The sequence below is a fragment of the Pezoporus flaviventris genome, unplaced genomic scaffold (genome assembly GCF_033815535.1).
Source record: "Pezoporus flaviventris isolate CSIRO_AGI_PZ_B2104156 unplaced genomic scaffold, CSIRO_AGI_Pfla_v1 ptg000009l, whole genome shotgun sequence".
In the NCBI taxonomy this organism is placed as follows: domain Eukaryota; kingdom Metazoa; phylum Chordata; class Aves; order Psittaciformes; family Psittacidae; genus Pezoporus; species Pezoporus flaviventris.
In genome coordinates, this window is record NW_026892557.1 from 3,110,226 (window position 1) to 3,164,478 (window position 54,253).

Genomic DNA, 54,253 nt, shown 5'->3' on the forward strand with positions numbered 1-54,253 from the left:
GATTATTGTGGCATGGCACTGTTTCCCAGCTTAGAAATGAAACCAGTGCAGAGGCTGGGGCTGGTTTTGGGGTTGGTTTTTAACTCCAGGTGCATGTTCCTCTGATTGCCTTAATTTCCATGTATTTAGCTCTTATGGAAGTCAATACAGGACTAGGCCTTAAGAAGTGACTGTTGAAGCTCTGATGGGAAGTCAGTGTAGGACGGGTGCAGTTCATAGCGTCCCAAACTGGTTTGGGTTGGGAAGGCCCTTAAAGCTCATCCAGTTCCAACCCCTTCCACTAGAGCAGCTTGCTCCAAATCCCTGTGTGACACCTGGCCTTGAACAACCTGATCCATATGTGGTTCTAACTCCTTTGGAAGCAGAGCTTGACCTCTGCTGTGCTAACCTGTCGACACAGGGAACACCAGCAGAGTCCATATTTTCACTGGGACCAGATCTGGAGGACACGGCAAAGAACAGAGTCAATGGAAGGGCTTTGAGGAGCCCAGCCTGGGGCAGCTTTGATGCACAGGAATCGTTTGAGTGCTCCCACTTCCACCAAGGGCAGCTATGGAGGAGGCATTGGGTGACTTGGCAGCTCTGCTCTAACTGCCGGTTGCGTAACGTTACAGTATTGTCTTTTCACAGCAGTACTCTCTGAGTCAGGTCCTGCTCTTGGCAGACAGCCCTGCTCTGCACTGACCTGCATTGGTACTGGCGCTGGCTGGGGCAAGTGGAGCCTGAAGGTAGCTGCCCAAAGCTCTTCACGCACTCGTTGCGTGTGAAGCGCTCTGGTTTGTGCTGTATGCCCGCTGTTAGGGGGCCATCCTCATGTTCACGGCCGTCTGCAGCGTCTGGGCAGAGGAGATGGTGCATTAAGACAAGGATTTGAATTAAAACCACCTTTCTTTCCCATTCCTCTAAGGAAAACAGGAACTTGAATAATAGACTGAGGCTCTTCCCCTTCCCACAGTGAATTGAATCCAGACTGGTTCTTTTCCCCCCCCCCTCTTTTGGCATGTGTGCAGGGAAGTGATTGATCCCGTTTCAGTTCTTTCAGAGCAGGTGCATTGGTAGCCTTTTGTTTGCAGTTGCAAAAGGCAAGGTGAGGAATGAAGGAGCTTTAAATTCAGGGGCACAGCTGTGTTCCTGTCCAGGTAGCACTGCCTCAACACGGGGCTGGGGTCACTGACAGACTGTGATTGACTCGTGTTGTACTCATGAGAAATGGCCATTGCCCCCTGTATGTGCCTTGTGGTTTCCATGCAGTGACCCCATCAAATGTACTCACCTTGCCCTGTGGAATAAAAGCAGCACCAGGAGAAGGAAGGGCACTTCCAGGGAGAGGCAGAGCTCAGTTTTGTGCTAATTTGACCTCAAAGGCTTTTCTCTATCAAGAAATGTGTCAAAGTCAGGAGGGTGAAAGAGATCTTAAAGGAAAAGGGTCTCAAACCTTCCCCATCTCCTTGACTTTCCCCTATGCCCACACCTCCTGCAGAAAGACCCAACCCTTTCCTCTTGCAATACCTCTCTATGTTAGGCGTTCACCTCTGGCGAGCAGGAGGGATTATGAGAGATGGTTTAATAGTGCTCTCTTTGGTGCATTCTGGACACAAAGAGGCATCCTATTGAATCTCTTGTCTAGATTTGGGTTTTCTACCCTTTAAGCATTACCTTGTGGCATTGCTGTAGTTGGTTGTTTGGCTTGAGCACGCATCCAGGGAAACTGGCTTCGGGAATGACCCAGGAGGGGCAGGATTGATGCTGAATGCCTCAGAGCAGTGATTTGTTAGCTTATAGTTCTTATAGTCCTTATATTGCTAGGACAGTGGGGGTTTCATGCTGATAAAAGCAGGTTTCACCTTCAGCTGGGCCACAGGTGAAAATACTTTGCATCAGGCTGAAATATTCCTGCACCATTGGAAAAGAGCAGGATCCTGCCGACTGTTCCTGTTGGGTTGGCTCCCTTTGGAACCATAGATTGGAAATTCAGTGGTGATTGCCTTGTGGCAAGCTTTGAGATGTCAACTGTAGGGAGCACTGGCAAACTGTATCCACAGAGCAGCTTCTACCTGCACCAAAGGGAAGTGCACGTTGTAGCTGAGGACAGAACTGGATTGCTAAACTCAACTCTATGAGCCCAGGCTCACTCTAGAGTGATGGGATATGTTGTATTTTAGCACATATTCAATGGATTAAGGGTCATGAATGGGTTTCTGACGTGGCTTACATGGAGCAGCATCCTTTGCTTGTCAGGCTGGAGTAACTCTGGGTTTGGCAGCTCTTGGGTCAATGTTCAAGCCAAGGAGCTTCAAAAAGCCTTTTTGTCACTTGAGAGTGAAAGGGACAGTGAGGGTTCCAAGTGATGCCTGTTCTGAACCCCCAAACTATCTTCACAGGACCAGGAAATTCTCCCAAGAGGCAGGAGACCAGAATCCCCACTGAAAGCCTTCCTCTAGGCCTGTGATTCCGCACTGTGGAATGGAGTTTGCTTCCCAGGGTCTAGGTTGGTTTGGTAGGAGACTGAGGTCTGACAATCCAGGCCCCTTCAGAAGTGTTCCCAGCTCCATTCCCAAAGGATTTAATGAAAATGCAGCTGTTTGGCCTCTAGTAGCCAAACAGGAAGGAGTCATTCCTCAAGGACTGAAAGACATTGTTTGTGCCAGTTAAAACTGATGTGTCAGTACCAAAGGGACCCTAGCAGAGAATGTCCTGTTATAGCAGCTACTAAACTCTGGTTATTAAGTGAGATTTTGCATGATATGGTTCTAATACAACTGTGCAAACATCTAATTCTAATGCACCTGCCTTACTTAAAAAACACCTGTGTGTATATATATATTTCATATATATATATATATATATATCCTATATATATGTATTTCCGTTTGCAAAGAGCCACAACAGCCAGGAAAGGAAGGGGGGAAAATGCCATAAACCCTTTTGAACTCGAACTTAAAGCCACACAATAAGGAAGGTTTGGCTCTTTCTGCTTCACTATTCTATCAATACAGCAGCAAATTAACAAGCTTATAAATCCCACCCTTGCAAGACACCAGAGCAGGCAAAAAGGGGTAAATTAGCCAGAATCTTAGCTTATTCTCTATGCTGTTGTAGTCAGCTGGCTGGTATTCCCCAGGTCATGTGCAACTGAGTATGTTTGCCCTAATTATAACTGAGCATCCTGGGATTTGTGTAAGCTGTGGTCATTCCAGCAACTTATTATTACCCATATTAAATGGGAACAGATCCGGTTGCTCTGCATCAGAACAGTTAAACACAGTCTGGGGGGTTATTGTTTGGAAAGCCTCTGTTCTACCTCCTTTTGTTTCAGCTGCAGCTATCACATCTAACATGCAGGGTGCTTTAGACAAAGAGCTATTGTTTAATGCTCCTTCTTGTTGACTGACTTCATTCCATGTTATTGATGTAGGAGAGACGCTTTCTGTTGGAACAGTCAAGTGGAGCATGGCTGTTTGCTGGCTGCCTCAGTGGGACTGAGGAGGTTCAGCTGTTACAGAAGCAAACCCCACATTTGCCAACAGCAGCTCACCTCCAGGATCTCTTTTTGCAGTGGTTTACTTGGCTCTTTGCAGATGGAGCGGGCAACTCAAGCATGGATTTGCATTCAAATGCCACTGTATGCATTACAAGACTTAGGAAGGTGTCTGGGGTAGCCTCATGGAAGGGATAGATAACAGAACTTCCTCCCTTCAGAATGGGATTCTCTTAAGTGACTCTTGAGGAGGTGTGTAATGTAGTAGTGTAGTGATGTGTAGTACAGTAACCCATGTGAACTACCCGCTAATGTACCTAACAATGGGACCGATGCAGGTATCCTAACCTGGGATGGGGTTCTATTTGCAACAATGATTTACTTCTCATTGCACCACAGTTTGTTCTAGCTCTTTTTCACCTTGTTTTTCACCATCTTCACACTGAGTGCAGACCTGCTGGTCCAACGGCTCTTGTGCTGATGAGCATTTGGGAATGCCTTCTCCTTAGTGCAGTTCTGAAGCCACCAATGCAAGCAGGAAGGGGATTTTCAGTCTTGTTGCTTTAGCAAATTAAACCAGGAGTGAGTTCCTTTTCCTCAGGAATTCAGCCCTTTCTGACCTGGAGTTATCTGGAACCAAACAAAAACTGCTCTTCTCTTCCTTTTCGCTGCACCCTTTGCATCCCTCAGTGTTTGCCGAGTTGGAAGCACTTTCTTGTTGTACCCTATCGCTAATTAAACTGGGTTTGGTTCAGGAACTGGGCAGGTAAAGGAGGAGATGGGTGGAGGGAGCAAATGACAAACACCATCCTGGAGCCACGGGGCTGAGGAAGGTTTAGCTCTCAGCAGTGTCTGCAAACAGAGATTCAGAATGCACTGGAAGGAATGTTTGTCAGGTCTTGTCTTTTCCAAGGGTATGAAATGCCAATGCAGAGTGAGTGAATTGTAGTAATCCATGCAGTTGTTTAGAGGACCAGGTGTACTTGTTAATGCATATGAGTCAATATAAAACACATGCAAAACTCTTGTGAACATTAAGAGGCTTCAAACGCTCTTAGCATTGGAATATTCATGGTTTCTTTGTAATAACCATGCTCAGCAAGATCTCTGGCCGCCCCAAACAAAAATCTGATTGAAAGATGACTGAAGGAATCAGCAAATATGAATTGCCTAATAAAATATAGATAAAGCTTAAATGGTTGGAGGTACTGGAAGAAAGGTAAGAGCTATCTCCCCGAGTCCACAAACCTAGGACTTCCTGGGTTTTGCACTTCCCCACACTTTAACCTGCAGCAGCAGCTAGGGCAGAAGGTTGGCTGTAATTGCCCATGCCTCAAATAGCATTTACCAGTTCACACCTGTGATTCACTAGGTAGCAATACGAATAACACCACTCCTGGGTAAGTGACAGCTCTGAAGGTTTATGGGGAGGGGGAGGCTGGTGGTAAGAGGCAGGAATACCTGACCTGTACAAGTATTTTGGGGTAACTCTAGAGGACATCCTTGTTTCCACCTCTCCCTAATGAAGAGCATTTGGCAATCACTGCAGTCACAAACTACAGGTGGGATTCTCCCCCTACCCCTTCTTTTCTTTCCTACTCCACACAGTCAGGCTTTCTAGCTTGTGGTATCTCTGCTGTTTGTAGCCCATGACCCTGAGATGCCATTACCATCTTACTGGGCAGCATTGGATGTTTTCAGTGTTTCTAATACTGCCTGGTAATGATGATGATGGTGTTTCGTGTACAACGTGGAAAAGCTCAACAGCGAGTTTGGAAGCAGGTCAGTGGCCAAGAGAGAAACCAGGCAAACCTCCCCCCAAGCATAAGTAAATGGAATGTGAAATGCTTTGGGCTCTAGAATAAAGGGTAAAAGCCAACCAGAAGGAAACGTTGGCCTCATTCTACTGTTAGAGTGAGCCTGTAAATAGACAACTGCAGAACGTGGCACAGGTTTGGTGCTGCAGTGATAGGGTGTGTTCAGATGAGAACGCTTTGTAGGGGTGAGCTGAATGCAGGCACCCTGCTCCAAACACGTTCTTTTTCCTTCCTTTCAAACCATGGTGGCTTTGCAGAGAGCGAGAGCAAACAGGTCTTGAAATGTAACACTCTGGTTTCCTTCGTCGTCGTTGTCTCTCCAACTCAAGATGTTCTTTGTCAGCTAAAGAGAACTCAGGATCCTGGCTGCCAGAATCAAACATGGGGTTTGCTCTTTCAGCTTTGCTGCTGTAACTCACTCTGTCCCTTTCACAGCAGCTCCTCTGGAGCTCTCTAGTGCAATGTGCTCACAGCAAAACCATTCAGATTAGATCTTTGAACTGTCGTGTAATGCATACACCTTTATTGTTATACAGATACACTTTTACATCCATTTGTCACTTCCTGAGTGAGACTTAACTCCCATTCCCCTGCATTGTGTTCATTACTTTAGTGGCCTAATGATGCATTTTAAGCTATGATGGGCTTTGTTCTTATTCTATGAGATTTCTTGCCCTGCATCAATGGTACTACTTAAAGTGACCTTGAAAGAACTAGCCCAGTCTAAAGGGACTTAGTGGAGGGGAGAATGCTGTTTTATATGGCTTAGGGAGGCTTTTTGTTCTTTACAGTGAATTAAAACAACACAGGAAGTTGTACTTCCCAGTTATCGGATGTAAAAGGTCCTGTAAAGAATGATTTATAACAGCTCTCACTGAGAAAGGGGATTATTGCTGGTTTTATCTGACACAGCTTAAGGGGCAGGTGGTTCAGTGTACCTGGCAGGTGTGAAGCAGCAAAAGGCACCAGCATCCTCTCCTGTCACCCCCCTTGCCCTGGGCTCTCTTACTGATCTATGGGGTGCTGGGGTTTTAATTACTTGCACTGAGAAGGTCGGTTGTTTCCTTGAGCCCTCTTCTGAAGCATCAGCTGAATGATTCACTGGGGTGGAGCGTGGATGAAATGTACTCCTTTGTCATTTACTTTGATAGAGAGGTTGTATATCTGCTGTGCTGGAGCCACAAAGCCTGTGAGTACCTTATGGCTATGCTAAATATTACATGCAGTATAGCATTACCTACACGGTATAGCTCAGATCAGAGCTCTCTTAAGCTGTTACGAATTGAGAGGCCATTGCTACCCCGAGAGATAAGACTCACACTAAGGGGTGAAGGAAGACCAAGGAAATGCTGCTGCCTCCTTCCTGGGTGATGCAGCAGGTCAGTAACCCCCAGTCCTTGGAGTTAACAACAGCCCCACTTAGAACAGACAGAGCTCTTACCAAGGGAACCGCTCCAGGGTGGGCAGCCTGCGCTATGATTTCTACCTTCTGTTGCATGAGGTGCTCCAGCAAACTTCCCCTTCTTCTGAAAAGCACAAACCAAAGCAGACAGATAGCTTATCATCGTTATCATTAGCATTCACTGTGCTTAATTACATTACTAATAACTACACCAAAGTCTCCTGCCACTGTCACTTCTATTTAAGACTCAAATTTGTCTGCATCCCTGCAACTGAAGCCAATACAATAAAGGATTTGTTGCAAAAGCAGCTGTGTTTAATGCTAGGCCACCTCTGTCCCTTTTCTGTGCCCTCCTCAGTACTGTTTTCCTTATTGACCAGCTTCAGTATGTCTTTTCAAGTGACTAATAAGACCTGAATTAGCATGGTTGTGAGTCAAAAGGGAGGAGGGAGGGAGGAAGCCAAGAAACAAACCCCAAGCAGTCTTACTGGTGTTAAATCCTGTTGAAAGAGAACTTAACCTTTTGTTTCCATTTTAGATCTTTATTAAACCAACTTTTTCTACTACCTTTGTAGAAATGCACCATGATTTTGAACCTGTCCTTTAAGTGTCTTCCTTCTGCCCACCACCTATTTCCCCACCCCAGGGTATAAGGCAATCCCCCTCAACCCATTTCTATTAGTTATTATGGAACACTGACAGCCTGAAGAATATGGATTCATTAATAACTGCTTCATTTCTCCAGCTGCTGGACAGACTGTGGTCCTCTGTGGGCATCTTACTAGACAGTGCTGGATTTTCTGGATCTACTCTAACACTGTCTGGTAACGATGTTTAAAGGGTGAACCAAACACCACCATGCATCAGGAGGAGCTCTCACTCAAAGACATTGTACCACAATGTAGGCCAAAGTGGAACACTTGGACAAGAGGGTAAGGATGATGGCTATCACGTTAACAGGTATTTTTAGATGTAGTGAATACATTGCTGGAAACCACTCTGGTGGATGCTGAGCCTTGATGTTGCTGTGAAGGAGGTGACACAGGCCATGCCTACCATACAAAGGGTGTATCTTCTGAGGCACAGGCACGCTTTCTTCTCCCCTCGCAGTGGTTAGAGCTGTGATGCAGCCACATGGCACAGCCCTTGCCCAGGAGGCTGCAGGATTTACTTGCCATGCCTGGCTGTGAAAGGTGGTTAGGGCAAGATGCTGGTTGCAAAGGTCACTCTTCCCAATTACACTTCAATTACACCTCCATGGTTGAACAGCCTATGAACTTCCAACCGTGTAACCCACCCCATCATAGGCAGTGGAACAGGTGGGTTAATCACTCCCATCATTCCATTAAGAAACAAAGGAATTTAACCCAGGCAAGGAACAACTGAGTGCTGACCCTGCTCTGCTTACCAAGCAGAGAACAAGAGCTGCTGCAGTTGCCTGTGTAGCAACTCAGGTAGAAGTACACCACTGCACTGAGCGTGAGAATGGATGAGGTCTGGATGAGAAGCTGGGCCTGCTTAAGGATTAAGTACACTCAGATGACCTAGAGGTCTGATTTAAACAAGTTTCCTGGCATGCCATAGGAACAAGTGCTTGAGGAGACCTTTCCTTACTGTAAGAGTATTATCTTAGTGACCTAGAACATTGCGTTTGAGCCAGAAAGTCCAGCTCTATCTGCTTCAGTAAAAAAGCATTGCAAATGTTAACATTGCCGTGTTGAAGATCTGTTCTGCAAGCAGATCCTGGGATCACTCAATAGCTAAAACTAAGCAGGTATTTGCAGGCCAAATGTGGGGACTAAAGTCTTGCCTTCCTCTAGTGCCATATTCATGCCTCCTGCCTGATCTACACAGACATGTTCAGCGGCAGCTTTTGCTTACCCTGCAGGTCCTCCCTAGTCCTTGACAGATTAATCCAGGTCAGTACTTCTTTACTTTGCAGACAACCTGCAGAGGATGCAAATTCGTGTCAGAAGTCATTAGCAGTTCACTTTACAAGCTGAAATTCAGCCTTACACAAGGAGCTTCCATACTACCTGCACTTCTGAAAGACTCTTGGGATGGGGCACAGCCCTTGTACTGATGCTTCAGTCTTGTCCCCATTGGTTTTCAGCTCCTTCCTCTGAGAGATACAAGGCAATGTTACACATGCACTCTGACCACAAACTCCTCTTTAAATATATTCCAAGTATTGATTTGTGTCTTCCTCATCCTCAATGGAGTGTTAATCCCCTTCCTTGCTCCAAAACAGAACTGGGATAGAAACACAGTGGTACCCAAGCAAATTCTGCATTCTCTGCCTTTGCCACTGGAACTCTCTCCCTTTTTTCCCAATTCCTTGCAGCAAGCTGGGTGTTTCCTTCCCAAAACTACCAGGTAATACAGGAAGAGTGGGAAAAGCGAACTGATTCGTGTATAACTTCACCCTGCTGCCACTACAATGTGGACAGCTTGAAAGGCGCTGACTGTGCTTGCTTTAACTCCATGGGCTGACTCACTGCTACAAGCTCGGTTTTGTGCTTGCCCTTGCAGGTTGTGATTCCCAGGGCGAGAGAAGGAAGCAGCAGAGGAGGCTCTCTGGTGATTAGCCTCTGTGTTAATGAGTAACTGGCTCTCAGGGGATTGAGGAAATGGTGTGAAATTTGAGTGACTCTGCAAATTGGCTTTTAACAAGCCTCGCAGTAAGATGGATTGGAGCGCACACCTACCTCCCGGCTCTGCTTAGCACGAAGTGTGGGTCCTAACCTCGGATGGAGCTGAGTAAATAAATGTATAACCAACAAACAGCTCTAATGGGGCATCCAGGGCAGGGACAGGAATGTGGCCTTAAAACCAAAGACACAGAGACCAGGGAAATCCCTCTGCCCGCCCCCGTGGTGATGTATGCTTAGGAAAGTGTCCCTTCAATCCTGCCTCAGACAGAGACAGTCATGAGAGCCAGGGGCAACCCAGAAAAACCCCCTTCTGCCTCCATATCTTTCCCTCCCCTTCTCCTGCTGATTTTCATCTCCCTTCAATTGGTTTCACAAGAGAGCAATTCCACAGGCAGGATTCTTGGGATGGTTTCATTGCTGCCTGAGGCCTGGGCTGCATCAGATTCATTCTAAAGCAGTTGTCTCACTGAGGGGAGTTTGACCATGGGTGAGGGTAGGTTGTTCAGCTGACACCCATGTGCATCCACAGTCCTGCTGTGCTGCTGCTGCTGGAGCTGCTCCAGGCACGGGCATGGTGAGCAATTTCACAGCCAGATGGATGCAGTGGCCAGAGCTGTCGGTAAGTTCTCTACAATTCTTTTCGACTCCTATAGCAGTGAACTGGAACTGGTTGTGTTTTATAATGGTACCGCTTCATAAGCAAGCAAGTTAAACATTTACTGGTTATCGCTTTGTCTAAGGGAAAGGCCCTCAGCCTTTCCCTGCCCTATCTTTCTAGTCCTGGATTTAATGGTGTTTTCCTTTAGCCCGAGTGAGTGCCTGCTGATTGCTGTCTTACCAGGCAAAGTTAGATCTAGCTATCTGTGTCTAATACTGTCTGGTAATGCCGTCAATCGCATCGGCAAAAAGCTTCGTCTTGACCCAGAGATGGAGAGGAAAGCTCGCCTCGGTCCCAAGAATGGATGAAACCTGATGTCTGGGCCTTCCCACTGGAGCTTCAGCTTATGCTGAAGGCTTACTCAACTGCACTGTCTTGTTCACACCCAAGCATGGATTGTAACGCCTGCAGAGGTAGAAAGAGACATGAAGAAAGTCAAGAGAGTATCAGCTTGTAGGTAGGTCAAGATATGTTTTCTGAGCAATCTTTGGATCTATTGTCAGACTGGCCTGAAATGTGATGGGTGCAGGCACAGCCACCTCAGCTCTCAGTTTAAATAGCTGCTTCTGTTTGGAAATGATGCACTAAATGAGCAAAACTCAGCAATAGCTCATTGCACCCTGTAAATAAAGTCTGCTTTATTCTCACACTGACAGAAAAGTACTTCTAAAGGTACCTTATAAAATACAAGGGTTTGCAAAGCCTTCACTTCAGCAGATCTTCTATGTGAGATGTGATTAGTCAAACTGCACAATAAGAAAGGTGCTCTGATTCCCCCCACCTGCCTATCAGCTTTTATCCTACCCCTATGGAGAAGCAGCAACAGCCTATGCCAATTGATTCCTTAGTACAGCACCCCTGCTTGTGCAGTGTAAGAGCAATGAGAGGGAGTAGCACCACAGAATGTATCCCTGACCTCAACTGCTGAGCACCCTGTGCCTCAAGGCATGAGAATGGAGACAGCAAAGTTCTCTCCACGGAGTCTCACTGAACTGCCAGGAATTTCCCTGTTAGGAAATGGCCCTGCTCAGAGGATGAAGATGCTGTGAATGCCCTGGTTAAAGTGACTCACGCTGGCAAGTCTTCTCTGCAGGGTACAAATGGCATTCCTTTGCATAGTACAGTCACCTTATGGAAACCTGTTACCTCTTCTGGTCCACGGCAGTGCCTCACCAAGGTATTAGTGCTCTACAATTCATACTTTTACCTGTGCTATCCCTGAACTTCAGCTGTTGGATTCCTTGGCTTTCTTTCCTCCATAAGCCTTTCTTGGTCCAACACTTACCCTCTGGATTTCACAGAAGCTGCAGTCTCTTACTGGAAGCCTCCCTGTTTCTATCCCTGTCTTCATAAAGATGCTCAGGATGACGTTCAAGGCTGGGTTTGAGTTATGGTGTTTCCTAAATGAAACAAATTTGACCCTTTCAGCAGCACTCCCCTTTCCTAATTACCTTGAAATGAAGGGAAAACAAGAACTCCCCCTCTCTCACCACAATGTGCTCTTGGGTCCATTGGTAATGTCGGTTCTGAAGGGTAGGTATGCACAGAACACCCTCAGAGAAGGCACAGGGATGAAGATGTGACTCTGGTCCCTAAGTCTGTGCTCACAGATCCTGGTACCAGGAGCTTGCTCTAATTGTTCTGATTAATGTCACTGCCTCCTTTATCACTAGAACCCCCCCCCCCCCCCCCGTGGATAAACACATCCATAAAGACTGGTTTCTTTGAATATTGTAGAGATACATTTTTATATCTTACATGGTATTTAATGTGCTGTTTCACTGCCTTAGAGCTCCTGTTATTCATTTTAGGCATTTTAGTTGTATATTCAATAAACTATGGCTCTTAACCCAGCTCTGAGTTGAATTTCTTTCAAAGCAATACAGATTTCTGTGCATTTAATCCAGGAGAACTCCTTCCCCAATGCTTGAATGCAGTCAAATAATTCCTGCCCAAGAGCAGTAACTGCTTCGCAGGAGAGCTCTGTATGAGATACAAGCTGGCTCCTTAGAGTGTTCTCAACTGCTTTGGGTGTAATCTGGCACTGATACAGTTGTGTGCCTCTAATTTGTGACCAGCTAAAGGGCTCACAGCTCTGTGAAGCTGGACAGGGGTTCGAGGCAATGCAGATGAAACACTGCCTTCTCCTCACCTCACTCACCAAGTCCTGCCCAGCCACATGAGACTGAAGCCACCCCAGCAATGTTTCAGCAAGTTATACACTGAAATAGCCTTGATTTCCAAACAAAGGGGACAATTCCTCAATGAGAAACCCCTTTATCCAGATAATATGGTGCTGACACAAGCCAGGAGCTAATGTGTCTCACCGAACACAAGCAAACTGTCCCTTACAGCTCCTTCACAAATGTATGTATTTGTGAAGACTACAGATCATAAGAGGGCATGTGTGTATATATAGATAGAATCACAGAATAGTTCGGGTTGGAAAGGACCTTAAGATCATTCAGTTCCAACCCCCTGCCATGGGCAGGGACACCTCACACTAAACCATGGCACCCAAGGCTTCATCCAACCTGGTCTTGAACACTGCCAGGGATGGAGCATTCACAACCTCCCTGGGCAACCCATTCCAGTGCCTCACCACCCTCACAGGAAAGAATTTCCTCCTTAGATCCAATCTAAACTTCCCCTGTTTCAGTTTGAACCCATTACCCCTTGTCCTGTCACTACAGTCCCTAATGAAGAGTCCCTCCCCAGCACCCCTATAGGCCCCCTTCAGATACTGGAAGGCTGCTCTGAGGTCTCCAGGCAGCCTTCTCTTCTCCAGGCTGAACAGCCCCAATTCTCTCAGCCTACCAAGATACATATATAACTATATGTATAAATATATGGTTATATTTATATATATATAATGTTACTTGTCCTCCTGATCTGTAGTCTGGACTAAGCCAAGGAGACTTTTGACTTCATCACGCTCTTATGATCCTTGAACTAGGGAAGTCAGACCCACCTGCACAAAGGGGGAGAGACCCTAAGCCAAATCCCCCTCTGAAGAAAGCAGTGGGAAAGCAAGAACACCTGACTCGATCAACCCCACTGTTCCTCTGATTGACAAGGGGACACCGTGGGCAGGTTATCTGAGCTGAGCAGCAAACAGAAAGCTGTACTGCTGTTGGAACCGCCTGGGCTCAGACAAGGTGCAGACTGAAGCAATCTGTTTCCTCCCGGCACAATTACATCTTGCTCTGTTGATAAAGGACTTATCACAAGGGCAAGGGAAGTAGGAACCTTCCAGCTACTTGTATCTTCAGCAACACTCAAAAGGCTTCAGAAACTCCCAATAGAGTCCCTAATACCAGATGGCTTCTAGGCACAGGCACAACTTTTAAATCCCAGCTTTCAGTCTCAGTTCCTAGTAGATCTGGGGGCTTTTTGGTAACAAAACTTTGTAAGCAGATTATTATATTGAGGGCAAAAAAAAAAGTGAGCAAATTTCCCTTTTATTTACCTTAAAATGCTTTGGTACTGAGAATTCTGAAAAGTAGGGACAAAAACTGGATTTAAGGCATTTTTTTTTCAGCCTTATTTGTTCCTCCAAACCCCTAAAGCCCTTATTTCAACATGCTTAAGGTTAGCATACGTTCTCCTGAAGTTAAATATCCTCTTAGCAGCCTACAGCTGCTATGGCATACACAAACAGTTCTGAGGACTCTGGTGCATTAACATTTTATATACCAGTAGGTAAAACACTAAGTACATTCTACACCATCAGGCCACAGCCCACTGTGCCTTTACACAATAAAACCCAGCATCAGAGCAGGGACAGCACTGTACCAACCACAGCCCCTCCTCTTCTTTGCTTGCCTCCCATATAAGTATTATTGATGCTTCCTACTGCTGCGTATGAGCAGGAGGAAGGGCTCAGAATTGGCTTTGTTTGCTATCATAATGCCCTAGAGCAATGCCAGTTGCAGAAGCAAACAACCAGGAGGCTTTGTTGTAGACTCCAAGTATTCAGACTTCTTCTTTGGCTTTACCTTTACTAACATTAACATTTAACATAACAGCATAGCAATGTATGGGTTGAGCACATCCTTCCCTGTTTCTAACAGGGAGCTGAGCAAAGACAAAGCATTTAGTTTTCCCAGGATTTTCATAGGAATCCAAACATTTAGGGGGAAAAAACCCCAACCTGAACCCTCTTAAATACTTTATTAGGCATCATGAAGCAGTAGGAACTCCAGTGTGTTAAAGGTGCTTCATACCTCCTTTAAGTAAGATGAAAACACAATCAATAGCAAGGGTTGTTCTCAGCATGGTATGGATGTTCTTTACATCTTCAGAGTATCATCAGCCTTATATGTAGTGTAGAGGCTATTTATACACTTGGGTGGTAGGGAAGAGAAATGCAATACCCAGTCTCCTTAAGAAGCTCTTTTCTTATTCCTTTGTCAGTTTATTTTAGGCAAGGAAAGGTGGAGTCAGCTCCCAAAGCAGTAAATTTAACAAGCACCTCCTGGCCCAACTGTTAAACCTAAACTGACTCAAGAACAAAGTTCAAGACTACAGAAACTATGCACACGTAATTCGATTGTCTTACTCAACAGAAGCAGACTGAAGTATTAAAGAAGCTGCTCAATGAACAACACATCCTCTATCAAACTATCCCCCCTTTTCAAGGCTATAGCAGGTTTCTTCCCAGTTGTTGTGAACTTGCTTTAAAAGCACATGGGATTCAAACTACTTCCAGGTTCAGGTGAGGGGATTGGTGCTCGCGATGCTGCTCTGGGAGGGCAGAGAGCAAGCAGAGGGCTCAGGAGGAGATATATATATCTATATATGTGTATATATATACATATATCAAGCACGATGATATATATATATATATGTATCATATATATAGGATATATCAAGCATGATGACTCCTTGGGTAGGTTCTGCTCAACCGCTGTTACCTTCTGCCACTATTAACTCACTTCTAAACAGTGTCACAGCCACAGGACTTAAGGAGGGATTGGAATAACCAAGATGATCTGATATTTAACTAAGATTCCATTTAAGTGTTGGTGTCCAAATGCAAATCACTGAACAGGCTGCATTAAGCCCTTCCCTCAGTCCCTGCAGCTGGGAGCCAAAGCCAGGGAGAGGCTAAGCAAACAGGGAGGAGAAACAACCTCATCTGGATTGCTAATTCTATTTGCATACCAAACACCACTTTAAACAAAGCCATTTAGATTTCTGTGGGCAAACCTACCTCATTATTCCCTATCTGCTACTTGATGGCTGTGAGCCTTTCAGTGAACACATGCAGGGAGAAAAAGCCTTGAGTGCCACTGAATAAAGGGAAACCCAAAACCAAACTAGGATGGGTTAGTAACATGCAGCTCTTTCATTGCTTACTCGTCTTTGGTCTCTATCTCCCTCAGAACATGTCCTAAAAACAGGGCTTTTTTAGAGCTGTTGGGAACAAAGGAACTACCTATAAATATACCTTAAAACATAACAAGCAGGAAGAGTCAGAGGTAACAGTGTTTGCGTGATGAACAAAGTGAATTAGACACAGCCTGTATTTAAGGCCTTTTAAATTTGTTTTTAAACTGGATTTCTTCCATAGCTGCAACTCAGAAGTTTTAGGCATGACTACAGCAAACTGAGAGGTCTCCTATTCCCTGCTCTATCCCATTTTCCGCCCTTTGTCTGGATATAAGGGTACGAGGGGGAGCAGGGTGTGCTTTGTATCATTTTCTTTGCAATATTACACTATTTCAGCAGCTAAATAAATGGTAAGTGGTTCACACACACCCCCTCCTCTTGTGTCCCCCTCACTGCCTCCTTATGCATCCCAGTGGCAGCATCCATGAGCCCATGCTCTGGAACAGAGCAGGAAAATAAAGCAGGCTGGGGAATACACCTGCTGCTCCCTAACACACACCTTTCCTCCAGGAAGAGAAGGAGCCATCACACTGTGTTGAAGGAAGAGGCTGGGCACAGAAAGGGAGAAATCCACATCCCTTATTCCTGTTTTTAATGAGAATATCCCAAGCTTTTCCCTGTTTATACCTCCAGTGGCTCTCTCTGATACAGCTAGTTCTATTCATAGTTACTATGGTCAAACCACTGCTGATCCCAGAAAAACTTAACTTGTTTTGGTGAGTAAATGCTATAGGTTCAACCAGAGAGATCAACTGGGATTCTAACTGTATGTGTGTGAACAGTGTTACCTGCTTCTACTGCAAGGTGCACGTCTCTGCAGAAACACTGTACATGAGATCCCGTTCCTGTGGAAATGAAACAGAGTCAATCGCTCCTTCAGTACTGTAAGAGTCAATAAGTGAGGCCACTTGAGGCCAGAGCTATAGCTGTCACACACCCAGTGATACCTAACCAGCCCTTCAGGCTGTTCTCATAAACGTGATAAATCAAAGACAAGTTCATCAGTCACTGAGCTATGCTGTTGCTCACAGCAGACTGTACCTCTTCAGTGAGGGACAGGTATTTGGTGCAGGCAGCTGATGGAAACAGAAGATCACAGAATCTCAGACTGGTTTGGGCTGAAGGGACCTTAAAGATCATCCAGTTCCAACACCCTGCCACAGGCCAGGACACCTTCCACTAGAGCTCCAAGCCCCTTTGTCCAACCTGGCCTTGAACACTGCCAGAAAGATATCTCTGTCAGCACAAAGCCACCAGGACACTGAATGTACCTCAATCTGCATACAGCTCACCAATGTAAAGCTGTTTCCTAAGGGAGCAGCCCACCTCTACTCCAAAATCACAATGACCTTCTAGTGGTATTTAGTGCTGGGATGAAGCAAGAGTCTCCTCAGCCTGGCCTACAGCATTCATTTGTGTCACAAGGTGTCAGATGCTAACTGGGTGTCTCAAAAGAGAAGCCAAGCTCTGGAGCACTACAAGGGACAGTTCCCTCATGTGAAGCTCCAGGGAAGCAGTGTGAACAGTTTGCAAATGACTGGCTATGCCACATAAATGGTTAAGCTCTCCACAAGGATAAAGTAAAAACAGTGGGATGGGCTTTGTGGCTTATGCAAAACCTGACTGACAACACGCATGAAAACCTGGCCCCATCTGACACTGTGAAGCAACTGCTTTTCTGAACTGCAACGCACTGCCAGTAACTCCCAGCAACAGATGGGGCCCTGTCAGGGACTGAGGAGCTCACAAAGTACAGAAAGAAAGAGCTGGAACAACACACAGCCCGTCACAATCCCATTGCTGTAAAACTCACCGAAACCATTGGCATAGTTTGCCCTTGGGCTATTGGACTAGTAGCTTCCATTTGAAATTCATTTCCAAGAGCATCTGGGCATCCCTCTCACCTTCCCAAGGAGGGCAGGAGGATGGAGCCTCCTGCCTTGCCTTCTCTGGCATCGCTTCACAGTGCGGGAGGCATCCAAGAGACAGGCCCGGACTTGAGCGGTGGTGGATTCTGAAAGGAACCAAAGGCACTTTGAGAAGAGGGCACATGCCTGGTTAGCACAACTGGTACAGCAATAAGCAATGTGTTCAGTCTCAGGAAAAGCCCTGCCAAGGAATGGGTTGTGCTTAGAAAGCTTTTGAGAGGCTCCCAGCGTGGTACATGAAATGAAACGCCTGAAGAAAATTCCACAGTGAATAAAAGAAGACTGAAAATCATCTAGGGAGGCAAAGGTACACAGGTGAGCACAAAGAGGGCTGGCTCTGGGTCTGCAGTAGCTCTCAGCCCTGGTAGATTGGCTCTCTACTGGTAGCGCTGACAGCACCCCTGTGTTTTAGGGAAGGTCACTGTGGTTACTCCATCTTGACCATCAAGTGACCAAAAGCAAATGTGAGGGAGACTTTGCATAGTGGGGCGACTGTTGCAGCAACAGGCAGGAGCAACACCTTGGCAGTAGTTTATCTTTAAAACCAAACAACCACTTTTGCATTCACAACTACTACTCCTGTTCATTTCCTATGAATTCTGGAAGCCAGGTAGGAAACTGAAGCCAGTGAATTCACGTGATCTGGTGCCCTGTGGGCAAAATCAGAACTTACTTGGCCCTTGTCACTTACACTGCTGCTTTTATGTTTTAAATATGTATTTATCATAGACTATCATTTGGAAGAGACCTCAACATTTCTAGGCAAAGCAAGACCTAGTCTAGGTTATCTCAGTACCTAAAGTTCTTGCTCTGGATCCAGTTTTAAAGACATCACACACACACATATACACACATATATATATATATCTGTGTCTGTGCATGGCAACGAGCTGCTGAAGTTATTCATTAGATGTTTCACTGATGCAAGGATGAGCTACAGAATCCTAGAATCTTCCAGATGCCCCAGAAAATGCATGTCCTTGTCTAAGGGAGTTACACACTTGTCTCTTAGCTGCCAGAACAGCCTTAGCATCCATCTCCCTGTGCCCCTGTGATGACAAGCAGTCTCGGTTTCTGTTCTTGAGCTTATTTGCAGCTCCTGAGCATTGGCTCAGACCTCTGGCAGTAATTCACCATTGCTGCCCTATGAATTCCTGTACCTGTAGCAGTGAATTTCATCCCCTCTGATTCCACTGCAGCTTCTTAGTTCTGTAAATGCTCCCTCTGGTTTCTGTGAGTTCTGAGCTGTTTTCTGGTTTCCCCCCTGGCCCAACCTAACATGGGCAAAGCAAACAAATGGTCAAAGACTGATCTTGATTTCTTGCTCTCCATCATGTGGCACAAGCTGTGCTAGATGAAAGCTCAGAACTGTTTCATAGCAATGTCAGTAAGACCCTGGGCTTCCAGACGCTGGTTTTGTCGAGGGTCTAACTGTGTCTGAATGCTGGGAATGCTGCAAGCTAGGGCAGTTAGAATTGCTCTGTTATGAACACAGGGATGCTGTGTTAGTTTGCAACGGGCTCAGCCTTGGTGCAGAGCAGAAAGCAGATATGTTAGAGCTCTGTGGGCCCAAAAGCAAAGAACCATTCCTGCTGCCTGCGACATTCCAGCCTTTGCTAGTGTGAAACAAATATTGCACACTGCTCAGAGTCACCCCTTTCCCACAGCCACCTAAAAGAGGTTCTGCATCATTAAGAGCTGCAAACACTCTGCACTCAGCAAAGCACACTCCTCTTACTGTAAATGGTCCTCTGCTTTGTTCTTCACGAAGCCATCATCTGCTGCATGAGACAACTCGGAGAGAAGGGGCTTTCAGTGCTCTTGAGAAAGCTCAGCACTTCATGCGCCCCTTGCAGCAAGGCACCTGCAGCAGCAGAGCCATCTGAGGCATGGCCAACTGAGGATTAAATCACCTGAAAAATATGCAAAGGGCTCCTCATGGTGCACACAGAAACAAAGAACCTGGCAAGTCTTTGATCAAACCTGGGAACCAGGACTGGTCACAGTATCCACCTTGGATGCTGTGTCAAGAGCAAGGCATTTCCCTACCTAAATGGGAAAAGCAGGAGGGAAAGGAAGGAGTTCAAACAACAGGAAAGCAGCTTTAGAAACAGCACAATAAAACAAAGGGAAAGGCAGGGAGGGGGTAGGACACTTTAACAACAGCTCTTTCATATATTCTCCCTTTTCCTCAGTACAGTAAGGTCCTGGCTGCATGGCCTGACCCACCAGAAAGAAGCAGAGCATGGCACAGCACACAGTTCAGCTCTGCCCCAGCTTCACCAGCCCTCTGGAGTCACCTCTACCTCATCAGCAAGAACCTTTCCCCCCTACCTCCAACGCAGTGAAGTCATCCCTCCTCCAGCTTAGTGCCCTGCAGCCTCCAGTGCTCTCTGCTGATGCTCTGTTCAATGTCAGGGATGAGACACAAGGGTGGACTGGCCTCAAATCTGATCTCCATGGCAAGCTCCTGTGCTCCTGCTGGTGGAAGATAGATTGCTAATGAGGTGTGAGGAGGTGAACAGAATTCACCTGCAAGTGTGGAGGTGTAAACTGGGATTTAGCTGATCTCAGCTGCTCTGCTGTCCTGTTGTGCTACCAGAAACACCTGGGGGAAGGGGATGGGTCAGTCTCTTTGTAATACCTAGGATTTCTGTGACAGATTACATGAAATGGGCTCATGTGCTGAACCTCCCACAGGCGTTGGGGGTTTTTAGTGGCCTTGGTACAAAACTATGACAGTAACCAGCCAAAACCCTTGGATTTTATGTTTGAATCCAGTGGGCTCACCTAACTGCACAGCTTTGTGTCAGAATTGGGGCTTAATCATTAATTTCCACATGTCTATGGCCTGCTGTGCAGGGGGAGACAAGGCCAGACTAATAAGCTTCTCTGGGAAAGCTGCTGTATGTTGTACTGCTTCCTATTGTTTCCCTGTGGTACTGAAATAAAACCTACACACACCACAATCAAGCTGCAGCTCAGTTCCGGATGGGGACCACATAGTTCACTAGTGGGAGGCCCAAGCATGTGTTGTTCAACAAACATATCCAATAATTATCTGTTCTTGTCCACAACATGTAAAAACTGGGGTTTTCCCTTGTACAGGTGGGAAAACTGAAGTCTAGACAAGTTTTCCTGTCTCCTGCAGTGGCTTTCTTGCAGGGCCAAGAGGAGATGATGCTTTCTGACCCCTACAACTCTGCTGCACACTCAAGAACATCACAGAATAGTCCAGGTTGGAAGGGACCTCATTCAGTTCTAACCCCCTGCAATGAGCAGGGGTATCTTCATCTAGATCAGTTTGCTCAGAACCACATCCAACCTAGCCCTGAATGCATCCAGGGATGGTGTATCCACCACCTCTCTGGGCAACCTGTGTCAATGCTTCAGCACCCTCCTTGTATAAAACAGCATGCACAGTCCTTCCAGGCTGCCTCCACAAGGCAAGTTTATTCCTCCTAGATCATGCTGTGACCCCCCTGCAAGAAACACTGCTCCCACTGGAAAGCAGCAATGGCAAGCTAGGAAAAACCTGCTTGGAACTGACCTCCAGAGATACTTTGGGAATTAGCTTACGTAAGGGTGGGAGCAGCCTCCAAACGTGATTAAAACATTGTTCTCTGAGAGACGTGTTGTTCTGCCCCTCCAGTTAGCTGTGGGAAAGGGCACTGGGAGCACACACACCACCAGCACATGAGTCACTGCTCAAAAATCCTTCAATGAAAGAGATTGTCCAGATAGTGCTGCTCTCCCACGAGAGGGCTGGAGCTGGTACCCAGCCCTGAGTGCTGGGTTTGGCTCAGTGGCTTTGGGATGGAACAGTGCTGCTCACCTGAACTTCGGCATGATCAGGAGCAGGAGCTGCTAAAGCATCTCTCATAAGCCACTGAAACAGTAGTTTTCATCCTCAACTTGCATCTATTCAGAGAGAGAAGCATTAAAAAGCATTCCTGCAGTAGAGCTGAGATTGGTTTCTTCAGCAAGCAAACATTAGCACTTTTATGTAGCTCGCTTCCTTCCAGAGGATGGTTTGTGAAACCAATCTCTGCTTACAAAAACTGAGGGAATTCCAGACCCTCTGAGACCTGCTGTCTCCCTGCAGCATGTGTGACATTAGTTCTCTATTCCATGCTTTTCCTGGCTGTTGAATAACAAGGCTCCATTGCTTGACTCAAGGTTCTGCATAAGTAATGATGTAGAACATTATTTTTTGAAGGAATTTTCCATGGTTTAATATTTGACTTTTTACTGGGCTTTGTTGGATACAGCGCTCCTTGGATTTCATGAGCACCTTGAAAAAGAATTATAACCTGATTATTGCATCTTCTAGCAAGGAAATAGATGTCTTATATAAATCTTGATATATCTTATAGTCAAGGGACTAGCTTGTTATAGTTGTATTTCACATGGATCCCATAAGGTCTTCAGAAACATGAATCCAAAAGGGCTTTTCACATCAAAACTTTCCAGCTTTACGCACTTAAACAAGAGACCAAATGCAGCAGCAAGCTGTCCCACTGCCTGATTCCCAAACCTGATGCCTCAAATGGCACCTGTAAAGATGATCAAGTCGCCGAAAGCCTTTGAAGAGTGAATTAAACACGCTCTGTCTCCATCTGTACCTGTGTTGGCAGCCCACATTCTTCTCTATTGCAGTTTTTCCTAGCCTGGTTTTCCAGGATAATAAGGATTACACAGGCACTTTGCCATTGCTTACTCTAATGACTTTTAAAGCTATTGGTGAAGTTCTACAAACCTCAGTTTTTAAGAGGCCTTTACATTCATGTAACAAAGCAGAATAGGATAGGTAGAAGAGGGAGAAGTGATGAATGCCCCTTCCTCATCCCATGCAAAGGAAAACCTCTGTTGTTCTTTGAATTACATGCTCAGCACTGGAGATTCAAACAGAAAAGGGTGGAAAACTAGCATCCAAAGTGCATTTAAAAAGGGAAACAGGGCAAATACACAGTTGAGTCTTCTCTGGTAATTCCCTATGGAATAGCTCATTTCACTGTATGCAAAGCAACACATACGGGCATTTTGAGTGAAGGAAACTCCTCTCTTAGCCCTATACCTGTCAACCTCTCCCCTTCTCCAACAATTAGGCAATATTTCCTAGAGGGTGTAACGTTTGCTGAAGGTATTTGCAGTCGCAGGTTGCAACACTGCCATCCTCCCGCTCCGAGCTGCTCTCTATATGACCAGAGAGATTAAGGTTGGGAGGGTTGGCTGTGAGAGGTAATCCAGGAAGGCTGAAGGTAAGGCAAGGTCAGGATCCCGACTGGCTCCGTGCGAGCACTGGAGCTAATCAGAGGCATTGTGTATGAACAGGAAAATAGAATGTTCCTGAAGGTCACCGTGACCGGCAGGGAGGAGTGCCAGGGCATTCACACCAGCTTGGCACGGCCACGCTGGAGGATGCAGGGCCAACAGAGAGGCTGAATGGAAGCCAAATTCCACCTCCCATCAATGTTTCTCATCCCTTTTAGTCCGGGGGTGATAGGGGAGTTACCACATAAGAAAACACAGGCCCAGCTCTCTCAGCCTGTTTCCAGAGCAGAGCTGCTCCAGCCTTCAGAGCATCTCCATGGCCTCACTCCAGCAGCTCCACATCCCTCTTGTGCTGGGGCCACAAAGCTGAACACAATACTCCAGGAAAACTGGAGTGCATTTCCAGCACCAGAACCCCTTGCGTGACCAGCACCAGTCTCCAGGCAGCTGTTGCCAGGGGATCAGCCTGTGTTTAAAGCACTGAAGGTTTTCTGACCCTCCCAGACAGGCACGGCAGACTCGGAACAAAGCAGAAGCAATCTGAGTTGCTGAGCCTCTGCTTGCTGCTGTGGATGCACTGTGCTTCTATCCATGAAGTAAGGCAGGCTGTACTGTCCACAGGATGTTTTGCTTCTTTAGAAGCAATTTGTGGCCTGACTAGAAGTGCAAGTTCTCTGAAGGCAGATGAGGTACAGTTAGAGCTCTGCTAAAGTGTTTAGGAACTGCCAAGCAAAGGTTAGAATTTCCACACCTTCTTGTTGGCTTAAGATGTAGTTTTAGCCCCTGAAAGAGGGGGCTAAAAGGCATGAAGTTGTGATTGTACAGAATACCTCTAATCTCCATGAAGATACGGGGCAGAGGGGTTTATCAGTAAGATGCTGAAGCTATTTTGTGTCATCTCATGACAGCAGTGCTGGCTTACACACTGAACAGCTATTTGCATCTCCAGTATGATACTTGGATTGAAGGTTCCAGGCCCTTACTCCAAACATGATTCGGCAAATCCTCAAAGCCTCAGTTCTCATCAGACCACCAAAACTGGGATCACCAACCTGCTGTCATCAGATATCCTTTGGTAAAAACACTGAGCTGCTTTGAGGTGTTGCAGAACTACCCCTCCAGACAAGGAAGATGATGCCTAAAATGTTCTTCTCTGATATCAAAGGCTTTACATAAATTCTGGATGCAGAAGCACCATCACTTTATTATCACCAGCAATCACTGTTTGTATTAGTGCCTGTTACTGAGAAAGTGCTACAGAGACATCATTAAACAGAAAGACATAAGGATGATGATCCTTTTGCAGGCCAGGCTGAGATGGCCTTTGTGCAAGATGCAAGGAAGCTACCAACAGGCTGGATCCTTATCAGCTATCAGAGGTGAATATTGTATCATGGTTTAGCTATTGCTTGTACTAAGTCTTATGACCAGGTTCTCATCTGATGCCAGAGTTACCTCTTCTTATACCACCCATAGAGCATGAATTCCCCACGTACTGCACATAATTTACACCATTTTCATTTAAACCCTGAGAAAATATAAGCCCATCTCTTTGCTTCTAAAATAGTTCAAGACCAAAATTACTGATATTGGCTGACAAATACCTAATGAAATTAAATTATTTCATACCAACATTTTGACTGTTTCATTGAAAACATGAACAGAAACACAAGCCATCCATTAGCAAGCAGCTCCTTTGAAAAGCAACCATTGCTTTGGAGGGAGAATTTGGCTGAAATGCCCCAAATCTTTCAATGCCCAAACCAAGAGCATTATTTCTGTGACACGTTTGTTGTTGAGCTCAGCTCTGTGCTTTGGCAATAAGAAATAGATGTATTTGTTTCAAATGAAAACCTTTTTAGTACAGAGGTAATCTCTAGGTCTTGTCTTTAGGAAGATGTTTAGCTCATTTGGTGTTCTTAAATGCAAATTGCAGCTACATTCTGGGGAAATCAGTCAGCTTCTACACTGTTAAACCTTCCTTTACGTGGAAAAAGGAAGGTCTGTCTTCTAAACTCTGCTTTGTTCCCTTTGGTACCAAATGACACAAAGCAGCCTGCATCTCCCTGCCCGTGTTCATCCCCATGGGCACTGAAAGCAGAGCTGAGATAGGAGCTGCTGGTACACATGCTGCCAACATGCAATTCCCAAAGAAATTAATGAGCCAGATTCAGGATTGTCTCAAGCAATGTAATTCACTGGTGACGCCCGCTGTGAAGATAACATCTGTGGGGGCTCTCTGGAAGGGAATCGTGCTGTTTCATTCCATGCTGCTAGTCACTGTGACAAGTAAAAGACTGTTTCCCCAGTGGGTCTTCCCCCTCTCCACCACAAACACCTTCTGGAAAGAGAAACAGCCCAGAGCTGAGTTCAGATGCACAAACTCAGCCTCTGGAATACCCACTCCCCTCTGGTGATGAAGTGTGCAAGCCAAGCCACTCTGTTCTTTCCTAAGAGCTCAGGTCCCAGGAAGCATCTAATCCCATCTCTGATAAACAAGGGAAGAGGCCCTTGCCTCAAATTTATGCAATCAAGCAACAGGAATACACCCTGCATCCCTGTTTCTCCTTACCCTGATGCAAAACACACAAGCAAATGAAGACTTAAGAGGGCTCTCGCTAAAATAATACGTGTCAAAAGATTCAGTGAAACGAAGATTCATCTTGAATACTGGGAGATTCTATAATTAGACAGAAGAGATGATAAAAGGCTCCCACCCCATGGGTCTCTGTATAAAGATTAGAGAGGGAGAGACAAGTACGTGTTCAGACTAATGGAAGAATACCTTACCAGCACTTCAATCACTGCAGGATATTTCACGTATCCATGTCTTGGGATAAATGGGACTGTTTAAAATTGGTTAATCTCTTAGCAATCCAGGCAAGGAGGGAAGTGGTAGAAGAGCCCAAAGCTCTGGCAGGATCTAGGAACAAGCAATTAAACGTTAAAAATAGAGAAATCAATATTTACATTCCCATATCAAAGAATAACAAGAGCAGCACTTTAACATCCCGTGTTAAGGCAGAGGAGAGAGACCAACCCCACTGGTGGAAGATACCAGTAGCTGGAGGGGTGGGACTGCTTCATGGTACAACCTTTGTATAACAAGCTCTGGGTTTAGGAAGCAGCTGAACTGCACTGCTTTCCTGCATGGCTTTTTATTTCCCTGATGCTTATGCATAATGCATTAACCTGCCTTCAAACAGCCTGTCCAAAAATTGGCTGAGTCGCCAATGACAGACAGCCTCTTCTAGAGGAGGACAGCGTGTTTTTGTTTGGTCTGGTGCTCTGATGGCAAAAGGAGAGCGACACAAGAGCCAGGCACTGCTCCCTGCTGGAGATCCTCTTCAATGCAACTGTCCCACCATCCTGCAGGGAGCAACTGGAGTCTGCAGCTGGATGTTGACTGTGGAAAAAGCTCGTTCCAGTTGGTTACAAGACATTGCGGAGGCAGGGTTCTCCATCGTGGACGCTGTGCCCTGGCTTGTCTGAACTGGTTGTTTAGTGTGCTCTTTTGGTTTGTTTTGGTTTGAATTTAAGGAGGAACTTCAAGGCAGGAGTCCAGGGATTAGCACTGATAATGCTGCAGTGTGTAACAACACTGAGGCTTTTAGTGGTAGAACCTTTTGGTGCCAAGGATTACGTGAAGCAGGAATTTACAGCAAGTCTTGCCTCAAAGAATTTGCAATCTACTTCCTTTATTCCAAAGCAAAGTGAACCAGGTGTGGGAGCCTGCTGGGAAATCCAATAATTGGGCACAGAGTTCACTATGCACTGCACCTGTGCTCATAGGTGGAGTGCAGCAAAGACATAAAACAACTGCTTGTAAAATAAGAGAGATAACAGCATCCAATACCTTTGCTCCACTTATGGCAAAGGAGTTTTGTCATTGAGATAGAAGTTTTTACTCATGTAGCCACAGGATGTACTACAATAACAATAAAAGAACAGTCTGAGGAGGAGGTGACTCCAGTTTCCTGCTCCTCCTTCCCACCTAATTCCATGGGAACAGAACTAGGACAGGGGGGACTTTTTCTTCTATTCACGTGTTGTTCCAAAAAGTTTGGGGCATGGCCAAGTTGAAGAGACAACAGAGGCATAGCTTCTGGAAGTATTAAACCTTTGTATGTTTTCCATAAGTCTGGAGAAGAGGGTATTGATATCCCAAATATACATTATAAAGCACAGGGTTAGACCTCTGGGCCTGTATCTCTGTACGGGTGAGATGGTACTTGAGTTGTTTCAGCTACTTTAGAACCCGATTGCAGACTGCAGCAGAGAATTGTCTGTGCTGTATGAAGAACATCAGAGACCTGAAATACAGACAAAGCATGAAGGAAAAGTGATGAAGTCTCATTTTGCCTTGTGAAAGAAAAGCTTTTGCTATGTATTATAGAGAAAAAACACTTGACAGGAAGGATTTGGAAGTGATGCTTTTGGTTTAGTTTATCCTTCCTAGAAAGCCAAGAAGTTGGAAGATCTTCACAACTGCTAAAGCTAGATACAAGCTCTGACATTCTCCACCCAACAGCACTTGTTAGGCAGATCCATTCACTTTATACTTAAAAAGTATTATTATCCTCTACAAATTCACCAGCTTTTGAGCCCTGGGGCTTTAGAATAAGCACCAGAACCCCTGCAAGACTGAACTGATTAGCTACCAGTTTGAAGTTTCCCATTCCCACTCCTCCAGTCATTGTCACACCAGTTCACATGCACCACCCCACTTTGTGCTGCCTGTCAGGGGACCTCAGAGCTGTCACATCATGGGCTTGTCAAAATTCCTATAGGCTTTACAGTTGAAAGAGAATCTGTTTCAATGCATAGTGTATGGCTAATGCCTTTTAGGAGGCTCTTCTTGCTCTTCTCCCTTTGTACCTCCACACCTCTCTAGACCTTGCAGTCTGTCAGACTCTGCCATAGCCACCCCCAGCTTTCCATCTGGAATGACTTGTACTCAGCTCATGCAATGGCTATAAACCCAACTGAAGCAGTTACCTTACAGTGTCTTCTACCAGCTGTCTCCCTAGAGATGGATTTTATGGAGAAGATCCCAGCTCATCTGAAGTTTCTCCATTTCCAATTTTGCAGCTACTTTTCAAGTGCAGCTTGAGAAAGCCAAGAACGACGAGATCAGAACACGGGTAAGGCAAACCCTCAAGAAAAACAGCCAAAAGAAGAGATCCTGAAAGCACCAGGACCGTATTTTTATATCAGTGGATCTAATGGAGCTAGGCTGTAAGTAGGTCCTCCCAGCAGATTCTTATGAACAGTAGTATGACCAGATATGAAATGATGCAGTATTATCCATTAAATAACTTTCCTTTGATTTCCTATCTTTTTGGAGGGTTAAACCTGGGGAACCATTTAAAGATAAATCAAATAGAAAGTACCCATGGGAAGGCCACTAGTGGTGAAGCAGCTAACTGCATCTTTGCAAGGGAATGACGTACTTCTATTTGTTTAATGAGAGCTCCTCTGTTTGAGCTGTGCAAAAATCACTTTGCTACACCATGTAGGAAAGCTGCTAGCATCACCACTAGAGCTAGCAACCCCTGTTGTTGATCAACATTCTGTTGTGCTAAATGCAGAGCAAGCAAAAAAGAAGAAGAGATTCCTGCCCAAGAAAAACTGTCACATCAGAAGTTCCATGCCTTCCTTTCTGAGCTCTTTCCAGCATGTTGGCATTCTTCTCTGGATGTTGTCACCACCAAGCACCACAGAATCTCTGCTGCAAGCAGCACTTCTTTGCTATGTTTCCATAGGCTACAAACAGCTTTTTCTATTGCTGTTTGTCATCTCTCCCTACACTCCTCAGCAGAGAAGCTCCTTATTAAGACTGGACTCTGAACATTTCTATTCCATGGGTACCAGCTCCATCCTAATTGGAAAAACCCTGCTGAAATGGTACAAGGTCTCATTAGAGCTGCTGAATCATAATGTTCTTTAGCATCCTCAGCTACTCCCCCGGCCCCTCTCAAGTTCAGACCAACAGGTCCACTAGCAGCAGTTCTAATGAATGCTTTCCACCTTATCCCCCACCCAGGGCCTCCTGGGTATATTAGGTCAGACTGCCATGGAAAATTATTAGGAGTTCAAGGGATATGAGCTAAGTAAGTATTTGTTATTAGAAGGGAGGATCCTCTTCTATTTTGTTTTCCTTATGCAGTGTGAGCATCTATTGCCAGCTAAGAGGCTGGCAGCGTATCTATGACACACAAGAGAGGATTATGCACTGAAATGGTGTGAAATCAAGTGCCAGGAGACCTATTACCATTTCAAAGAAGGTAAAGGTGCCTGTGGGCCCTGAGCAGGAGAGGGTGGTGGGAAAAACTTGGGAATGCTGGAGTTGTGATTCCCAGGGCAAAGGAGGTCACCTGAGGGTAGGAGAAACAGGGAACCTCGACTTCCTGACAGAGTTTGGAGGGGACATCAGAGATTGCAATGGTGATTAAAGGGTTATTCAAGGAAACAGCCTTGGGAGAAAGGATGCCATTGAAATGAACTAAGGAGAGTAAAATGAGCAGTAGAGATTTAAACACAAACCATAAGTCATGTTAGAAACAGTCCTCCCTCCTCCTCAGGCTTGTTGAATTGCTCTTTACCTTTGGTCTGATAGGACCATCCTGACTCCCCAGCTTTCCCACCATTAAAGCATAAACCCAAGGTCTCCCAAAGCAACACCTCTGCCTGGCACCCTCAGAGCAGTACTTTGCACAACAAACACAAACTCCCTAAGCACAGCCCCTGGGGCAATTCTTTTACTCCTAGGGAGCTGGTCAGGACCTGTGCCCTGGCAAGCCTGAGCACCACAGCACATTGCTGCAGGCTTCTCTGTGGTAGAAAGAGTGGTACCACTGCCCTGCCAGTCCATGTACAGCAGCCACCTTTCCCTTTTCCATCCTACCAGCTCTCCTGGCAGCTGTTTGTCAGGCTGCCCCACGACAGCAGTTGGCAGTGCAGAAGGGGTATGTTTCAGTGCAATTCTGCAGCTCAAATGCTGTGACAGCAGTGGCACCGTTGAGTGAGCAAGGGACGTGCTTACCTTTGTCTGGAAGCTTAAGAATGGTTTCAAAAGGCCAGATGCTATGGGTCTGTACAGGAGGTCTATATATAAAGCCTTGTGGAAAGCAATTTAAATGAGATATAATCCCAGCTTCTTATACAAAGCTGGCATTTTACAAGCGATACAGATGCAGTATCTGTTCCCTGCAGTATAATAAAGCCTCCCAAATACCTTCTTAACTCTGCTTCAATGCTGCAAAAGTCTAGACCTCAATCAACAGGCAGGGGCTACCAGTCACTAACATTTTGGGTTGGGGTGGGTTTACATTTCATTCTTTGCATGAATTAACTATGCAGGTTCTTCTTTGTGTACTATATACACTAAAAGCCACTATTAGAATGTTTGTAGAAAGCAGCAGCAGGAAAAGGAAGGGAAAAATAAGGCAGCAGAAGTCATGAGAAGAGTTTCAGCAACTCAACACTACTTGTGTTCTGTTAACTCCACTTCCCTGTGCCTCCCTTAGCTGAGGAATGCATTATAATTAAATCACTTCAGTGCTTTGAGATGAGTGAATAAACCTTTCAAAGAGGAATGCAAGAGAGATCAATTATCCCAGGAGCTGCACTTCCCAGCTGCCTTTGGTGTGCACAGCTAGGCATGCAGGGCTCTCTAAACTTCATGGTGCCCGGCCAGGCATGGCATTGTCATGACAGTGTGATACAGTCGTGATAACACTGTAGTACTGGCATGGCAAAAGCACATTTTGCCATGGAGTGATCACTGCATGTCCTGGCAAAGTGGTGATACCAGTTCCTCACACTGACCCCGTGTCATATCCCTGACATTCTGCTCTCCTGGCTTGGCATCTTTATCTTGCAAAAGAACACAGCACACACAGCAACCTTTCCAAGGGCTTCCCTGGCCAAAGCAAGCAATGTTCTCTGTTTCCATTCATCCACACATGTCTTCTTGTTACAAAGGAAGGGTTGGCTTCATTGCAAAGGGTAAGAGAGACTTGCAAGATGATGATCTTACAGGCTAGACTGTGTTTATGCAGCAACCATCGCATGGAGCAAAACAACATCTGCCTAAGAAAACCAGACCAAGGGCCTCAGTTAGACCAAAATGTGGTCTCTGACATGGACAAGTGCTAGGGGAGAAAGTGGTTGGACCCTATCTTAGATCCCATCTTGGTTTCTAGCAGTGAGAAATGGCTTTTGCTCTAAGGGGCTCCATTCACCTTTGAAAACTATTAGCATTGTTTTAAGAGCATATCCTTGTTATTTCTGTGGCCATCCAGCAACCTTTGATGATAAAAGGAAACAATTCCCAGATTACATCACTCTGGCAATAAAAGCAATAGTGCTGCATGAAGGGCTCTTTGTGTCCAAACATAAACTTTGTGTATTCTCCAGTAAATATTAGTAAATCTTTAATTACCTCCTGCTCCTGTCCTCGGAGCAGCTTCTATTCCTCTTACACGGAGCTGCTCTTGGCGTCTTTATCCTCTCCTACAAGCGCCCTCTGCTGCCACTCACCTTAAAACCTGAGAGAAAGGGACAAAGAGATGAATTCTATGGGGTGCCTGAACTGGCTGTGGGTTTGTATGAGCTCTGAGTGGTCATGGATTACGGCTGCCTGCTGTGACACGTGTTGAAATACTGCTCTCATAGGTACACTCAGCACCCCTGGAAGGGAAGAAGTCTGATGTCTGCTCTTAACCTCCTCATTGCCTGCACAGCACCATACCTGTTATTCTTTGCCCAGGGTTATGTCAGGCTGACCTGTGTCAACTATGATGCTGCTTCTGATGATCTGACTGCTCATCTGACCAACCAGGTAAGCTGAGGTCAGCCAGCGCAGCAGAAGGGAGGGTGAGATTGACAGATGGGAAGCAAAAAAGGACTTTTGGAAGGCTAAAAATAAGGGTTTCATGCATGCAAAATCTCTGCAGCCAGGAAATGCACTTGGGCTTGTGGTCAGGCATGGCAACGGAGCAGCACAGAAGCCTTACCAAAGCAGGCTCTGTTCTCTGCCATGGACCAGCTCCCTGCTTACCTGACACTTTCTCTCCCTAGCCCTCTTTTTCCTGCCATTCTTCTCTCTTGTATCTGCAGACCGTAAGCTTCTTAGGGCAAGAAGCCTTTGACTGCAGCTACCTAGCTCAAAGGAGCCTTAATCTTGGCTAAGGATTTTGCTGATCCCATTGTGCTGAAATACAATAATCATAATGATGCAAGACGCAGATGTGTTCTCTGAGAGCCATCATTCTTAAACCGTCATCTTTGCTCGTCCTCCTTCTCAACTGTGAGCAGCCACAGAACAAAACTGTTGTGGCATTTAACCCCCTACAAAACTGAAGCCTTCCTTGCTCCAGTTTTTACTTCAAATGAAGCCTGTAAGCTGTTAGAAGTGGCCCTGATAAAAGAGAATTAAAAGAAGGAAGAAAACAGTTTGCTTTTAAAGCCCTTCTGTGCTCCCCCAGGTATGCTGGGTTCTGAGAACTAGCAAAATACACATTAGGGAGGCATCAGACAAGCCCACTTTGGTTGGAGTTTTACTGTTCCTATAGAAGTGCAGTTCAGGACAGCAGATTATAGCTGCTTCCTGCAATATATGCTACTATCAGTGTGCCACTTGTTTTCCTGGAATAGTTTGTTTGCTCAGCTACAGAGCTATCCCCATGGGAATTCAGGTGCTGGGGTAGGATCCCAGGGCACAGGTGATAATAAACAGAGAACAGGTGCTTATTAGCAGAACACAAATTAACTGGGATCCTGCTGGGAAGAGGGAAAGGAAAGTTGCAGGAGCAGCTGGTAATAGGCCAGACTTCTTCAAATGACAGCTGATTCTGCTCTCCTTCCCTTCCTGCCCTGGCATCCCACCTGGAATCAGCCATTTTCCTAGTGTCTTTCCAAAAGACAAGCGTCAGGAGGCACATCACTAACCAGCAGCTTTGCAACCTCATAGTAAAGGTCCCACAGTTGAGTTGGGAAGCAAAAAAAAAGACTTCTGGAAGACTTAACTCCATCTGACAAAGGGATTAATGAGCAGAAGAGAGAAGCCCTCACCTTGGTTCCCTCTGGTGATCCATCCATCCATCTCTCCCAGATGTAGGAGACTTCCAGGCACTGGAACTGGATTTAGTCCAAAGAACATCATGTCTGTGACTTGAAAGCACCTCTTCCTGTCACACAACACTGCTTTGACCTTGGGTAATTGTCACTACAGCATCCACGTGGGTCAGGCACATTATTCTGCTTGTGGTAGTGTTGTACAACGGGAGTCAAGACATTGGCTCAGCTTTAGCTCTGCTAGTGAGGAGCTCTATTCCCTCCACCTCTATTTTGTGATCCTGGGGCTCATCCCAACTCCAGATGCCTGGAACAACTCAGGGCAGCTGGATGCCTGCCGTGCAAGGCCATTACTCTTCAGTGCCAGAAATCTAATCCTCCCTTTGCTGTGTTTCCCCACCTCTCAGTACATGCAGAACTCCCTGTACAGCCAGCTGAAAGATGAGACCATTTGGCGGATGGAGCATTTCAACAGCTACATTAATGAGAAGTTCAGAAAGTCCAAAGGGCTCCCCAAAGACTGGGGTTTCACTGTGTTTACTGTAAGTGGATGGTGTGCTCATCTGCCTCATTAGGGTGACAGGAATAGCAGGAAGACACATCACTTCCCCCAAGGAAACACATACACTGAGCGAGAAGGTATTGACGGTCCCATAGTACCCATTTATCTGCAGATGCTAAACACAGAAGTGAAGACACAGAGTTTAGTTTTAATAACAAGCAGCTGAGAAAAAGAGTGCAATTGTAAATGTTAGCTCTAAAAATGCTATTATGGCCTTCATGTTCCTGGGCAATGCTGTGGTCCTGCATCAAGTACACATCATAGAGCTCTCCAGCCTGTCAGCCTGGAAAGAGACTACACTTTTAGTGGTCTCTTTCCTGTTTAACTTGGTCTCACCATTCACTCTGTCTGATTTTGCCCCATGAAAATCATGTCAGGGCCTTAAATCTTCTCTAGCATGGAGGAGAGAGAGGAAGATTCAGATTCTGACCACCTTCTTATCTCACTGAAGAAATTATCTGAGTCCCTGAGACTTCATCAGCCTGAGTCTAATGATGCATCAGTTCCCTACATGACTTGCTAGGTGAAAAGGGCACAGGACAGAGCTTTCTCAGGTCAACTTTGGAAATGGGGTCGTTTAAAGCCAAACACAAAGAAAATTAATTGTTAAAATACATCGTTCAGAAAAAAGGCTCAGAAGAAAACGTAGTTGAATTTGCCAAATTTCTCAGGGGATCAGAAACTTTTCAGCCAATTTTAGGGTATCTCTCTCCACTCAGCAATTCCCCACAGTGCATTTCAGCTCCAAACTGACTGAAGCTTAGCATCCCCTACTAGAAGTTGCTGTCACTCACCAGGCTTCTTTAAAACACCATGTCCAGCACAGCTGTGAGGGGCTTCTGAAGCATCACTGTCAGAAATGGCTGTGTTCAGCTCACATCCAGGTGCCCCCAAGGAGTAAATGAATTAACACTGCTAAACATTGTCCAGACAGCTCATTCAGATTAAGGCACAAGGGCTGAGATTCCTCCATGCATCACTGCAGTAGTCTGGAGAACCAAGTTCAAGACAGGGTTTCATTCCACTCAGTCTAGAGAGAAGCTCTGCAGGAAGCAGGGGAAGGACGAGTGTCCCTAAACCTAGAGGACACCTCTGACTTCTGCTGACTCCTTCCCAATGATCAGTTTCCACCTTTCCCTGTCTTCCATTCCAGAAAAGGATGAAGCAGATCATTTTGCAGTGCTTCCTGGCAGCCAAGCACAAACTGGATTGCAAACTGGGCTACTTCAATCTCATCAGTTGCGACTTTCTAATTGATGAGAACTTTAAAGGTATGAACACAATACTGTGAAATACTAAGTATAATATTGGCCAGATACCTAACATAGCACAGTTGACACAGGCTCAGGTGCCAGGAACTAAACAGAGCGTTAAATCAGTCAGGATCAAGGGCAGGATTCATTTTTCCCCTCCAGTTTCATTGTCCAGCATCAAAGACATGGCACTTGCATGCTCACGGCATAGAGAAACCCTGCCATTAACAGCTCAGGATGGGAAGAGCAGTGCTCATTGCAGGCAAAGCTGTTGTGTGCAGAATTCCCACAGCAAAGTGCAGTTCATAATGAAAAGTACTGAAATCTTAATGCCCACCCAGTTTCTTCTTTATCCAGAACATGCCAGGTGATCAGCCAGCATAAACCAGTGTGTAATACCTCTACCATCACGTCAAGTACAGTGATCTATACTTGCTGAGTATCCATCAAAGGCAATGAAGAACTCGGCCTCCCCATGCCGAAGAATCAATCATTATTGATTCTGATGTCAGCATCAGCTTCTCAATGTCCACCTTCAGCTATAGGTCAGGACACTGAGTCCACAAAATATGTTAGAATTACAACTCAAGCTTGTAAGGAGTGAGTAAAACACAGACAAGAAGAGCCAGAAGAAAGGGAAAAGGAAATGTTAAATAAAGCAACTGAGGTGCTTTCAATGCAGCACAGTACTTTAAAACCACCTGGCCTAAACATAACAGAAAGCCATCTGGCAGATTCTGCTGTTGCTAAAGCAGAAAGGAACTCAAACATATTCCAGCAAAGGGCAGTGGGAACAGCAAACCCTACGAAAGAATGGAATTAATGTATGCAGCAGTGGGTAAGGCACCTGAACAATAGACTCCTTTGTACAGGAAGTCAATGGCAAAGGAGGGTAAATGGCAAAGACACAGAAACTGGTGCTTCTCAGATTTCAGGGGGAATTGTCTTTTGCAAGGTTGGCATGCAAAGCCCTAGCTGTGTAAACTTTAAGTAGAATAGAAGATCCAGTATCACTCTATTGTGGTAATTCCTACTTGGCTCCTTAAAAGCTTCAGCGTTTAAAGACCATTACATCCCCGTGTATTTTACATATGGGGAGATAAACAGAATCTATTTCTCTACAAGCATTACCTACAAGAAGGATGAGGATTTCTGGACACTGAGTGGAGACAGAGTCAGCTGGAACATGGAACTTCCCTCCGAGAGAGAATAATGTAGAAATAGCCTTATTCTCCCTGACATCCTATTTCATGACGTGTAGAATCTGCTTTACGCTGATTTAACAGTCTTATACATCCAGTCCCACAGCTCATCCTGCCTTTCCCTCTTCCTTATTTGTCTGAGATATAAATGCCCCCAGCATCATCCCTAATAATTCTTGAATGCCCTGCAGCATAGACTCATAGAATAGTTAGGGTTGGAAAGGATCTTAAGATCATCCAGTTGCAACCCCCTGCCATGGGCAGGGACACCTCACACTAAACCATGGCACCCAAAACAGCATCCTGATTCTGGAAGGTTTTTCCTCCCTCCGAGTTCTCAGAAGCATAGACTATGTATGACAGCAGGCCCTGATGAGAAACCACAGCTTTCTGTAGAGCTTTGCATATTCATATGTAAGCTGAGAAGAAAAAGAAGTGCCTTAAGAGGACAGCGAGCTGAAGTGAGGGATGTGGCATTGCTGTTGGCTTTTTTACCTACTGTTTTCTGAAGTCTCCTTGTGCTGCCTTACAAATGCTTAAGTCACTGCACAGCTTAGGACAGTGTCATTGAAATGCTCAAGGAACCTGCTTTCAGAGAGCATTGCACCAGCCATGCAGAAGGGCTTCTCTCCAGAGGTATGCTGGGAAAACAGATGTGTAAGTTTTTTATCAGCCATAAAGGGATTCAGCTCTTTATCAGCAGAGAACAGAGTGAACACAGATAAGCTATTTGCCAATTTGTCAGAGGTGTACCTAAATGAAGATAACACTCAAATCCCTAGTTAAAGCAGGGACGGTTCCTTTGATTTGAATGACAGAGCTTTTCATTCACCCCCAGAGCATGAGGTACCATATGGATACTGTAGACTTGGCTGTGTCCACCCCAGGTCATGATGATAAAAAAAGCTCATAGGAGCTTTTAAGATTGTGGAAAACAGACCCCACTGCCTCAGCCTCTGGTCTCCACTATCACTAAGCAGGTCCCTTTCTGGGTCAGCAACATCTGAGTAGCCTTTCCAGAGCTTGGTTTGTGACTGTGCTTGTGGCTTCAGCTATTTCCACACAGGATACAGAACAAGTTATTTCATTCCTATTTCTGGCTCTGATATTTCAGTGCTGCTTAAAGCTCCAGTCAGAGGTCAGGCTCCCTGCACACAAGGGCAACAGGGAAGGACCCTTGACAGGTCTTTTGCATGAACCTAGTCTCATCATCCAGTGCTTCTTTGAAAGACTGAACTGCTGCAATAAGGATGATTCTACAGCAATGAAACTACAATAGTAAGCAAACTGGATGGAAACAAAACCACTGCATTCAGTGCTATGCAAAGCACAAGAAACAAACCCTCAGATCCTGGTGTAGTGCAGGACCTGGCTGCAGTGAGCCTGTTGTTCAAGAGCCTTTGGACAATTCCTGTTTAAAGTTTTTAAGCCTACCTGTGATGTCTTGACAGAGCAAGTCTGATGTGACAGAACACGTTGTACTGACAGGCTGCAGGGAGCAGTAACCTCTTCATCCCTTAGAAACACCCCGAGCAGCACTTCTGACCAGAGCCACAGGGCATTCATTATTGTCCTCATCACTTGAAAAGCCTAAAGGAAAAGATCCAGGTTAGAAAGTCAAAGACAGATAATTCTGGGTTTTGGTTTCCTTTTCTTTATCACATGTTTGATAGGAAATTCTGAGCAAGATACCTGCATGGCAGATGCAGAGAAAAGCACAGGAATTTCATTTAACTTGAAATACCCATGGAAGTTACGGATGTTCAAATAGACATGGTGAATCTTGGCCTTATTCTCTCTGCTTTTCCTGGAATAGAACAAAGGGCATTTATTAACCTGCCCTCGTTGTGGAGAGGTTAAGTGCATTTCCAAACTGGGAGACATTCAGACAACACAATAATAGGGAACGTAGAAGATGAGCAGCGTGACAGATAGAGAGCTTTCCTCCTCCTGTCAGCTGTATTTGTTTTAAAGGAGAAGAAACCAAAACCTAATCAAGACAATTATGAAGGTTCATTGAGTCTGTTAGCACAAAATCTTCGGAGCTTTTAAGAGGAAAAAAGAACACTTACTGAGAATGGGTTTGCCAAGAAAAACGGATGTCACTTCGGTGCCCTCTGTTGGCATCTGTAAAGCAGGTTTATCAGCAGCAGCTCCACTTCTCCTCTGGAAAACCAAACACCAACAAAGCTGTGTCACTGCCTTCCCTTGCCAGCCTCTTAATAAAGTATTTCAAAGAAGTGAAAATTGTTGTTGTATTTTCTTCTTGGCAAAATAAAGCGCCAAAGTGAAGGCCATCCCGTTGCCAAAGCAAACTCACTGCTGCTGCAGGAAAAACACAAACCTTTCCAATTATACTCCTAAATCAATCAAAAGAGAGTAAAATCCTCCTGGGGCTGTTACACAATTAAATATCCCCCCTTACAAACTGCTGATAGTTCCTACATGTGCTATATGCAGGATGCAGCACCATATGGTGGAGGCAGGAAGTGAACAGTTTCTCTTGCTATAAGGGAAAGGAATAGTAAATGGAATTACAGGCAAGTCAATTGTTTGGTTTCACACAGGCTTATAACTGGACACCATATTCTGTGGCTTGTAGCTTCAGCCCTTGGCATTTCAAAGGGAAATGGAGATGAGACGAGTACAGATATGTCAAATTAGTGCCTGAAGTGGCTTCTACTGGAAACTAAACCAGGAAATCAAGGCTAAGGGTTCACTGAAAACTCATGTTTGCATAGTTTTGGTCCCATGTCCACTTCAGATCAAGTCCTAGACTCCTTATAACAGTACTTCATGGTATCCAAAAAACTTAACTACAAATTGTTATGGAAACTGGTATGTTAAGAAACACAAGTGCCTTTACATACCTATAGAGAAGAGTTAACCTAAAGAGCACCAGCTGAAGACATAAAACAATGTGTGGTGCTGTTCTCACATAACTAAATGAATGCAAAAATGGGATTTTGTTTAACTCATCCACTCTGTCCTGCCTGCATTCTGTACTGGGGATTTTGTTGGGATTTATTAGTGCTCCTACCTCTCAAAGTGGTCACTAAGTCATCCAGAGGGCATTCCTCTGACACCAGCTTCCTGACGGGCATTCATCTTTCCTAGGTCTGGCTTCTGGAGATGAATACAAGCCCAGCACTGCACACCAACTGTCTTGAAAGACATCATCCCAGCTATAGTCTATGAGAGCCTTGGTAAGTGAACAAGTCACAGTCTTAATAGTAATAAGCCACAGATCACAGGTTGGAAACATCTTCCCCTCCGCACCCCTCATCCTTTCCCCAAGCACAGCTGCTCTATGCATACGCACGATGGCTTGGGTGTATTCTAGCACCAGTGTTCAGACCATCCCATAACTGCATCTTCCTTTCCAGATTTGGTTCTTGAGTTTTTCAAGAAGTGCCTCAAAGGCCACAGGATTTTGCCTTTAGAAACACTGTCATTTTGTGCTTCACTGCATCACGAGGATGATGCAGACCTGGGCCAGAAACAACCCTTAAAGCTTCAAAGTGGCCTGTATAAAGGCCAATACATGCTGCCAAACAGACAGTGCCAGCCTGGAGAAAGTGCTGGAGAACTCTCCACAGAAGCCTGGTTGAACAAGAGAGGTTGCCTTGTTGGCCAGAAAGAAACACAACACTGTCCTGACTACACTACATGTGTGGCTCTTCGACTGGCATAGAACACCCCCCCCAAACCATTGCAGAGCAAAAGGGTTTTCACAAGGTCAGAAGATAGAAAACTAAAATAAAAGCTAAATTTGAATGTGTTGTGCATGTCCAGCTCCTTTCCACCTTACATAGACAAACAGGTATCAACCTCGGCTGGAAAACCAGGAACTTAAACTTCCTCTTTAAACCAGGAACTTAAATTTCCTCTTAGTTACAGTAATAAAGACTCTCTCGCACAAGCTACACACTGCAACATCCACAAGGGTCACAAGATGGCAGGATTACACTGCCATTGAAAACACGCATACAATGAAACGGTCATTGAATTCCCTGTGCCTTGGGGAATTCACAGGCAGCACCACAATGAATCTCCCAAAACCTTTGCCTATGTCCTGGTATTGCCAGGTTCCTGAAGGGTAAGTCAACTGGAAAGCCACATTGTCTTCTCCCCCCTCCCTAGCATTATTTACTGCTAAGGTTTCCCCTTTTTTACTCATCCATTCCTTGATGTCTAGCATGGCACAGACTCTTGGGCAGCACTGTACCTTAGTTGTGCCCAACAGCATGCTTGTCTTCAGTTTGGGGGGAGAAAGCACAACAGAGCACCTACTCTCAAAAGCTGCTGATTTCTGACATTCCCTATACTTCACATCATTGTCTGTAGTTAGCAGGTACAAGCTAATTTTACAGTACTTAGCCCAGGTGGTTCTGCTCTAAGGATTCCATATAGATTGCAGAAATCCATTCAGGGCTCAGCACAGCCATGCATTCCAGAAGCCCACACTGAACCTCACTACATACGTGTAGCACTGAAGAGGAATCATAGAATCACAGAGTGGTTTGGGTTGGAAGGGACCCAACCCCCCTGCCATGGGCAGGGACACCTTCCACTACATCAGGCTGCTCCAAGCCCCATCCAATCCGACCTTAAACACACAAGCTTCAGAGGTGGGTCATTGGAAGATCCCAGAACGATCAGAGGCTTCCCTCCTGAAGGCCAGTTTCCATTCCCACCGTGCTGAACACTTCCCCTTCTTCTGGGAAGTGACTCTCAGCACAGCTGAGTGATGTCAGCTTTGAGGAAACCACAAAACCTGTTACATTAACAGCTACTTCAGTTGTCAGTGGTGGTCCCTTTTAAAGAGCATTGAAGTACACGTGCTAAAAGAGCTGGCTCTGGAGACAGTGAAGGATGTCATAGGATCCCAGACTGGTTTGGGTTGGAAAGGACCTTGAAGCTCACCCAGTTCCAACCCCCTGCCACAGGCAGGGCCACCTTCCACTCCCACAAAATGGTAACAAACCTTTCATCACCCCTGGTAGCTCAAGAACTTCTTTTACATTTTGATTCCTCATTGGACAACTCAAAGACAAGCTTAAGGTAAGTGCTGGACAACTCCTAATAAAACAAGGACTAAGTGCCACCAACTGTCCCACACACAATTACATGGAAAAATACCTTTAAAAACACAAAATACACTTTTTAAACTTCACCTACATATAGGTGAACATCAGATATCTAACTTTGCTTGATCACTTAATCTCTAGGAACTTTGGGATGTTTTCCAGGGATATTTTGTTTTCTCTTTTGAAGACTGAAGGAAAAGAATACTGTTAGCCACATTTCATTGAGAGAGAAGCTTCTTTTAACCTACAGTCCATGTACGAAGATGAAGTTTAAATCAGAACCTGAAAAAAAAACAAACTCTGGGATTTGAGCTGAAAATTCAGCCATGATCTGGTTCAAACACTGTAGTAACTGCACACTGATAAAATAAAGCCATCTTCCCTCCTGAATGGAAACTTCAGTACAGTGTTTTACAAGCTCACTGTTCTGAACCAACAGCTTTCATTTCCTTTGATGTAAAGAAGAGCTCTTTCTCCGAAATTCTCCAGGGCTTCAATGATTCACACTTTGGGTTTTTCCCTCTGAATTGGCCTTTAAGAAGTCAGGAAATTGGTTGCTTTTCCCATCAAAAAGCAGCCCCAAAGTCAGGTAGTTGAGGTAAGCAGGAAGTGGAATCATTCTGCAAGGTAGGCACACAGAAACCCTAAAGGCCCCTGTGCAAGTTTCCAATGAATAATATGGCTCTGATCATCTTGTTTCAGTATTAAGTGTCAGCAGTGTCAGATATTCAACACCCACAGCCCAGGAAGCCTTGTACACCTCACCAAGGCTTGCTGCTTGCTGCCAGAAGCACAGACAGACACTCAAATCTTTCATTCCTCAAATAGTTTGGGTGGGTTTTTTTGCCCCCATGTTGCTGCTTCTCTGCCATTGTCAGGAACCGAATTGGGAAAGTAAAATTAAGTGTGCTCCAGAACACTGGGACAAGCTAACGAATAAACTCCTGCCTTTCCTAGCTGTTTCGTTACATCACAGAGGCACTTCATTCCATTTTCCAAGTTTATTTTACCTTTACAAAAGGTCACAATCAGAAATCTTGCTGAAAACATCAGAAAAACCCCAGGAAGAGTCAATACACAGCCAAGAATAAATATGGCCAACATAGGAGCAGTAAGAAGTGTCTTTCCTAGCCAGGGTTTAGACTTCAGAGTATATTAAATCCCACAGCGAACTGCAAGGCAGAGACAGTCTCACACTTTAAAGAAGTTATCCTATTAATCCAATCCAATGCTTTCACCTTTCCTTGGCTGAATCTCCAGTTCATCTCAACTAAGAAAACGCACATTTCCTGATGCAACAGAGGAAACCTCTCTTCTTTTAAGCAAATTTCACAGAGATACCTATGGGAAAAATTATCAGTAACACCAGAAAGAACATGAAGAGGATCAAAGAAAACAAAATACATTGAAAGGACTAATTATGTCTCACACTATCTCTGCTCTCGTTCTACATGAAGGCAAAGTGAAGGTATAGAGATGCCAGATGCAGAAAACGCAATCACAGAGAAGCTGGAAGAGTCAAACTAGAACTACAGAGGAATACATTCTAGTGAACAAGGATAACCCTTTGCGCTGCCTTTTCCCTTACACTTATTTCAGCCAGTTGCAAGACTCTGATGCACAGAAGAGAAAAAGCAAAGACAGGATAACTCCTCTTGACATAATCACTGAAGAAATGCTCAGCGATAAAACCATGCCCATGAATCATACAATTAATCCTCCAGCTCTATTCAAGCTTGCCAAGACTTCCTCTAGAGAAGGCTTCAAGACAGACCAAGTGGAAAGAGTTCCGAGAGAGACTAAGAGGTCTAGAAACCACAAGTAGGTGGTTTCCTTCGTAAAGTAGGATGAAAGCCTAGAGAAGCCGAGAAGAGATGATTATAAATGCTTGAAAAGATGCTGAAGAGTCAATTCTTCTTCATAATGGCTAATATATACTTTAACTAACAGAACTTTTCTCCTTCTCTGACTTGAAATCAGTTACTGCCTGGATTGCATAGAGAGGTCATGAAGTCACCGGGTAGATCATTATCCAGTTTTCACTAAGCATGCCTTGAAGCACAGAAGCTAGTGATTAGCTTACCAAGGTAATAACCTGTCCCACTTCTTAGAATTCTCTCAAGTGCTTTTGCATCACACAGCTATGGAGCCAATAGCTCCTGCTCCACAGCTGCTGTAATTTCATAGAGCCCTACTGAAACCAGCACGTCATTCAACTTGGAATAATCCCCTTGGAGTAGTTAGTAAGGTGATTAACAGAAATGTCACTATTCTGTTAGGATTTCATTTCCAAGCCCTGTACTATTTCTGTTATCTGTAAGGCAATGTGAAGAAGCTGATGCAATGGCTGTACTGTGAGATATTTATACCCTTCCATGTGAATGGTGACTCAAAACTCACTTGTGCAAGGAGCCGATTTGGTCATAAGAGTTGACTCCAAGCAGCTTTCACCAGAAGGCCAAACCAAGAAAGCATCCAGAGCTTTGAATCTGTTATTGCAGCCACAAAACACATGTGGCTGCAATAACAGTGAGTTTTAACTAGCTGAGTCTTAACTAGTTGAAGCCACAGGCTAGATTCTTACTTGAAATCAGTACCAATTCACTGCAAGTAAGCCCAGCTGAAAGCCTGCCCCCCCAATTCATTACAGCCATGTTAGTGCTCTGTGAAGCTGGAGGAGCACTAATCTGACATTTAAAAAACCTCCAATTTTCTGTAGGAGGAACATATTCCATCTTCCAGTGATCAAGTCACTGGAGCTATGCTGGTATACACCAGCATTTGTTCTGGTTCTTTTTCTTTTGGGATACTTTTTGTGTATCAGGAACAAATGTTGCTCTATTCTCTGTTCCCCACTGTCTTTTCCTAGTGTATAAACTAGGTGAGAAGAGAGCATTAAACCAAATGTCTTTCTCTAGACCGTGTGATCCTCATTTGAGTCTCCCTTTTGTAATTCAGTATTCCAGGTACCAAGGGTTGCTGAGTTAGAGAAGAGAAGCAGGATAAATGTCAGTCCTTTCTCCTCTAGTTTCCTTGGAAAGAATGAGGGGATCACCAAACTTGCATAGAAAAACCCCTGCAAGCACAAATGATGTGGCTGTAACAGTCTCACTCTGCACTGAGCCTGGTTTAACCAACACCTTCTGTTAGCATTGAAAAGGACTGAACGGATTAAGAATAATGGCTCTTCCCTTCACAACAAAGAGGGCGATTTCACACAAATAAAAAGCACTGCCTGTGCACAGAAAAGTAGTAGATATGCTTGCTAGGAACACCACCTTATTCGCTTAGTATGAGCACCAGGACACATCCTGGAAATACAGATAGCCTGTGAAAGCTGTAGGTACCACTGTACTTCCCATGGGACTGAAGGTGGGACACCGGCCTTCTATATGGGTATCAATCTGTGGGGGCACCATGGAGACATGTGCAGGAGATGCAAAAGGGAGTAACAACAAGAAGGGCACCTGGCCCCAAAGGAAGTTGAATAGAACATCAATGAAATATCCAGCAACCCAGGAGACTTGCACTAATGGAATGCTGTTGAACTGAATGTCAGCCTGAGCAGGTTCCTTTTGCTTCTAAACACTAGGTTTGTTGAGAGGAAACACAGCAAAACTCTCCCAAGCCCATTCCTTATTGCTATGTATATGAGGATGCTTTATGCACCCAGACCCTCCCTTCTCTTTGGAAAAGCTGAGCTCAGCTTCCCCTTCTCACAGCACATTGCAATTCATCTGTTTCACTGCAGACTCTGAGGGTGGAAGTAGCAGTGCTTTTCTTCTGGTGTTTTGTCTCCATGTTCTTCTTCTGGAAGCTGGCAGCTGTAAGTCTCTTCTCTGTGGTGGGACCGTTGTGGAGCCATTGGCTGCTTAGGGAAGATATGTTCCAGATCTGCAGTGAGAACAAGCAAAAGGACTTGCACATTCAAGAGGTCTTCATACATGACAGTTAGCTGCCCATTACCTTCCCTCTCTGAGGAAAGGACAAAGGTACGGGCCCAAAAGTCAGAGTAAATATGTATTTACTCTATTTATTCAACTCAGTTTACTCCATTCTGACTCACTGTTCACCACTGAAAAGCCACACACAAGCCCACAACAGTGCACTTACCATCAGCTGCGTGGTATTTTTCTTTCTTCAGTGACCATATGCAGAAATGCAAGATGAAGGTCAGCAAGATGAGAACAAACAGAGCCACTGCAGTCAGGATGGCCAGGATGGTGGTAGAGAGGGAGTCAACTGTAATGAGACCTGCAAGTAAATGTATTTAATAAAGATTAAGAAGATTAATCTTTGCCCAGGTCAACAATTCTATCTATATTAATATTACAAGAAACACAACAGCTCTGGACAGTACCTATGCAGCAAGTCATCAACTGAAGCAGTGTAGAGAAACACTATAAGCTCAAAGAAATCAAACCATTGTGAGAAAGTACCTTGTTCCAGCTCCTTAGGAAGCAGACCACATATTGTATTATGTGTACTGTTCCCTTGCTTGACTGTTAGAAACCCAGAGCTTTCACAACTAAAAGAAGAGAAAAAAAGTCACATTTAGAATGTCCCTGCCTTGTCCTTCATTCCTCTCCAGCCTTTCTCTTGGCTCCCCCATTCTTCCTTTCTCCACTCTTTCTTTTTTGGCTTTTTATAGCAGTGCAGGTAAAGTTATGGCTGCTCCCCAACAAGATAACAGTCTATTACAATTCCTTATGTACATACATATTTTTTAGTCCCTTGTTTCAAGTGATGCATGGTTTTGCATCACTTTGATCTGGGCTTGGAAGCAAGTTGAATACACAGGAGTTTGTCTTAAACTCTGCTTTGAGAGCAACAATTTATAGAGCCAAAGAAGAAAGACATATCATATATTGCTGAATTAAAAAACCTCAGTCACATCAGTGATCTCTTCTTTGATTACATTTTGTTTTCTAATTTAAGTATTAGAGAGTTTTATCATGCGTATCTCTAAAGAGGAAAAGCACCAATAAATACATACTCAGTCCAGTTACGGCACCAGCCATTCTTCACACTAGAATAGGTTCCCATCTCACATGGTTTACATCTGAATGTGAAGTCTACATTGCCTATACGAAAAGAGAACATGAATTATCAGTGATCAGTGCCTTTATCAAAGATGGGGATGCAACAGATTAGAGCACAACCCACTTCCTCTGCACTCTTTCTGCATTATGAATCAGCCCCCCGGAGAAAAACATAAGCAGTTCTTGCCATCTTTATGCTTAGGAAATGTATGGGCAGATCCCTTGCAGAACTGGTACAGAACAGTCTGATCTGACAGCAGAGGGTGTAAAGATGAAAAGTAACACAGAGTAAAACTCTTCTACTGACAGTTCTAGAAGCTTGGAGGCAATACTGAAGGTCTGAGTGTGAAAGTCTCAAATTTAAGAAGGGAAGAGCTATAAAACAGGAAAGCAAGAGGTTTAGTCACAGAGACCACAGTATAAATGCCATTTCTCTCTGCATCACAAGCCTTTCCAAGAGCAGGTTGTAGTAAGTGAAGGAAGCTGCTGCTCAGCAGCCACTTATATTGAACTCTACATTTCAGAGTCATTAGTGTTTCTGTAGTTACCAAGCTTCACCAGCTCCTCGCCTGCTGCACACTCAGGCAGTTTCTGGCAGTAGAGACATGCACTGTCAACACAGCTGTATCCCTGACGACATCTGCAGTCATGGTCCTGGGTATTTTGACATGTACTGTTGCCTCCTGTGAAGAAGAAAGAAATTAAGATTTGCCTTTGTCATAGAGGCCAGAAATTAACTTCAGCATTAGTCTTACTGGCTTGACACAGGTGAAGTAGCTCCTTAGTGTGCTGTGGTGGAAAAAGCAGGTACCAGAAAGGTGTGACTCCCGTGCATAGTGGATAAAGTTTAGAGTACTCAAATTCAGCATCACTCAGATTCTTACACCATGATTACCTGACTTACCAGTGTAACCCTTCTCTCTCATCTGGAATACCAGCATAGGTCACGGTAGACAGAAGTAAGGCAGCAGGTTTGCTTTACTACAGTGTTTAGACACTGTGAGATGAGGAGGGCACTTTCAGTGCCCCAAAGCATTACACATTAACTATCCATGCAGTCAGCTCTCAGAACACTGTCAGAGCTCTTCTCAGTTAGGCACAGCCATCTTAGAGGAGGGATGCCCAAAAGATCCTTGGTCAGTGAAGCTAGAGCTCCTTTTCCATGTCTTTCCTAACAACAGCAGCTGCTTCCTATAGTCTGTTGGCAGAAGTGGGCCTAAATCCAAGCTACAAAGCCAGCACCCTTCCTACCCTCTGTCCTTCTATTTCTAGAGGAGTTCCGTTACGACCTTTTGCACTCAAAATATCATCTCTAACTCTGAGAGGCTCCTGGGTTCCTGAAAGCAAAGACTGATTACATATACAAATCCCATCAGTAAACAGCATCAAGCATTCCTTCGGGCAGTTGGAGACCAGCTAAGGAAAAGTACTGCTCAGTCAGGAAGCTGTATAACCTTAAAGAAAGAAAAAAGCAGATGGAAATGCCAGCTAGTTCATTAGTGTGCTCAAAAACCCACACTGAGGAGCACAGAGCAAGCAAAGACTGTTTCCTCAGGTGGGTGATGGAATGCACAGGGCCACCAGGGAACTGCCCACATCTTCCTATGCCAACTGGCCTCCTCTTACTGTCCTTCAAAACCCAATGAAGTTTGGCAACATGGAAACAGCTTGGGGCTGCTTCTCTCTATGTACTGCCAGTGGGTGAGCCTGGTGTTGATCTCACCAAGCAATGACTTACTTCCCTCATGCTGGGTGACATTATCTGAGTGGGAAGGGAAATACCCATGGGTCTCCATACTACTGAGGACTCTGTAGCTCTTCACCTATTTGTTGCTCATGGCCACAAACTCCATGTGTCCACTCACTGCTTCCACAGAGAACTCAATGCCCTTGTTGGTTAAGGCAGATATATTGAAGCTACTACTAGGTGAGATGCTGACTCCTACTTCAGCATCAGTGAAAGATGCAACTTCTGAGCTGCTCCTGTTTGCTGACCTGCAGGACAACAGCATTACCACACTACCTAGACAGGCTTCTGGCAACTCTTGAGTTGGGACAAACGGAAAAGGAAGGAGCATTCCTCACTGTAGGTCATGCAGCCCTAATCTGACTTACAATTACAGGCAAGGGAGAATCCATGACCACCATCCCACCACCATTCTAAGATCAGGCAGAGACACAAGTCAGAACAAGCTGTTGAAACTAATGATCACCTGAAACTTTGGCTGTGCATTTACTTCTGGGACACGCACAGGTCAGCAGAATGGAAGGATTAAAGAGGGACCACAAATTGCAAAGGGCAGCCTTACAGACAGCAGCACTCCCTGTGTTCCTTCTGAAGTCTAAATGGCCCAGACATTGAAACCATGCTTGAATGGCTCAGATTCAGAATTAGCTGAACTCCTTCTTTCCTTGTGGGCAAAACCAGCCCACAGAAACTTAACTTTCAATTTCCCACTACAGAATAGCAAGTATAGGCATGTTTTAAATCCGAAACCCGAGTCCACTCTGAAGTTTACAGCTAAGGTACATTATGAATTTAGGGGGCAGAGGAAAGTCCTTGCCATTTTGTTTTGCATATACAGTTACTCAAGATACATCCATATCCACATTCCCCACACTCAGTTACCTTGTTGACATAATACTGATGAACAGAAAGAGGACAGACACATCATTCCCTTACCTGGGTTCGAGGTGCATTTGGGGCAGCATTTCTTTTCACCTTTACTGATGACTCGCAGTTCACCATCACTGCACGCTGTTGCCAGAATTTGCTGTGTCCACTGCCATAGGCACATGAGCACCAGCAAGCAAGCTCGAACCTTGAGATGATCACTTGTCTGCTCAGCCATACCTTGAGCTATACAACCCAAAAGCACACAAGGATGAGCTTCCCTGCCAAAGCACTCTTCCCCCTCACACTGTGGGTAGGCACTGTGCTTTTTGTGGCTGCACTCTTCCTGTTTCTTCAGGGGCGGGGAAAAGATTTTGCTTGATGTCATCAAAGTCTTAAAAAAGCAGGGCTAAGCAACCGTGCACCAGTGTCTCCATTAGGGGAGCAGCAGGTTGAGAGCAAGATGTAGCATCACATATTCCCATTTTTAAAGGATTTTGCAAGTTGATATACACCTGAAAATTAAAGCAAATGAAATCAGTGTGTGAATGTCAGCACTCTCAGACTATTTCATTCTGACTTAAAGCCCACAGAATGGTTTGGACTGGAAAGGACCTTGAAGCTCATCAGGCAGGGACACCTTCCACTAGGGCAGGTTGCTCCAAGCCCCATCCAACCTGGCCTTGAACACTGCCAGGGATGGGGCAGCCACAGCTTCCAATTCAAATCCAATTCCTAATCCAGTTCCTGACCTAACGAATTTTGAAACATTCAGGGATTTAACTATGTAACTGCATATAGTAACTGTATATATAGCAGTCTTTAAATTGAAAGGGGGAGACTTAGATTAGATATTAGGAAGAAATTCTTCCCTGTGAGGGTGGTGAGGCCCTGGCACAGATTGCCCAGAGAAGCCGTGGCTGCTCCATCCCTCCTGATGCCTGAATTTCCTCATCTTTCCAAGTACAGCATTAGCAACAGATGAGCCCATGTCTATCAGAAGGGACAAGGACAGCGTAGACATTCCAGATAGAGGAATCTGCCATTACTCCAAAGCTCAGAGATGTACATTAATAACTAGAACTGCCCAAATACCCAACATGAACATTAACCAGATTTCTGCTCAGCATTGTGAACACAGCAGCAGAGAAGGGAGCTCTAAAGGGCTGAAGGAGACAACTGGCAGGTGGCACACAAGGGAACCCTATGCAGGCACTTAGTGCATGTGATACCTGATGCCTGGTGTTTATCAGAGTAGGAACTAACAATTTATTTCCTTCTGCCTTTTTTGAATCTTGTTTTTCTTCTGTCTCTGCATGTTTTCATTCTTGTTCAAGCGTTAGTCGTGCACAAATACTGCCAGATGATGGAACATTTACAGTCAGAACACAGATAATAGCTGCACATGCCAAGTCTAAAATCTCTAAAGTCAGCAGTGACCTTTCAGAAATAACCTGACTATCTGGCTTTAAAATCTTTGGGGGTTTTCTAGAGCTAATCTCACCTGTCTCTGACGCAAGGTAGTGACATTTCATGTCAATCTTCTCATTCAGTCCTGTGTGCGATGTGTATCACTGCTGGCAGGTTTCATGCTGCTGCCTGTGTTCAACATTATAATCCCAAGGGTTAAAAGGCCACTGAAAGCAATGTGGTCTTCAGGGTTGTTTGAGTACATGTATCTTGAAGTGCCTTCTCCTTTGCACGGACAGGAAGACACAGCAGAGTCTCAAAAAGGCAAAGAGAAGAACATGGAGCCGAGGTGTTCAGAAACGCCTCCGGGTTCAGAGTCCCCACTTATCACTAAAAAGAAACACCCAAACTGTGTCTTTGAAGAAAGACTCTGTAAGGGGTTGTACTAGCATTTGAACCAAGGGTTGCTTCCATGCCAAGCACTAGTTCCTCAGTTTTGGGTGAGAAGGTCTTAATCTTTTGTAATTGTCTCCAATAAATGAGTCTCAGAGTTCTGAGCATGCAGCCTCACTGTATCAAGAGACTTGGAGAAGATGGGCTGCTTCTCCTTCTTTCAGCAAAGGAAGAGAAGCACAGAACCACTCCAAAAGCAGAAGAAAGGACTATCTTCCAGCCATACCTGCCCATACCCATACAGAGCTCAGAACAAATCAAGGCCGAAACATAACACACTGTGATGGAACAGAGTAAAAGATGTTACAGATCTCCTAAACCCCTTCTCCTTCCTTTGCGCTCCACACAGGAGCACTTCTAGTGTTAGGGATGAGATCTGAAGGAAGAACCAGTGGATTCTTCCACCCACTGGAGTGCACCAATGTGGCAGCTTGCACCTCTGCCTTCAGAGTAGAAACTCCTACAAATAGCTGCAGATCACGCTGTGCATTCTACTTTTGCCCACCCTAACAACATCCAGCCATGAGCTGAACATTATGCACATCGCCTCATTTCAGTTCCCTTTTTGCCTGGAGCAACTGAAGCCATCAGTTTCCCTGTCCTAATTACCAACCTTCTGAAAAGAACAAAATAAAGACAAAAAGAGCATAACCACTTCCCCAAATAAATCATTAACTCACGCCAAGTCCAGTGGCTTTACTCACACTCCTCAGACTCAACATGATTCATGAGAAACCTTTGTTACCAGGGAGAGAATTTGGTTTCCTGAGGCTGCATGCTCAGATTTTGCAGATTACCCATAATGGGTGACTAAAGGAGCCATGCAGTCCTACTAGCAAGAGGTTCACATGAATTCTATGTAATTTCTGAATGATTAATGATATTTGGTAAACTGATGTATAAACTGCCTTGTAAGCTCCAGCTTGCAAATCATTTTCACCCTGCTTACAGAAGACTCCATTGCTAGCTACAAGATTCATGTTCTGTTGCACAAAACTTGCCTATGCTCTTGAGAAACAACTGTCACTCAACCTTTACTTAAAAGATTACTCAATCTTTACCATGACACCTAGAAGAGTTACACACCATGATCTGCCACAGCAGGGGTGCAGTCTGGTACTACAACAGGCACATGGCAAGGCTGGTGCATGAGGGCATCAGCTGTCCTAGAGGATACCACATAAGTAGTGACAGCTCACACAGGGCTATCAAAAGACTGGGGTAAAAAAAAACCTTAAGGACAAACGATTTAGCTGCAGCCTGAAACTAGAAGACAAAATCGTTGTGTTCCTTCCAGCTCTGCTGACATTTAGGCCAGACTTGAGGTTTTGCAGTGAGTAGGACTGCCTACCCTGTGGGCCCATAGAGTATTTGCAGTCCCTCGACCTGCCCTCTTTTGGCACGCAGGGAGAATTACTGCCCTGCAAACCTGACACAGGTAGGGCTGGAGCCACAACAGTCAAACAACATGGCAAAGACATGGGTCATTCATGCAGTGCCACATGTGGGTTCCCAAGGCAAGTCATTCGCACCCCGAAACAGTGAGGGCTTTGCAAGGAGGCCTGGATCTAAGTGCTAAGGATGCTGCACTATGCACTTGGCAGCTCTGCCTTGGTCTGTCAAATGAGGCTCAGTCACCTCTTGGTGAGCTTGGCTGCCAAAATGGTGACTCCTCACAGACAACCCCAGTGGCACAGGGGCCAGGCAGCAGCATAGCTGACGTTTCAGAGATGGAACCAAACCAGACAAAGGCAAAACCACCAACTCCCTGACTCTACCAACCTGTGTATTTCCTTGCCAGCTTCACACCACGCATGCCTGTCAGTGGCTGCGACCTTTATAAGTCTCTCATGGCAAATCTGAGTCACTTTGATGAGCTTCTAAGTACAGGAAAATGTGAAGAGAAAATGCAGGAAATGAAAGATCTGGCCTAGTCACAGTAGAGGAAACTTGCCATGTATTTGCAGAGGAAAACCAAAAAACCAAAAACAACCAAGGAGGAAATGAATATAGAAAGCACAAACTTACAGATCTGTGGTTTGTCTTTTTAACTGTAGTAACTACTGACGCTAACTACCATACGTGCAGTCTGAGTGTTCAAGAACTTCAAACCCAGCTCATTTATGTATTTTATCCCCACTATGGCTCTCAAATACCATCTGCTCTTGTCTTAATCCTTCTCCAAAACTGAATGCAGCAAAGCAATAAAGCAAACCAAACCTCCAAGTTGAACAAAGAGCCTTTTTAAACTCCAGGCAGCCATACGTGATAGCCTCACAGGTAGGAGAAAAAATACTGTAGATAGAAATCCTGAAGACTATAGGGGTTGGGGTTTTTGTTTGGTTTCCCTCCCAGTTCATTGTGGCCATCTGATCTAACCTCTGTCTCTACGTAATTCCAAGGAGACAGTGTAAGGGGCTGGCCCTGTGGCCTGTAAACTCGTAGCCAGTGCAGTTGAAAAGAAGTTATTCAGGAAATAGAGTTCTCTATTACACTAAATTCAGGTGTTATCCTCACCCAGAAATACTAAAGGAATTATCACTCAGTTTTACGGATGGTTCTTAAAACCCTCAGCAGCCCAAATTTGTCAACAACATCCATGCAGACAGTTTGACATGTGCTTAAGTGACCTCCTGAATCAGGCTCTACGGCAACCAAGATGCTTTTCATTCACATACCACCACATACCAAAGTATTCACATTGCCAGCACAGGTCACAGTAAAACCAGAGTTACCATTGGTTTGCAGAATAAAAGAACTGACACCTCAAGCTTACTGCACTACACTGCAAAATATTTCCAGTACAGCCCTATCTTTACCAGCTTAGACGAAGCTGCACAACTTTGACTATGTCTCTCCCAAGTGCCTGAAAAAGGGGACATCTGAATGGTTCAAAAATAGGAACTTACTTCATGACACGGGCACATATCTTTGAGAGGGGAAAGTTTCATTTACGGCAAGTAGGAAGACAAGTGTGGGCAGAAAGCACCACGCTTTTCAAGATTCTCTGCCTATTTTTAACTACTTCCTGCCATCTTAGGGAGAATTGGAACAAGCTCCAAGCAAGTTCTGCACAGAAGAATAACAAGTCTGAGCATGACAATTAAATCAACACCGTTATTCCTTTATTTAGGGTGAAATACCTACATTAGTTTATTTAAACCTGCGATCTACCAGCACCCACATCCTCAAAAATAATTAAATCATAAATGCCTCCAATCCTATCAAGTGTTATTATGGTTTAACTCTGACAGGATTATACATCTTGGCACAGGGACTGGATGCGGTTCTACAGCAGCACAGCCTGGCTTCCAGTAGCACAAAAGCCAGCAATTCCAGCCTGGGTTGATTTGCTGTCACAGGATCAAGCCACACTGCACTGTCTGCCCATTTCCCAAAGGCTGATGAGCAAATGCAATGTGTCTCAGCTACCCTGCCTCTGCTGCATGCTTCCAGGGCCAGTAATGGTTCCTTCTTCAGCCAGAGGGAACCCATGCCCTGGTTTGCAGGAAAGCTCCCCATTTCCTGATGAGGTGGTAGGGAGGCATAAGAACACAATGCACTCGGACATCTTCCTGTGCAGCTGAGCGAGAGGGCAGGAAACAAGTGAGATTCTTGGAATGAGCTGATAAGCCCACACCACAGAGGGGCTCTGCTGCCAACAGCTCATCTGTTCCTGTGGGCTGCATTTCCATCACATAACCCACAGCCTCAGGTGGCTCAGTAGTTACCTGCACCTTGCTCAGTTACGAGCATAACATGAGCTTTATGGTCTCTGAAGTGCAGCCTACAAACTTGATAAGCATCATTTCTGAGAATGTGCTGGGTGCTCCCTGGAATGCATCTCTCTGATGTATCCACTGCACGCTGCCATCCAACTCACTGCAAGATGACAGCATTAAGGACACAGCACGCTTTCGAAGATCTCTACATTCACCACAG

The 54,253-nt window shown here is 45.1% G+C and overlaps 2 protein-coding genes and 1 long non-coding RNA gene across 4 annotated transcripts; 1 reads left to right on the plus strand and 2 right to left on the minus strand.

Moving 5' to 3' along the window:
• Positions 1-18,985: 18,985 nt before the first annotated feature.
• Positions 18,986-25,798, minus strand: LOC133267699 (uncharacterized). Of its 2 annotated transcripts, XR_009742836.1 has the most exons (5): positions 25,664-25,798; positions 25,396-25,528; positions 25,178-25,285; positions 19,666-19,812; positions 18,986-19,244 (listed from the first exon to the last, which is right to left on the minus strand). It is a non-coding gene; the product is annotated as an uncharacterized LOC133267699 (long non-coding RNA). The 2 variants fall into 2 exon arrangements; XR_009742835.1 differs by lacking the exon at positions 25,664-25,798 and having other exon boundaries at positions 25,396-25,649.
• Positions 25,799-27,754: 1,956 nt separating this feature from the next.
• TTLL10 (tubulin tyrosine ligase like 10) lies at positions 27,755-39,396 on the plus strand (the record flags this gene model as incomplete). The annotated part of the gene is given in 9 exon segments (XM_061450026.1): positions 27,755-27,843; positions 28,775-28,821; positions 28,824-28,892; positions 31,263-31,450; positions 33,093-33,227; positions 34,401-34,515; positions 38,818-38,866; positions 38,868-38,908; positions 39,089-39,396. Coding segments are annotated over 9 exon segments (1,041 nt in total), but the record flags the coding sequence as incomplete, so codon positions are not given.
• Positions 39,397-44,335: 4,939 nt separating this feature from the next.
• On the minus strand, positions 44,336-49,257 carry TNFRSF18 (TNF receptor superfamily member 18). The gene is made up of 6 exons (XM_061450211.1): positions 48,518-49,257; positions 46,383-46,517; positions 45,789-45,876; positions 45,232-45,320; positions 44,906-45,046; positions 44,336-44,686 (listed from the first exon to the last, which is right to left on the minus strand). The coding sequence occupies exons 1-6, from the start codon at positions 48,834-48,836 to the stop codon at positions 44,535-44,537; spliced, it is 924 nt and encodes a 307-aa protein (XP_061306195.1). The 5' UTR covers positions 48,837-49,257; the 3' UTR covers positions 44,336-44,534.
• Between the last annotated feature and the right edge of the window lie 4,996 nt (positions 49,258-54,253).

What these genes read in the sequence shown, in the direction of transcription:
- TNFRSF18 (XM_061450211.1), bottom strand. Translation starts at nt 48,836, where the DNA reads ATGACATCAAGCAAAATCTTTTCCCCGCCCCTGAAGAAACAGGAAGAG. An exon ending in TGGTGCCGTAACTGGACTGA is followed by an intron (nt 45,321 to 45,788) that starts GTATGTATTTAT and finishes CTCTTCTTTTAG; the next exon opens with TTGTGAAAGCTCTGGGTTTC. An exon ending in AAAATACCACGCAGCTGATG is followed by an intron (nt 44,687 to 44,905) that starts GTAAGTGCACTG and finishes TTCTCACTGCAG; the next exon opens with ATCTGGAACATATCTTCCCT.